This window comes from Squalius cephalus (genome assembly GCF_949319135.1).
Source record: "Squalius cephalus genome assembly, chromosome: 4".
Classification (NCBI taxonomy): Eukaryota; Metazoa; Chordata; class Actinopteri; order Cypriniformes; family Leuciscidae; genus Squalius; species Squalius cephalus.
Genome location: NC_137125.1, coordinates 73,440 through 144,539, shown reverse-complemented (window position 1 = coordinate 144,539; position 71,100 = coordinate 73,440). Strand labels below are relative to the sequence as shown.

The window sequence follows — 71,100 nt, the reverse complement described above, 5'->3', positions numbered from 1 at the left end:
CTGGTTGGTTGCTATGCTGTTGCTGCTGCTAGGTGGTTTCTAGGGTGTTCTGGTTGGTTGCTATGCTGTTGCTGCTGCTAGGTGGTTTCTAGGGTGTTCTGGTTGGTTGCTATGCTTTTGCTGTTGCTATGCTGTTGCTAGGTGGTTGCTAGGGTGTTCTGGTTGGTTGCTATGCTGTTGCTGTTGCTATGCTGTTGCTAGGTGCTTGCTAGAGTGTTCTTATTGGTTGCTATGCTTTTGCTGTTGCTATGCTGTTGCTAGGTGGTTGCTAGGGTGTTCTGGTTGGTTGCTATGCTGTTGCTGCTGCTAGGTGGTTTCTAGGGTGTTCTGGTTGGTTGCTATGCTGTTGCTGTTGCTATGCTGTTGCTAGGTGCTTGCTAGAGTGTTCTTATTGGTTGTTATGCTGTTGCTGTTGCTATGCTGTTGCTAGGTGGTTGCTAGGGTGTTCTGGTTTATTGCTATGCTGTTGCTGCTGCTAGGTGGTTTCTAGGGTGTTCTGGTTGGTTGCTATGCTTTTGCTGTTGCTATGCTGTTGCTAGGTGGTTGCTAGGGTGTTCTGGTTGGTTGCTATGCTGATGCTGTTGCTAGGTGGTTTCTAGGGTGTTCTGGTTGGTTGCTATGCTTTTGCTGTTGCTATGCTGTTGCTAGGTGGTTGCTAGGGTGTTCTGGTTGGTTGCTATGCTTTTGCTGTTGCTATGCTGTTGCTAGGTGGTTGCTAGGGTGTTCTGGTTGGTTGCTATGCTTTTGCTGTTGCTATGCTGTTGCTAGGTGGTTGCTAGGGTGTTCTGGTTGGTTGCTATGCTGTTGCTGCTGCTAGGTGGTTTCTAGGGTGTTCTGGTTGGTTGCTATGCTGTTGCTGTTGCTATGCTGTTGCTAGGTGCTTGCTAGAGTGTTCTTATTGGTTGTTATGCTGTTGCTGTTGCTATGCTGTTGCTAGGTGGTTGCTAGGGTGTTCTGGTTTATTGCTATGCTGTTGCTGCTGCTAGGTGGTTTCTAGGGTGTTCTGGTTGGTTGCTATGCTTTTGCTGTTGCTATGCTGTTGCTAGGTGGTTGCTAGGGTGTTCTGGTTGGTTGCTATGCTTTTGCTGTTGCTATGCTGTTGCTAGGTGGTTGCTAGGGTGTTCTGGTTGGTTGCTATGCTGTTGCTGCTGCTAGGTGGTTTCTAGGGTGTTCTGGTTGGTTGCTATGCTTTTGCTGTTGCTATGCTGTTGCTAGGTGGTTGCTAGGGTGTTCTGGTTGGTTGCTATGCTTTTGCTGTTGCTATGCTGTTGCTAGGTGGTTGCTAGGGTGTTCTGGTTGGTTGCTATGCTGTTGCTGCTGCTAGGTGGTTTCTAGGGTGTTCTGGTTGGTTGCTATGCTGTTGCTGTTGCTATGCTGTTGCTAGGTGGTTGCTAGGGTGTTCTGGTTGGTTGCTATGCTGATGCTGTTGCTAGGTGGTTTCTAGGGTGTTCTGGTTGGTTGCTATGCTTTTGCTGTTGCTATGCTGTTGCTAGGTGGTTGCTAGGGTGTTCTGGTTGGTTGTTATGCTGTTGCTGTTGCTATGCTGTTGCTAGGTGGTTGCTAGGGTGTTCTGGTTTATTGCTATGCTGTTGCTGTTGCTATACTGTTGCTAGGTGGTTGCTAGGGTGTTCTGGTTGGATGCTATGCTGTTGCTGCTGCTAGGTGGTTTCTAGGGTGTTCTGGTTGGTTGCTATGCTTTTGCTGTTGCTATGCTGTTGCTAGGTGGTTGCTAGGGTGTTCTGGTTGGTTGCTATGCTTTTGCTGTTGCTATGCTGTTGCTAGGTGGTTGCTAGGGTGTTCTGGTTGGTTGCTATGCTTTTGCTGTTGCTATGCTGTTGCTAGGTGGTTGCTAGGGTGTTCTGGTTGGTTGCTATGCTTTTGCTGTTGCTATGCTGTTGCTAGGTGGTTGCTAGGGTGTTCTGGTTGGTTGCTATGCTGTTGCTGCTGCTAGGTGGTTTCTAGGGTGTTCTGGTTGGTTGCTATGCTTTTGCTGTTGCTATGCTGTTGCTAGGTGGTTGCTAGGGTGTTCTGGTTGGTTGCTATGCTGATGCTGTTGCTAGGTGGTTGCTAGGGTGTTCTGGTTGGTTGCTATGCTGATGCTGTTGCTAGGTGGTTTCTAGGGTGTTCTGGTTGGTTGCTATGCTTTTGCTGTTGCTATGCTGTTGCTAGGTGGTTGCTAGGGTGTTCTGGTTGGTTGCTATGCTTTTGCTGTTGCTATGCTGTTGCTAGGTGGTTGCTAGGGTGTTCTGGTTGGTTGCTATGCTGTTGCTGCTGCTAGGTGGTCTCTAGGGTGTTCTGGTTGGTTGCTATACTGTTGCTGCTGCTAGGTGGTTTCTAGGGTGTTCTGGTTGGTTGCTATGCTTTTGCTGTTGCTATGCTGTTGCTAGGTGGTTGCTAGGGTGTTCTGGTTGGTTGCTATGCTGTTGCTGTTGCTATGCTGTTGCTAGGTGCTTGCTAGAGTGTTCTTATTGGTTGTTATGCTGTTGCTGTTGCTATGCTGTTGCTAGGTGGTTGCTAGGGTGTTCTGGTTTGTTGCTATGCTGTTGCTGTTGCTATACTGTTGCTAGGTGGTTGCTAGGGTGTTCTGGTTGGATGCTATGCTGTTGCTGCTGCTAGGTGGTTTCTAGGGTGTTCTGGTTGGTTGCTATGCTTTTGCTGTTGCTATGCTGTTGCTAGGTGGTTGCTAGGGTGTTCTGGTTGGTTGCTATGCTTTTGCTGTTGCTATGCTGTTGCTAGGTGGTTGCTAGATTGTTCTGGTTTGTTGCTATGCTGTTGCTGTTGCTATACTGTTGCTAGGTGGTTGCTAGGGTGTTCTGGTTGGTTGCTATGCTTTTGCTGTTGCTATGCTGTTGCTAGGTGGTTGCTAGGGTGTTCTGGTTGGTTGCTATGCTGTTGCTGCTGCTAGGTGGTTTCTAGGGTGTTCTGGTTGGTTGCTATGCTTTTGCTGTTGCTATGCTGTTGCTAGGTGGTTGCTAGGGTGTTCTGGTTGGTTGCTATGCTGTTGCTAGATGCTAGATGTTGCTAGATTTTCTGGTTGGTTGCTATTCTGTTGCTGTTGCTATGCTGTTGCTGCTGCTAGGTGGTTTCTAGGGTGTTCTGGTTGGTTGCTTTGCTTTTGCTGTTGCTATGCTGTTGCTAGGTGGTTGCTAGGGTGTTCTGGTTGGTTGCTATGCTTTTGTTGTTGCTATGCTGTTGCTAGGTGGTTGCTAGGGTGTTCTGGTTGGTTGCTATGCTGTTGCTGCTGCTAGGTGGTTTCTAGGATGTTCTGGTTGGTTGCTATGCTTTTGCTGTTGCTATGCTGTTGCTAGGTGGTTGCTAGGGTGTTCTGGTTGGTTGCTATGCTTTTGCTGTTGCTATGCTGTTGCTAGGTGGTTGCTAGGGTGTTCTGGTTGGTTGCTATGCTGTTGCTGCTGCCATGTGGTTTCTAGGGTGTTCTGGTTGGTTGCTATGCTGTTGCTGTTGCTATGCTGTTGCTAGGTGGTTGCTAGGGTGTTCTGGTTGGTTGCTATGCTGATGCTGTTGCTAGGTGGTTTCTAGGGTGTTCTGGTTGGTTGCTATGCTTTTGCTGTTGCTATGCTGTTGCTAGGTGGTTGCTAGGGTGTTCTGGTTGGTTGCTATGCTGTTGCTGCTGCTAGGTGGTTTCTAGGGTGTTCTGGTTGGTTGCTATGCTGTTGCTGTTGCTATGCTGTTGCTAGGTGCTTGCTAGAGTGTTCTTATTGGTTGTTATGCTGTTGCTGTTGCTATGCTGTTGCTAGGTGGTTGCTAGGGTGTTCTGGTTTATTGCTATGCTGTTGCTGTTGCTATACTGTTGCTAGGTGGTTGCTAGGGTGTTCTGGTTGGATGCTATGCTGTTGCTGCTGCTAGGTGGTTTCTAGGTGGTTTCTAGGGTGTTCTGGTTGGTTGCTATGCTTTTGCTGTTGCTATGCTGTTGCTAGGTGGTTGCTAGGGTGTTCTGGTTGGTTGCTATGCTGATGCTGTTGCTAGGTGGTTGCTAGGGTGTTCTGGTTGGTTGCTATGCTTTTGCTGTTGCTATGCTGTTGCTAGGTGGTTGCTAGGGTGTTCTGGTTGGTTGCTATGCTGTTGCTGTTGCTATGCTGTTGCTAGGTGGTTTCTAGGGTGTTCTGGTTGGTTGCTATGCTTTTGCTGTTGCTATGCTGTTGCTAGGTGGTTGCTAGGGTGTTCTGGTTGGTTGCTATGCTGATGCTGTTGCTAGGTGGTTGCTAGGGTGTTCTGGTTGGTTGCTATGCTGATGCTGTTGCTAGGTGGTTTCTAGGGTGTTCTGGTTGGTTGCTATGCTTTTGCTGTTGCTATGCTGTTGCTAGGTGGTTGCTAGGGTGTTCTGGTTGGTTGCTATGCTGTTGCTGCTGCTAGGTGGTTTCTAGGGTGTTCTGGTTGGTTGCTATGCTTTTGCTGTTGCTATGCTGTTGCTAGGTGGTTGCTAGGGTGTTCTGGTTGGTTGCTATGCTGTTGCTGTTGCTATGCTGTTGCTAGGTGCTTGCTAGAGTGTTCTAATTGGTTGTTATGCTGTTGCTGTTGCTATGCTGTTGCTAGGTGGTTGCTAGGGTTTTCTGGTTTATTGCTATGCTGTTGCTGTTGCTATACTGTTGCTAGGTGGTTGCTAGGGTGTTCTGGTTGGATGCTATGCTGTTGCTGCTGCTAGGTGGTTTCTAGGGTGTTCTGGTTGGTTGCTATGCTTTTGCTGTTGCTATGCTGTTGCTAGGTGGTTGCTAGGGTGTTCTGGTTGGTTGCTATGCTTTTGCTGTTGCTATGCTGTTGCTAGGTGGTTGCTAGGGTGTTCTGGTTGGTTGCTATGCTGATGCTGTTGCTAGGTGGTTGCTAGGGTGTTCTGGTTGGTTGCTATGCTGTTGCTGCTGCTAGGTGGTTTCTAGGGTGTTCTGGTTGGTTGCTATGCTTTTGCTGTTGCTATGCTGTTGCTAGGTGGTTGCTAGGGTGTTCTGGTTGGTTGCTATGCTGTTGCTGCTGCTAGGTGGTTTCTAGGGTGTTCTGGTTGGTTGCTATGCTTTTGCTGTTGCTATGCTGTTGCTAGGTGGTTGCTAGGGTGTTCTGGTTGGTTGCTATGCTGTTGCTGTTGCTATGCTGTTGCTAGGTGCTTGCTAGAGTGTTCTTATTGTTTGTTATGCTGTTGCTGTTGCTATGCTGTTGCTAGGTGGTTGCTAGGGTGTTCTGGTTGGTTGCTATGCTGTTGCTGTTACTGTGCTGTTGCTAGGTGCTTGCTAGAGTGTTCTTATTGGTTGTTATGCTGTTGCTGTTGCTATGCTGTTGCTAGGTGGTTGCTAGGATGTTCTGGTTGGTTGCTATGCTTTTGCTGTTGCTATGCTGTTGCTAGGTGGTTGCTAGGGTGTTCTGGTTGGTTGCTATGCTGATGCTGTTGCTAGGTGGTTGCTAGGGTGTTCTGGTTGGTTGCTATGCTGTTGCTGCTGCTAGGTGGTTTCTAGGGTGTTCTGGTTGGTTGCTATGCTTTTGCTGTTGCTATGCTGTTGCTAGGTGGTTGCTAGGGTGTTCTGGTTGGTTGCTATGCTGTTGCTGTTGCTATGCTGTTGCTAGGTGCTTGCTAGAGTGTTCTTATTGGTTGTTATGCTGTTGCTGTTGCTATGCTGTTGCTAGGTGGTTGCTAGGGTGTTCTGGTTTGTTGCTATGCTGTTGCTGTTGCTATACTGTTGCTAGGTGGTTGCTAGGGTGTTCTGGTTGGATGCTATGCTGTTGCTGCTGCTAGGTGGTTTCTAGGGTGTTCTGGTTGGTTGCTATGCTTTTGCTGTTGCTATGCTGTTGCTAGGTGGTTGCTAGGGTGTTCTGGTTTGTTGCTATGCTGTTGCTGTTGCTATGCTGTTGCTAGGTGGTTGCTAGGGTGTTCTGGTTGGTTGCTATGCTGTTGCTGCTGCTAGGTGGTTTCTAGGGTGTTCTGGTTGGTTGCTATGCTGTTGCTGCTGCTAGGTGGTTTCTAGGGTGTTCTGGTTGGTTGCTATGCTTTTGCTGTTGCTATGCTGTTGCTAGGTGGTTGCTAGGGTGTTCTGGTTGGTTGCTATGCTGTTGCTGTTACTATGCTGTTGCTAGGTGCTTGCTAGAGTGTTCTTATTGGTTGTTATGCTGTTGCTGTTGCTATGCTGTTGCTAGGTGGTTGCTAGGATGTTCTGGTTGGTTGCTATGCTTTTGCTGTTGCTATGCTGTTGCTAGGTGGTTGCTAGGATGTTCTGGTTGGTTGCTATGCTGATGCTGTTGCTAGGTGGTTGCTAGGGTGTTCTGGTTGGTTGCTATGCTGTTGCTGCTGCTAGGTGGTTTCTAGGGTGTTCTGGTTGGTTGCTATGCTTTTGCTGTTGCTATGCTGTTGCTAGGTGGTTGCTAGGGTGTTCTGGTTGGTTGCTATGCTGTTGCTGTTGCTATGCTGTTGCTAGGTGCTTGCTAGAGTGTTCTTATTGGTTGTTATGCTGTTGCTGTTGCTATGCTGTTGCTAGGTGGTTGCTAGGGTGTTCTGGTTTGTTGCTATGCTGTTGCTGTTGCTATACTGTTGCTAGGTGGTTGCTAGGGTGTTCTGGTTGGATGCTATGCTGTTGCTGCTGCTAGGTGGTTTCTAGGGTGTTCTGGTTGGTTGCTATGCTTTTGCTGTTGCTATGCTGTTGCTAGGTGGTTGCTAGGGTGTTCTGGTTGGTTGCTATGTTTTTGCTGTTGCTATGCTGTTGCTAGGTGGTTGCTAGGGTGTTCTGGTTGGTTGCTATGCTTTTGCTGTTGCTATGCTGTTGCTAGGTGGTTGCTAGGGTGTTCTGGTTGGTTGCTATGCTGTTGCTGCTGCTAGGTGGTTTCTAGGGTGTTCTGGTTGGTTGCTATGCTGTTGCTGCTGCTAGGTGCTTGCTAGAGTGTTCTTATTGGTTGTTATGCTGTTGCTGTTGCTATGCTGTTGCTAGGTGGTTGCTAGGGTGTTCTGGTTTGTTGCTATGCTGTTGCTGTTGCTATGCTGTTGCTAGGTGCTTGCTAGAGTGTTCTTATTGGTTGTTATGCTGTTGCTGTTGCTATGCTGTTGCTAGGTGGTTGCTAGGGTGTTCTGGTTTGTTGCTATGCTGTTGCTGTTGCTATACTGTTGCTAGGTGGTTGCTAGGGTGTTCTGGTTGGATGCTATGCTGTTGCTGCTGCTAGGTGGTTTCTAGGGTGTTCTGGTTGGTTGCTATGCTTTTGCTGTTGCTATGCTGTTGCTAGGTGGTTGCTAGGGTGTTCTGGTTGGTTGCTATGCTTTTGCTGTTGCTATGCTGTTGCTAGGTGGTTGCTAGGGTGTTCTGGTTGGTTGCTATGCTTTTGCTGTTGCTAGGTGGTTGCTAGGTGGTTGCTAGGGTGTTCTGGTTGGATGCTATGCTGTTGCTGCTGCTAGGTGGTTTCTAGGGTGTTCTGGTTGGTTGCTATGCTTTTGCTGTTGCTATGCTGTTGCTAGGTGGTTGCTAGGGTGTTCTGGTTGGTTGCTATGCTGTTGCTGCTGCTAGGTGGTTTCTAGGGTGTTCTGGTTGGTTGCTATGCTTTTGCTGTTGCTATGCTGTTGCTAGGTGGTTGCTAGGGTGTTCTGGTTGGTTGCTATGCTGTTGCTGCTGCTAGGTGGTTTCTAGGGTGTTCTGGTTGGTTGCTATGCTGTTGCTGCTGCTAGGTGATTTCTAGGGTGTTCTGGTTGGTTGCTATGCTTTTGCTGTTGCTATGCTGTTGCTAGGTGGTTGCTAGGGTGTTCTGGTTTGTTGCTATGCTGTTGCTGTTGCTAGGTGGTTTCTAGGGTGTTCTGGTTGGTTGCTATGCTTTTGCTGTTGCTATGCTGTTGCTAGGTGGTTGCTAGGGTGTTCTGGTTGGTTGCTATGCTGTTGCTGCTGCTAGGTGGTTTCTAGGGTGTTCTGGTTGGTTGCTATGCTGTTGCTGCTGCTAGGTGATTTCTAGGGTGTTCTGGTTGGTTGCTATGCTTTTGCTGTTGCTATGCTGTTGCTAGGTGGTTGCTAGGGTGTTCTGGTTTGTTGCTATGCTGTTGCTGTTGCTATACTGTGGCTAGGTGGTTGCTAGAGTGTTCTGGTTTGATGCTATGCTGTTGCTGCTGCTAGGTGGTTTCTAGGGTGTTCTGGTTGGTTGCTATGCTTTTGCTGTTGCTATGCTGTTGCTAGGTGGTTGCTAGGGTGTTCTGGTTGGTTGCTATGCTGTTGCTGCTGCTAGGTGGTTTCTAGGGTGTTCTGGTTGGTTGCTATGCTGTTGCTGCTGCTAGGTGATTTCTAGGGTGTTCTGGTTGGTTGCTATGCTTTTGCTGTTGCTATGCTGTTGCTAGGTGGTTGCTAGGGTGTTCTGGTTGGTTGCTATGCTGTTGCTGCTGCTGCTAGGTGGTTTCTAGGGTGTTCTGGTTGGTTGCTATGCTGTTGCTGCTGCTAGGTGGTTTCTAGGGTGTTCTGGTTTGTTGCTATGCTGTTGCTGTTGCTATACTGTTGCTAGGTGGTTGCTAGGGTGTTCTGGTTGGATGCTATGCTGTTGCTGCTGCTAGGTGGTTTCTAGGGTGTTCTGGTTGGTTGCTATGCTTTTGCTGTTGCTATGCTGTTGCTAGGTGATTGCTAGGGTGTTCTGGTTGGTTGCTATGCTTTTGCTGTTGCTATGCTGTTGCTAGGTGGTTGCTAGGGTGTTCTGGTTGGTTGCTATGCTGTTGCTGCTGCTAGGTGGTTTCTAGGGTGTTCTGGTTGGTTGCTATGCTGTTGCTGCTGCTAGGTGGTTTCTAGGGTGTTCTGGTTGGTTGCTATGCTTTTGCTGTTGCTATGCTGTTGCTAGGTGGTTGCTAGGGTGTTCTGGTTGGTTGCTATGCTGTTGCTGCTGCTAGGTGGTTTCTAGGGTGTTCTGGTTGGTTGCTATGCTTTTGCTGTTGCTATGCTGTTGCTAGGTGGTTGCTAGGGTGTTCTGGTTGGTTGCTATGCTGTTGCTGCTGCTAGGTGGTTTCTAGGGTGTTCTGGTTGGTTGCTATGCTGTTGCTGCTGCTAGGTGATTTCTAGGGTGTTCTGGTTGGTTGCTATGCTTTTGCTGTTGCTATGCTGTTGCTAGGTGGTTGCTAGGGTGTTCTGGTTTGTTGCTATGCTGTTGCTGTTGCTAGGTGGTTTCTAGGGTGTTCTGGTTGGTTGCTATGCTTTTGCTGTTGCTATGCTGTTGCTAGGTGGTTGCTAGGGTGTTCTGGTTGGTTGCTATGCTGTTGCTGCTGCTAGGTGGTTTCTAGGGTGTTCTGGTTGGTTGCTATGCTGTTGCTGCTGCTAGGTGATTTCTAGGGTGTTCTGGTTGGTTGCTATGCTTTTGCTGTTGCTATGCTGTTGCTAGGTGGTTGCTAGGGTGTTCTGGTTTGTTGCTATGCTGTTGCTGTTGCTATACTGTGGCTAGGTGGTTGCTAGAGTGTTCTGGTTTGATGCTATGCTGTTGCTGCTGCTAGGTGGTTTCTAGGGTGTTCTGGTTGGTTGCTATGCTTTTGCTGTTGCTATGCTGTTGCTAGGTGGTTGCTAGGGTGTTCTGGTTGGTTGCTATGCTTTTGCTGTTGCTATGCTGTTGCTAGGTGGTTGCTAGGGTGTTCTGGTTGGTTGCTATGCTTTTGCTGTTGCTAGGTTGTTGCTAGGTGGTTGCTAGGGTGTTCTGGTTGGATGCTATGCTGTTGCTGCTGCTAGGTGGTTTCTAGGGTGTTCTGGTTGGTTGCTATGCTTTTGCTGTTGCTATGCTGTTGCTAGGTGGTTGCTAGGGTGTTCTGGTTGGTTGCTATGCTGTTGCTGCTGCTAGGTGGTTTCTAGGGTGTTCTGGTTGGTTGCTATGCTTTTGCTGTTGCTATGCTGTTGCTAGGTGGTTGCTAGGGTGTTCTGGTTGGTTGCTATGCTGTTGCTGCTGCTAGGTGGTTTCTAGGGTGTTCTGGTTGGTTGCTATGCTGTTGCTGCTGCTAGGTGATTTCTAGGGTGTTCTGGTTGGTTGCTATGCTTTTGCTGTTGCTATGCTGTTGCTAGGTGGTTGCTAGGGTGTTCTGGTTTGTTGCTATGCTGTTGCTGTTGCTAGGTGGTTTCTAGGGTGTTCTGGTTGGTTGCTATGCTTTTGCTGTTGCTATGCTGTTGCTAGGTGGTTGCTAGGGTGTTCTGGTTGGTTGCTATGCTGTTGCTGCTGCTAGGTGGTTTCTAGGGTGTTCTGGTTGGTTGCTATGCTGTTGCTGCTGCTAGGTGATTTCTAGGGTGTTCTGGTTGGTTGCTATGCTTTTGCTGTTGCTATGCTGTTGCTAGGTGGTTGCTAGGGTGTTCTGGTTTGTTGCTATGCTGTTGCTGTTGCTATACTGTGGCTAGGTGGTTGCTAGAGTGTTCTGGTTTGATGCTATGCTGTTGCTGCTGCTAGGTGGTTTCTAGGGTGTTCTGGTTGGTTGCTATGCTTTTGCTGTTGCTATGCTGTTGCTAGGTGGTTGCTAGGGTGTTCTGGTTGGTTGCTATGCTGTTGCTGCTGCTAGGTGGTTTCTAGGGTGTTCTGGTTGGTTGCTATGCTGTTGCTGCTGCTAGGTGATTTCTAGGGTGTTCTGGTTGGTTGCTATGCTTTTGCTGTTGCTATGCTGTTGCTAGGTGGTTGCTAGGGTGTTCTGGTTGGTTGCTATGCTGTTGCTGCTGCTGCTAGGTGGTTTCTAGGGTGTTCTGGTTGGTTGCTATGCTGTTGCTGCTGCTAGGTGGTTTCTAGGGTGTTCTGGTTTGTTGCTATGCTGTTGCTGTTGCTATACTGTTGCTAGGTGGTTGCTAGGGTGTTCTGGTTGGATGCTATGCTGTTGCTGCTGCTAGGTGGTTTCTAGGGTGTTCTGGTTGGTTGCTATGCTTTTGCTGTTGCTATGCTGTTGCTAGGTGATTGCTAGGGTGTTCTGGTTGGTTGCTATGCTTTTGCTGTTGCTATGCTGTTGCTAGGTGGGTGCTAGGGTGTTCTGGTTTGTTGCTATGCTGTTGCTGTTGCTATGCTGTTGCTAGGTGGTTGCTAGGTGGTTGCTAGGGTGTTCTGGTTGGTTGCTATGCTGTTGCTATGCTGTTGCTAGGTGGTTGCTAGGGTGTTCTGGTTTGTTGCTATGCTGTTGCTGTTGCCATGCTGTTGCTAGGTGGTTGCTAGGTGGTTGCTAGGGTGTTCTGGTTGGTTGCTATGCTGTTGCTGTTGCTATGCTGTTGCTAGGTGGTTGCTAGGGTGTTCTGGTTGGTTGCTATGCTGTTGCTGTTGCTATGCTTTTGCTAGGTGGTTGTTCTGGTTTTTTGCTATGCTGTTGCTGTTGCTATGCTGTTGCTAGGTGGTTGCTAGGTGGTTGCTAGGGTGTTCTGGTTGGTTGCTATGCTGTTGCTATGCTGTTGCTTGGTGGTTGCTATGCTGTTGCTGTTGCTATGCTGTTGCTATGGTGTTTTGGTTGTTTGCTATGCTGTTGCTATGCTGTTGCTTGGTGGTTGCTATGGTGTTCTGGTTGGTTGCTATGCTGTTGCTGTTGCTATGCTGTTGCTAGGTGGTTGCTAGGGTGTTCTGGTTGGTTGCTATGCGGTTGCTGTTGCTATGCTGTTGCTAGGTGATTGCTAGGGTGTTCTGGTTGGTTGCTATGCTTTTGCTGTTGCTATACTGTTGCTAGGTGGTTGCTAGGGTGTTCTGGTTAGTTGCTATTATGTTGCTGTTGCTATGCTGTTGCTATGCTGTTGCTTGGTGGTTGCTATGCTGTTGCTGTTGCTATGCTGTTGCTATGGTGTTTTGGTTGTTTGCTATGTGCTTGCTAGGGTGTTCTGGTTGGTTGCTATGCTGTTGCTATGCTGTTGCTAGGTGGGTGCTAGGGTGTTCTGGTTTGTTGCTATGCTGTTGCTGTTGCTATGCTGTTGCTAGGTGCTTGCTAGGGTGTTCTGGTTGGTTGCTATGCTGTTGCTATGCTGTTGCTAGATGCTTGCTAGGGTGTTCTGGTTGGTTGCTATGCTGTTGCAGTTGCTATGCTGTTGCTATGGTGTTCTGGTTGGTTGCTATGCTGTTGCTGTTGCTAGGTGGGTGCTAGGGTGTTCTGGTTTGTTGCTATGCTGTTGCTGTTGCTAGGTGGGTGCTAGGGTGTTCTGGTTTGTTGCTATGCTGTTGCTTTTGCTAGGTGGTTGCTAGGTGCTTGCTAGGGTGTTCTGGTTGGTTGCTATGCTGTTGCTGTTGCTAGGTGGGTGCTAGGGTGTTCTGGTTTGTTGCTATGCTGTTGCTGTTGCTAGGTGGGTGCTAGGGTGTTCTGGTTTGTTGCTATGCTGTTGCTATGCTGTTGCTAGGTGGTTGCTAGGGTGTTCTGGTTGGTTGCTATGCTTTTGCTGTTGCTATACTGTTGCTAGGTGGTTTCTAGGGTGTTCTGGTTAGTTGCTATTATGTTGCTGTTGCTATGCTGTTGCTATGCTGTTGCTTGGTGGTTGCTATGCTGTTGCTGTTGCTATGCTGTTGCTATGGTGTTTTGGTTGTTTGCTATGTGCTTGCTAGGGTGTTCTGGTTGGTTGCTATGCTGTTGCTATGCTGTTGCTAGGTGGGTGCTAGGGTGTTCTGGTTTGTTGCTATGCTGTTGCTGTTGCTATGCTGTTGCTAGGTGGTTGCTAGGTGGTTGCTAGGGTGTTCTGGTTGGTTGCTATGCTGTTGCTATGCTGTTGCTAGGTGGTTGCTAGGGTGTTCTGGTTGGTTGCTATGCTGTTGCTATGCTGTTGCTAGATGCTTGCTAGGGTGTTCTGGTTTGTTGCTATGCTGTTGCTGTTGCCATGCTGTTGCTAGGTGGTTGCTAGGTGGTTGCTAGGGTGTTCTGGTTGGTTGCTATGCTGTTGCTGTTGCTATGCTGTTGCTAGGTGGTTGCTAGGGTGTTCTGGTTGGTTGCTATGCTGTTGCTGTTGCTATGCTTTTGCTAGGTGTTTGTTCTGGTTTTTTGCTATGCTGTTGCTGTTGCTATGCTGTTGCTAGGTGGTTGCTAGGTGGTTGCTAGGGTGTTCTGGTTGGTTGCTATGCTGTTGCTATGCTGTTGCTTGGTGGTTGCTATGCTGTTGCTGTTGCTATGCTGTTGCTATGGTGTTTTGGTTGTTTGCTATGCTGTTGCTATGCTGTTGCTTGGTGGTTGCTATGGTGTTCTGGTTGGTTGCTATGCTGTTGCTGTTGCTATGCTGTTGCTAGGTGGTTGCTAGGGTGTTCTGGTTGGTTGCTATGCGGTTGCTGTTGCTATGCTGTTGCTAGGTGATTGCTAGGGTGTTCTGGTTGGTTGCTATGCTTTTGCTGTTGCTATACTGTTGCTAGGTGGTTGCTAGGGTGTTCTGGTTAGTTGCTATTATGTTGCTGTTGCTATGCTGTTGCTATGCTGTTGCTTGGTGGTTGCTATGCTGTTGCTGTTGCTATGCTGTTGCTATGGTGTTTTGGTTGTTTGCTATGTGCTTGCTAGGGTGTTCTGGTTGGTTGCTATGCTGTTGCTATGCTGTTGCTAGGTGGGTGCTAGGGTGTTCTGGTTTGTTGCTATGCTGTTGCTGTTGCTATGCTGTTGCTAGGTGCTTGCTAGGGTGTTCTGGTTGGTTGCTATGCTGTTGCTATGCTGTTGCTAGATGCTTGCTAGGGTGTTCTGGTTGGTTGCTATGCTGTTGCAGTTGCTATGCTGTTGCTATGGTGTTCTGGTTGGTTGCTATGCTGTTGCTGTTGCTAGGTGGGTGCTAGGGTGTTCTGGTTTGTTGCTATGCTGTTGCTGTTGCTAGGTGGGTGCTAGGGTGTTCTGGTTTGTTGCTATGCTGTTGCTTTTGCTAGGTGGTTGCTAGGTGCTTGCTAGGGTGTTCTGGTTGGTTGCTATGCTGTTGCTGTTGCTAGGTGGGTGCTAGGGTGTTCTGGTTTGTTGCTATGCTGTTGCTGTTGCTAGGTGGGTGCTAGGGTGTTCTGGTTTGTTGCTATGCTGTTGCTATGCTGTTGCTAGATGCTTGCTAGGGTGTTCTGGTTTGTTGCTATGCTGTTGCTATGCTGTTGCTATTTGGTTGCTAGGGTGTTCTGCTTGGTTGCTATGCTGTTGCTGTTGCTAGGTGGTTGCTAGGGTGTTCTGTTTGGTTGCTATGCTGTTGCAGTTGCTATGCTGTTGCTATGGTGTTCTGGTTGGTTGCTATGCTGTTGCTAGGTGTTTGCTAGGTGGTTGCTAGGGTGTTCGGGTTGGTTGCGATGCTGTTGCTGTTGCTATGCTGTTGATATGGTGTTCTGGTTGGTTGCTATGCTGTTGCTGTTGCTATACTGTTGCTAGGTGGTTGCTAGGGTGTTCTGGTTGTTTGCTATGCTGTTGCTATTCTGTTGCTATGGTGTTCTGGTTGGTTACTATGCTGTTGCTGTTGCTATGCTGTTGCTAGGTGGTTGCTAGGGTGTTCTGGTTGGTTGCTATTCTGTTGCTGTTGCTAGGTGGTTGCTAGCATGTTCTGGTTTGTTCCTAGGTGGTTGCTAGGGTGTTCTGGTTGGTTGCTATGATGTTGCTGTTGCTATGCTGTTGCTATGGTGTTCTGGTTGGTTGCTATGCTGTTGCTGTTGCTATGCTGTTGCTAGATGCTTGCTAGGTGGGTGCTAGGGTGTTCTGGTTTGTTGCTATGCTGTTAATAAAAATAAAAAGAATAGAATAAAAATAAGAATAATAACTAGAATGTACATTTCCTGAAGAAAATGTGAAGTGGTGCTTGCAGTGGCAAAACTCGCCACTCGGTTGCTAGAGTGTGGTACATGATTGCATACAAGCCAACAAACATGTCTGTACGATGTTCTGGTGCTGAGATATGGCTTATTCATGCTGTTCAGGTGGTTGCTACGGTGTTGCTAGGGTATTCTTGGTGGTTGCTAGGGCGTTGCTAGGCAGTTGCTAGGGTGTTCTGGGTGGTTGCTATGGTGTTGTTAGGTGGTTGCTAGGGCATTGCTAGGGTATTCTGGGGGGTTGCTAGGGCGTCGCTAGGCAGTTGCTAGGGTGTTCTGGGTGGTTGCTAGGCAGTTGCTAGGGTATTCTGGGTGGTTGCTAGGGCGTTGCTAGGCAGTTGCTAGGGTGTTCTGGTTGTTTGCTATGCTGTTGCTATTCTGTTGCTATGGTGTTCTGGTTGGTTACTATGCTGTTGCTGTTGCTATGCTGTTGCTAGGTGGTTGCTAGGGTGTTCTGGTTGGTTGTTATTCTGTTGCTGTTGCTAGGTGGGTGCTAGGTTCTGAGTGGTTGCTATGGCATTGCTAGGCGGTTGCTAGGGTATTCTGGGTGGTTGCTAGGCAGTTGCTAGGGTATTCTGGGTGGTTGCTAGGGCGTTGCTAGGCAGTTGCTAGGGTGTTCTTGGTGGTTGCTATGGTGTTGCTAGGCGGTTGCTAGGGTATTCTGGGTGGTTGCTAGGGCGTTGCTAGGCAGTTGCTAGGGTATTCTGGGTGGTTGCTAGGGCGTCGCTAGGCAGTTGCTAGGGTGTTCTGAGTGGATGCTATGGCGTTGCTAGGCGGTTGCTAGGGTATTCTGGGTGGTTGCTAGGCAGTTGCTAGGGTATTCTGGGTGGTTGCTAGGGCGTTGCTAGGGTGTTCTGGGTGGTTGTTATGGTGTTGCTAGGCAGTTGCTAGAGTATTCTGGGTGGTTGCTAGGCAGTTGCTAGGTGGTTGCTAGGGTATTCTGAGTGGTTGCTAGGGTGTTGCTAAGCAGTTGCTAGGGTATTCTGGGTGGTTGCTATGGTGTTGCTAGGGGTTTGCTAGGGTATTCTGGGTGGTTGCTATGGTGTTGCTAGGCGGTTGCTAGGGTATTCTTGGTGGTTGCTAGGGCATTGCTAGGTGGTTGCTAGGGTGTTTTGGGTGGATGCTAGGGCGTTGCTAGGCAGTTGCTAGGGTGTTCTGGGTGGTTGCTAGGCAGTTGCTAGGGTGTTCTGGGTGGTTGCTACGGTATTTTTGGTGGTTACTAGAGCGTTTCTAGACATTGCTAGGGTGTTCAGGATGGTTGCTAAGGTATTTTTTTTTGTTGCTATGGTGTTACTAGGTGGTTGGTAGTTGTCAAAGATGGTTACTATGGAGTTTTTATAGAGTTATTAAAATCTTTAATAACGAGTGCCTTCAGTACGGCACTCGGCCTGCGGCCTCGTGCCTATGGCCGAATAGGCACAAGCATGGAGCAATATCGCAAGGCCACGAGTGTAATATTGCGTTAAAAAATACAAAAAAATGTAAAAACATTTTTTTTTTGGTTTAGGGTGGTTGCTAGGGAGCTCTTAGTGGTTGCTAGGGTGCTGAAACTGGTTGCTAGGGTGTGGCTATGAAGATTTTAGGCCATTACTTATTGGCTGCTTGATAATATAAATCCTCTGAGGGAGAGAGAGAGGGAGAGACGCAGGGGTGTCAGGCCCTTTGGAGTCTGTGTGTGTAAAAACGTCAGTTGGGATTCAAATATTTTTAGAACTCCCAATGTAAAGTCAATGGGACTTTTTTGGCCGCTATTTCGTCCGCTGTGCGAACATCGTACACCCGATCGCTTAGAAAAGTCATAGCACACCTCTCCTCAATGAGCCGGTCGATTTGACACCTCACTCAGGGGTCTGTGACAAACGGTGCGGGGCGAGTTTCGCGCCAAACTTTTGTCCGGAATAATAAGAAAAATAATAATAATAAGTATGAGCAATAACAATAGTGATGCTTTCAAAAAAGCACCACTAATAAGTATGAGCAATAACAATAGTGATGAAAGCTTTCAGTCTGTACGATGTTCTGGTGCTGAGATATGGCTTATTCATGTTGTTCAGGTGGTTGCTAGGGTGTTGCTAGGGTGTTCTGTATGGTTGCTAGGCAGTTGCTAGGGTATTTTGGGTGGTTGCTAGGGCGTTGCTAGGCAGTTGCTAGGGCGTTCTGGGTGGTTGCTAGGGTGTTGCTAGGCGGCTGCTAGGGTGTTCTGGGTGGTTGCTAGGGTGTTGCTAGGCAGTTGCTATGGTATTCTGGGTGGTTGCTAGGGTGTTGCTAGGCGGTTGCTAGGCGGTTGCTAGGGTGTTCTGGGTGGTTGCTAGGGCGTTGCTAGGCAGTTGCTAGGGTGTTCTGGGTGGTTGCTATGGTGTTGCTAGGCGGTTGCTAGGGTATTCTGGGTGGTTGCTAGGGCGTTGCTAGGCAGTTGCTAGGGTGTTCTGGGTGGTTGCTAGGGCGTTGCTAGGCAGTTGCTAGGGTGTTCTGGGTGGTTGCTAGGCGGTTGCTAGGGTGTTCTGGGTGGTTGCTATGGTGTTGCTAGGCTATTCTGGGTGGTTGCTAGGGCGTTGCTAGGCAGTTGCTATAGTGTTCTGGGTGGTTGCTAGGCGGTTGCTAGGGTGTTCTGGGTGGTTGCTAGGCAGTTGCTAGGGTGTTGCTAGGCGGTTGCTAGGGTGTTCTGGGTGGTTGCTAGGGTGTTTCTAGGCAGTTGCTAGGGTGTTCTGGGTAGTTGCTATGGTGTTGCTAGGCGGTTGCTAGGGTATTCTGGGTGGTTGCTAGGGCATTGCTAGGCAGTTGCTAGGGTGTTCTGGGTGGTTGCTAGGGCGTTGCTATGGTATTCTGGGTGGTTGCTAGGGCGTTGCTAGGCAGTTGCTAGGGTGTTCTGGGTGGTTGCTAGGCGGTTGCTAGGGTGTTCTGGGTGGTTGCTAGGCAGTTGCTAGGGCATTGCTAGGTGGTTGCTAGGGTGTTCTGGGTGGTTGCTAGGGCGTTGCTAGACAGTTGCTAGGGTGTTCTGGGTGGTTGCTATGGTGTTGCTAGGTGGTTGGTAGGGTATTTTGGGTGGTTGCTAGGCAGTTGCTAGGGTGTTCAGGGCGGTTGCTAAGGTGTTACTAAGTTGTTGGTAGTTGTCACAGATGATTACTATTGGAGTTCTTAGCATTTTCTTGGCATGATTTAGCACTCACCTAATCGCTATTAGCATGTAGCTATTCACAGCTAGCATGTGTAACATGTTGGAATTCCTCTTTGCTAGCATGAGTCAAAAGAGCCAACCCCCATCTCTATACGATGTTCTGATGCAGAGAAATAGGTCTTGCAAAATGGTTGCTAGGGTACTCTTTTTGGTTGCTAGGGAGTGGCTTGGCAGCTGCCAATCATGAAACTTTTAACCTTTCTTTCTTCATTGTCTCCTAATGTGATTCTGCTCGGGGATTTTAATATTCATATTGATAATACTGGTAGTGTATCTACAAGGGATTTTTTATCATGTCTTGATGGCTTTGGCTTACAACAATTTATTAATTCACCTACACATGTAAAAGGTCATACCCTGGATCTTGTGTGTTGTTCAGGTTTAACTCCCCATAATTGTACTACTTCTGATCTGTCCTTATCAGATCATATGTTGGTGTCATTTAATGTTCAGTTACCTGTTTTTAAGCATAATCTACGTCGTTCTATCTCATTCCGGAACATAAAAAACATTGATGTTGCGGTTTTTGCTGAAGGATTTTCCAACCTTTGTAGCAATGTTCACTATTCCACCCCGGACGACCTGGTTCAGCATTACAATACTGGATTGCAAAAGATTTTAGATGTCTGTGCTCCATTAAAAACCAGGTCGGTTTCATTTGTCAACTCTGCTCCTTGGTTTACTCCTGAACTACGCATGTTAAAAGTTAAAGGTCGACGCCTGGAGCGATTATATGTCAAGATTATATGTCAAGACTGGACTTGTGGTGCATAAAGAACTGTATTCTGAGCATATGAAAAATTATAAGGTTGCCCTAACTTCAGCTAAAACTGATTACTTTGCCAGTGTGATTAGTTCTGGTGAAGGGAACACAAGAACACTTTTTTCTGTGGTAAATAATATTTTAAAACCACCTGATTCTTTTCCTTCACATCTTTACTCTGCTGATCTTTGTGAAAGTTTTTTGTCTTTTTTCATAACGAAAATTGAAAACATTCATCAACAAATATTAGTGACAAAGCTTGATAGCTGTCAATTTAACCCTTGCTCTGATCAACCTCTTAATTCTGTGCTTTCCTCTTTTGATCTTCCAACTATCGAGGAGGTAATCACTACTATTAATAAGAGTAAATCTACCACATGTCAGTTGGACCCTATTCCAACGTACTTGGTTAAAGCCTGCTTGTCTTCTCTATCTTCTTTAATTACGGAAATCATACACTCTTCACTTACTTCTGGAACTGTTCCATCTCAATTGAAAATTGCTGTTATAATTCCTTTACTTAAAAAACCGGGGGCTGATTCAAGTAACTTTGATAATTTTCGTCCCATCTCAACTCTTCCTTTCCTTTCTAAAATTTTGGAAAGGTGTGTTGCAGCTCAAGTCCAGAATCATCTGTCTCATAATGGTCTCTACGAGCAATTTCAATCTGGGTTTCGTCCTTACCATAGTGTTGAGACTGCACTAGTTAAGATCTCCAATGACTTATTGTTAGCTGCTGACTCTGGACTTTTATCTATACTAATTCTGCTTGATCTAAGTGCAGCATTTGATACTATATCACACAGCATTATGTTGCACAGATTGGAGTCTATTGGAATTATCGGTACCCCTTTGACTTGGTTTCAATCATACTTTACGGGCCGTACTCAATTTGTACAGTTGAAGCAGTTCTGTTCAAAGACCTCATATGTTAATACAGGTGTCCCGCAGGGCTCAGTACTGGGTCCTCTCTTATTTATCATTTATCTCTTACCCCTTGGTAATATTTTTAGGAAGTTTGGCATTCAATTCCACCTATATGCTGACGACACCCAACTTTATCTGTCCTCTAAACCTTCTGCTAATTTTCCTCCATCTGTCCTCTCAGATTGCTTGGCAGAGATTAAAGAATGGTTTACTTCAAATTTTCTTAAACTTAACACCAGTAAAACAGAAATTCTTCTAGTTGGCTTAAAAAACAATTTGTCGAAATCTACATGTTCATCTGTGAAAATTGACAATTTACCAGTCTCTTTATCTAAACAAGTTAAAAGTCTGGGGGTCATTTTGGACAGTACTCTCTCATTTGAAGCACATATAAACAGTGTCATTCGCTCTGCTTATTTTCATATACGCAATATCAATCGGCTTCGTCCGGCACTCTCAGTGAAGAGCACAGCAATTCTAGTCCATGCTCTAGTTACGTCCCGTATCGATTTTTGTAACAGTCTTTTTTATGGATTGCCTTCAAAGGTACTCAACAAACTCCAACTGGTACAGAACTCGGCTGCACGAATCATCAGCAGAACTCCCCTAGCTGAGCACATTACTCCCGTATTACAACACTTGCACTGGCTCCCGGTAAAATATCGTACTAATTTTAAAGTTCTTCTTCTTACTTACAAAGCACTCAATAACCTTGCTCCGTCATACTTATTAGACCTTCTTCATATTTATACTCCCTCTCGAACTTTAAGATCGTCTTCTTCACTTACACTTGTTCTCCCTAGAACTCGCACTACTTCTATGGGGTCCCGAGCTTTCAGTCATGCAGCTCCTTATTTATGGAACCAGCTGCCACAGGATGTGCGAAACAGTAAAAATCTTCATGTTTTTAAATCTCGCCTTAAGACCTATCTTTTCCGGCAGGCTTTTATGTGATTATTTTTATTATTTTTATATCGTAATACTGGTATCCATGGTTGTAATAATGAGTATTTGATTATTGTTGATTGTTTTATTGTGTTTGTAAGGTGTCCTTGAGTGTCATGTAAGGCGCCTATAAATAAAATGTATTATTATTATTATTATTAACTCCATAGGCTGCTTGTCAGTGTGAATGATATAAACCAACTCCCATTCCTCTGTGACATTCAGAATGAAAGATATCCTCTATGGATTTTGGTTGCTAAGGTGCTCGACAATGGTTACTATGGCGGGGCTAGCAAGTGTTGTGGTGTCTCATGAATGGCTGTTTGCTGCCCTGAGTCAAACTTGTCTTAACCCCATCTCTTTATGATGTTCTGATGCAGAGATATAGGTCTTGTAAAATGGTTGCTAGGGTACTCTGTTTGGTTGCTATGGAGTTGCTTTGCAGCTGCCAATGATGAAACTGCAAAGGCTTCTTGTCACTATGAATGATATAAACCAACTCCCATGCCTCTGTGACATTCAGAATGGAAGATATCCCTCTTTGGATTTTGGTTGCTAAGGTGCTCGACAATGGTTGCTAGGGAGGGGCTAGGAAGTGTTGAGGTGATTCATGATTGGCCGTTTGCTGCCCTGAGTGAAACGAGACCACCCTTGTGTTTGTATGACAATTCAGTCCGGAGATATCCCTTTGATCTCTTTCAATGGAAGTCTATGGGACTTGTTGCTAAGGTGCTCTAAATGGTTGCTAGGGCGTGGCTTGATAGCTTCACAATGAGCCTGAGAGACTGATTGGTTGTCTGAGTAAAATGAGCCCGCCCCCTTGTCTCTATGACACTGTGATCCAGAGCTACGTTCATTACAAAATCCCTATGCAATTTACCATAGTAGGAAAAGCATGTGTGTTTCACGGGACATTCCTTCCCCATAGTAAGTCAATGGGGCAACTTTGGGACGCTCCTGCCCCCCAGGGGTGCAACTTTTACCCCATTGTGAGGTATGTTCTTACAGAGCCTGTCAGCCTCTTCAAATGTGGCAAATCACACGTTTCTGCGAAATCCTCGCTCAGAGCTATGAGTGCTCAAATTTCGTCGCAATGTTAAGTCAATGGAACTTTTTGGGCCGCTTTTTCGCCCCTGGGGTGAACATCGCACCCCCGATCGCTTATAAAAGTCATAGCACACCTCTCCTCAATAAGCCGGTCGATTTGACACCTCATTCATGGGTCTGTGACAAACGGTGCGGGGCGAGTTACGCGCCAAACTTTGTCCAGAATAATAATAATAACTAGAATGTACATTTCCTGAAGAAAATGTGAAGTGGTGCTTGCAGTGGCAAAACTCTCCACTTGGTTGCTAGGGTGTTGTACATGATTGCATTCGAGCCAACAACCATGTCTGTACAATGTTGTGGAGCTGAAATATGGCTTCTATATGTTGCAATATGGTTGCTAGGTGGCTCTAAACGGTTGCTAGGGTGTGAAATCAGTTACCATGGTGATAGTTACAGACAGTTTCCCAACCAAAACAAAAGAGCCAACCCCCATCTCTATGTGATGTTCTGATGCAGAGACATGGGTCATGATAAACGGTTGCTAGGGTCCTCTGTTTGGTTGCCAGGGAGTGACTTGGCAGGTGCCAATGATGAAACTCCAAAGGCTGATTGTCAGTATAAATGATTTAAACCAACTCCCATGCCTCTGTGACATTCAGAATGGAAGATATCCCTCTTTGGAATTTGGTTGCTAGGGTCCTCTGTTTGGTTGCAAGGGAGTGACTTGGCAGGTGCCAATCATAAAACTCCAAAGGCTGCTTGTCATTATGAATGATATAAACCAACTCCCATGCCTGTGTGACTTTCAGAATGGAAGATATCCCTCTTTGGATTTTGGTTACTAGGGTACTCTGTTTGGTTGCTATGGAGTGGCTTGGCAGCTGCCAATGATGAAATTCCAAAGGTTTCTTGTCAGTATGAATGACATAAACAAACTCCCATGCCTCTGTGACATTCAGAATGGAAGATATCCCTCTTTGAATTTTGGTTGCTAGGGTAATCTGTTTGGTTGCTATGGAGTTGCTTGACAGCTGCCATTGATGAAACTGCAAAGGCTTTTTGTTACTATGAATGATATAAACCAACTTCCATGCCTCTGTGACATTCAGAATAGAAGATATCCCTCTAGGATTTTGGTTGCTAAGGTGCTCGACAATGGTTGCTAGGGAGGGGCTAGGAAGTGTTGAGGTGATTCATGATTGGCCATTTGATGCCCTGAGTGAAACGAGACCACCTTGGTGTTTCTATGATCTACTAGAGCGTTTCTAGACGTTGCTAGGGTGTTCAGGATGGTTGCTAAGGTATTTTTGGTAGTTGCTATTTTGTTACTAGGTGGTTGGTAGTTGTCAAAGATGGTTACTATGGAGTTTTTATAGAGTTATTAAAATCTTTAATAACGAGTGCCTTCAGTACGGCACTCGGCCTGCGGCCTCGTGCCTATGGCTGAATAGGCACAAGCATGGAGCAATATCGCAAGGCCACGAGTGTAATATTGCGTTAAAAAATACAAAAAAATGTAAAAAAATTTTTTTTTTGGTTTAGGGTGGTTGCTAGGGAGCTCTTAGTGGTTGCTAGGGTGCTAAAACTGGTTGCTAGGGTGTGGCTATGAAGATTTTAGGCCATTACTTATTGGCTGCTTGATAATATAATCCTCTGAGGGAGAGAGAGAGGGAGAGACGCAGGGGTGTCAGGCCCTTTGGAGTCTGTGTGTGTGAAAACGTCGGTTGGGATTAAAATATTTTTAGAATGCCCAATGTAAAGTCAATGGGGACTTTTTTGGCCGCTTTTTCGTCCGCTGTGCGAACATCGTACACCCGATCGCTTAGAAAAGTCATAGCACACCTCTCCTCAATGAGCCGGTCGATTTGACACTTCACTCAGGGGTCTGTGACAAACGGTGCGGGGCGCATTACGCGCCAAACTTTTGTGTGGAAGAATAATAAAAATTATAAAAAGAACTAGAATGTACATTTCCTGAAGAAAATGTGAAATGGTGCTTGCAGTGGCAAAACTCGCCACTCGGTTGCTAGAGTGTGGTACATGATTGCATACGAGCCAACAAACATGTCTGTACGATGTTCTGCTGCTGAGATATGGCTTATTTGTGTTGTTCAGGTGGTTGCTAGGGTGTTCTGGGTGGTTGCTAGGCAGTTGCTAGGGTATTCTGGGTGGTTGCTAGGGTGTTGCTAGGCAGTTGCTAGGGTATTCTGGGTGGTTGCTAGGCGGTTGCTAGGGTGTTCTGGGTGGTTGCTAGGGCGTTGCTAGGGTGTTCTGGGTGGTTGCTATGGTGTTGCTAGGCGGTTGCTAGGGTATTCTAGGTGGTTGCTAGGGCGTTGCTAGGCAGTTGCTAGGGTGTTCTGGTGGTTGCTAGGCGGTTGCTAGGGTATTCTGGGTGGTTGCTAGGGTGTTGCTAGGCAGTTGCTAGGGTGTTCTGGGTGGTTGCTAGGGCGTTGCTAGGCAGTTGCTAGGGTATTCTGGGTGGTTGCTAGGGCGTTGCTAGGCAGTTGCTAGGGTGTGCTGGGTGGTTGCTAGGGTATTCTTGGTGGTTGCTAGGGCGTTACTAGGCAGTTGCTAGGGTGTTCTGGGTGGTTGCTATGGTGTTGCTAGGCGGTTGCTATGGTGTTGCTAGGCGGTTGCTAGGGTATTCTGGGTGGTTGCTAGGGCGTTGCTAGGCAGTTGCTAGGGTGTTCTGGGTGGTTGCTAGGCGGTTGCTAGGGTATTCTGGGTGGTTGCTAGGGCGTTGCTAGGCAGTTTCTAGGGTGTTCTGGGTGGTTGCTAGGCGGTTGCTAGGGTGTTCTGGGTGGTTGCTAGGCAGTTGCTAGGCCGTTGCTAGGTGGTTGCTAGGGTGTTCTGGGTGGTTGCTATGGTGTTGCTAGGCGGTTGCTAGGGTATTCTGGGTGGTTGCTATGGCGTTGCTAGGCAGTTGCTAGGGTGTTCAGTGTGGTTGCTATGGTGTTGCTAGGTGGTTGGTAGGGTATTTTGGGTGGTTGCTAGGCAGTTGCTAGGGTGTTCAGGGCGGTTGCTAAGGTGTTACTAAGTTGTTGGTAGTTGTCACAGATGATTACTATTGGAGTTCTTAGCATTTTCTTGGCATGATTTAGCACTCACCTAATCGCTATTAGCATGTAGCTATTCACAGCTAGCATGTGTAACATGTTGGAATTCCTCTTTGCTAGCATGAGTCAAAAGAGCCAACCCCCATCTCTATACGATGTTCTGATGCAGAGAAATAGGTCTTGCAAAATGGTTGCTAGGGTACTCTTTTTGGTTGCTAGGGAGTGGCTTGGCAGCTGCCAATCATGAAACTCCATAGGCTGCTTGTCAGTGTGAATGATATAAACCAACTCCCATTCCTCTGTGACATTCAGAATGAAAGATATCCTCTATGGATTTTGGTTGCTAAGGTGCTCGACAATGGTTGCTATGGCGGGGCTAGCAAGTGTTGTGGTGTCTCATGAATGGCTGTGTGCTGCCCTGAGTCAAACTTGTCTTAACCCCATCTCTTTATGATGTTCTGATGCAGAGATATAGGTCTTGCAAAATGGTTGCTAGGGTGCTCTGTTTGGTTGCTAGGGAGTGGCTTGGCAGCTGCCAATCATAAAACTCCAAAGGCTGCTTGTCAGTATGAATGATTTAAACCAACTCCCATGCCTCTGTGGCATTTAGAATGGAAGATATCCCTCTATGGTTTTGGTTGCTAAGCTGCTCGACAATGGTTGCTAGGGAGGGGATAGGAAGTGTTGAGGTGATTCATGATTGGCTGTTTGCTGCCCCGAGTCAAATGAGACCACCCCCATGTTTCTATGACAATTCAGTCCAGAGATATCCCTGTGATCTCTTTCAATGGAAGTCTATGGGACTTGTTGCTAAGGTGCTCTAAATGGTTGCTAGGGCGTGGCTTGATAGCTTCACAATGATCCTTAGAGACTGACTGGTCGTCTGAGTAAAATGAGCCCGCCCCCTTGTCTTTCTGACACTGTGATCCAGAGCTACGTTCAATACAAAATCCCAATGCAATGTGTAGGACGGCCCATTTCATGGGCCGTCCTACACCATTGTAAGTCAATGGGAAACTTTGGGACGCTCCTGCCCCCCAGGGGTGCAACTTTTACCCCATTGTGAGGTATGTTCTTACAGAGCCTGTCAGCCTCTTCAAATGTGGCAAATCACACTTTTCTCCGAAATCCTCGCTCCGAGCTACGAGTGCTCAAAGTTCGTCCCAATGTTAAGTCATTGGGACTTTTTGGGACGCTTTTTCACCCCTGGGGCGAACACCGCCCCCCCGATCGCTTATAAAAGTCATAGCACACCTCTCCTCATTGAGCCGGTCGATTTGACACCTCACTCAGGGGTCTGTGACAAACGGTGCGGGGCGAGTTACGCGCCAAACTTTTGTCCGGAATAATAAGAAGTAGAAGAATAATAATAAGTATGCAAGAGAACACTAATGATGCCTTGCTTTCAGCAAGCACCATTAATAATAAGTATGAGCAATAACAATAGTGATGCTTTCAAAAAAGCACCACTAACTAGAATGTACATTTCCTGAAGAAAATGTGAAGTGGTGCTTGCAGTGGCAAAACTCGCCACTCGGTAAGGTGCTAGGGTGTTGTACATGATTGCATACGAGCCAACAACCATATCTGTACGATGTTGTGGAGCTGAAATATGGCTTCTATATGTTGCAATATGGTTGCTAGGTGGCTCTAAATGGTTGCTAGGATGTGAATACACAGTTACCATGGTGATATTTACACACTGTTTTACAACTGAAACTAATGAGCCAACCCCCATCTCTATACAATATTCTGATGCAGAGATGTAGGTCTTGTAAAATGGTTGCTAGGGTACTCTGTTTGGTTGCTATGGAGTTGCTTGGCAGCTGCTAATGATGAAACTGCAAAGGCTTCTTGTCAGTATGAATGATATAAACCAACTCCCATCTCTATACGATGTTCTGATGCAGAGATATACGTTTTGCTAAACGGTTGCTAGGGTACTCTGTTTGGTTGCTAGGGAGTAGCTTGTCAGCTGCCAATCATGAAACTCCAAAGGCTTCTTGTCACTATGAATGATATAAACCAACTCCCATGCCTCTGCGACATTCAGAATGGAAGATATCCCTCTTTGGATTTTGGTTGCTAGGGTACTCTGTTTGGTTGCTATGGAGTTACTTGGCAGCTGCCAATGATGAAATTCCAAAGGCTTCTTGTCAGTATGAATGATATAAACCAACTCCCATGCCTCTGTGACATTCAGAATGGAAGATATCCCTCTTTGGATTTTGGTTGCTAGGGTACTCTGTTTGGTTGCTAGGGAGTGGCTTGTCAGCTGCCAATCATGAAACTCCAAAGGCTGCTTGTCAGTATGAATGATATAAACCAACTCCCATGCCTCTGCGACATTCAGAATGGAAGATATCCCTCTTTGGATTTTGGTTGCTAGGGTACTCTGTTTGGTTGCTAGGGAGTGGCTTGTCAGCTGCCAATCATGAAACTCCAAAGACTTCTTGTCAGTATGAATGATATAAACCAACTCCCATGTCTCTGTAACATTCAGAATGGAAGATATGCCTCTTTGGATTTTGGTTGCTAGGGTACTCTGTTTGGTTGCTATGGAGTTACTTGGCAGCTACCAATGATGAAACTCCAAAGGCTTCTTGTCAGTATGAATTATATAAACCAACTCCCATGCCTCTGTGACATTCAGAATGGAAGATATCCCTCTTTGGATTTTGGTTGCTAAGGTGCTCGACAATGGTTGCTAGGGAGGGGCTTGGAAGTATTGAGGTGATTCATGATTGGCTGTTTGCTGCCCCGAGTCAAATGAGACCACCCCCATGTTTCTATGACAATTCAGTCTGGAGATATCTCTTTGAACTCTTTCAATGGAAGTCTATGGAACTTGTTGCTAAGGGGCTCTAAATGGTTGCTAGGGCGTGGCTTGATAGCTTCACAATGATCCTGAGAGACTGATTGGTCGTCTGAGTAAAATGAGCCCTCCTCCTTGTCTCTATGACACTGTGATCCAGAGCTACGTTCAATACAAAGTCCCAATGCAATTTACCATAGTAGGAAAAGCATGTGTGTTTCACGGGACGTTCCTTCCCCATAGTAAGTCAATGGGGCAACTTTGGGCATCTCCTGCCCCCCAGGGGTGCAACTTTTACCCCGTTGTGAGGTATGTTCTTACAGAGCCTGTCAGCCTCTTCAAATGTGGCAAATCACACGTTTCTGCGAAATCCTCGCTCAGAGCTACGTGTGGTCAAAGTTCGTCGCAATGTTAAGTCAATGGGACTTTTTTGGGCGCTTTTTCGCCCCTGGGGTGAACACCGCACCCCCGATCGCTTATAAAAGTCATAGCACACCTCTCCTCAATGAGCCGGTCGATTTGACACCTCATTCATGGGTCTGAGACAAACGGTGCGGGGCGAGTTACGCGCCAAACTTTTGTCCAGAACAATAAGAAGAAGAAGAAGAAGAACTAGAATGTACATTTCCTGAAGAAAATGTGAAGTGGTGCTTGCAGTGGCAAAACTCGCCACTCGGTTGCTAGAGTGTGGTACATGATTGCATACAAGTCAACAAACATGTCTGTATGATGTTCTGGTGCTGAGATATGGCTTATTCATGTTGTTCGGGTGGTTGCTAGGGTGTTGCTAGGGTGTTATGTGTGGTTGCTATGGTGTTGCTAGGCGGTTGCTAGGGCGTTGCTAGGCAGTTGCTAGGGTGTTCTGGGTGGTTGCTATGGAGTTGCTAGGTGGTTGCTAGGGTATTCTGGGTGGTTGCTATGATGTTGCTAGGCGGTTGCTAGGGTATTCTGGGTGGTTGCTAGGACTTTGCTAGGGTTTTCTGGGTGGTTGCTATGGTGTTGCTAGGTGGTTGCTAGGGTATTCTGGGTGGTTGCTATGGTGTTGCTAGGCGGTTGCTAGGGTATTCTGGGTAGTTGCTAGGCGGTTGCTAGGGTATTCTTGGTGGTTGCTAGGGCGTTGCTAGGCAGTTGCTAGGGTATTCTGGGTGGTTGCTAGGGTGTTGCTAGGCAGTTGCTAGGGTATTCTGGGTGGTTGCTATGGTGTTGCTAGGGTATTCTGGGTGGTTGCTATGGTGTTGCTAGGGTATTCTGGGTGGTTGCTAGGGCGTTGCTAGGCGGTTGCTAGGGCGTTGCTAGGTGGTTGCTAGGCTGTTCTGGGTGGTTGCTATGGTGTTGCTAGGCGGTTGCTAGGGTATTCTGGGTGGTTGCTATGGCATTGCTAGGCAGTTGCTAGGGTGTTCTGGGTGGTTGCTATGGTGTTGCTAGGGTATTCTGGGTGGTTGCTAGGCGGTTGCTAGGGTATTCTTGGTGGTTGCTAGGGCGTTGCTAGGTGGTTGCTAGGGTGTTCTGGGTGGTTGCTATGGTGTTGCTAGGCAGTTGCTATGGTATTTTGGGTGGATGCTAGGGCATTGCTAGGCAGTTGCTAGGGTGTTCTTTGTGGTTGCTAGGCAGTTGCTAGGTGTTCTGGGGGGTTGCTAGACAGTTGCTAGGGTGTTCTGGGTGGTTGCTACGGTATTTTTGGTGGTTACTAGAGCGTTTCTAGACGTTGCTAGGGTGTTCAGGATGGTTGCTAAGGTATCTTTTTTAGTTGCTATTGTGTTACTAGGTGGTTGGTAGTTGTCAAATATGGTTACTATGGAGTGTTTATAGAGTTCTTTAATAACGAGTGCCTTCAGTACGGCACTCGGCCCGCGGCCTCGTGCCTATGGCCGAATAGGCACAAGCATGGAGCAATATCGCAAGGCCACGAGTGTAATATTGCGTTAAAAAATACAAAAAAATGTAAAACATTTTTTTTTTTGGTTTAGGGTGGTTGCTAGGGAGCTCTTAGTGGTTGCTAGGGTGCTGAAACTGGTTGCTAGGGTGTGGCTATGAAGATTTTAGGCCATTACTTATTGGTTGCTTGATAATATAAATCCTCTGAGGGAGAGAGAGAGACGCAGGGGTGTCAGGCCCTTTGGAGTCTGTGTGTGTGAAAACGTCGGTTTGGATTTGAATTTTTTGGAATGCCCAATGTTAAGTCAATGGGACTTTTTTGGCCGCTTTTTCGTCCGCTGTGCGAACATCGTACACCCGATCGCTTAGAAAAGATATAGCACACCTCTCCTAAATGAGCCGGTCGATTTGACACCTCACTCAGGGGTCTAAGACAAACGGTGTGGGGCGAGTTACGCGCCAAACTTTTGTCCAGAATAAGTATGAGCAATAACAATAGTGTTGCTTTGAAAAGCACCACTAATAAGTATGAGCAATAACAATAGTGATGCCTTGCTTTCAGCAAGCACCACTAACTAGAATGTACATTTCCTGAAGAAAATGTGAAATGGTGCTTGCAGTGGCAAAACTCGCCACTCGGTTGCTAGAATGTGGTACATGATTGCATACGAGCCAACAACCATGTCTGTACGATGTTGTGGAGCTGAAATATAGCTTCTATATGTTGCAATATGGTTTATATGTGGCTCTAAACGGTTGCTAGGGCATTGCTAGGCGGTTGCTAGGGTATTCTGGGTGGTTGCTAGGTGGTTGCTAGGGTATTCTTGGTGGTTGCTAGGGCGTTGCTAGGTGGTTGCTAGGCTTTTCTGGGTGGTTGCTATGGTGTTCCTAGGTGGTTGCTAGGGTATTTTGGGTGGTTCCTAGGGAGTTGCTAGGCAGTTGCTAGGGTGTTCAGGGCGGTTGCTAGGGTGTTGCTAGGGTGTTCTGGGTGGTTGCTATGGAGTTGCTAGGCGGTTGCTAGGGTATTCTGGGTGGTTGCTAGGGCATTGCTAGGGTGTTCTGGGTGGTTGCTATGGAGTTGCTAGGGTATTCTGGGTGGTTGCTAGGGCGTTGCTAGGCAGTTGCTAGGGTATTCTGGGTGGTTGCTAGGGCGTTGCTAGGCAGTTGCTATGGTATTCTGGGTGGTTGCTATGGTGTTCCTAGGTGGTTGCTAGGGTATTTTGGGTGGTTCCTAGGGAGTTGCTAGGCAGTTGCTAGGGTGTTCAGGGCGGTTGCTAGGGTGTTGCTAGGGTGTTCTGGGTGGTTGCTATGGAGTTGCTAGGCTATTCTGGATGGTTGCTATGGTGTTGCTAGGCAGTTGCTAGGGTATTCTGGGTGGTTGCTAGGGCATTGCTAGGGTGTTCTGGGTGGTTGCTATGGAGTTGCTAGGGTATTCTGGGTGGTTGCTAGGGCGTTGTTAGGCAGTTGCTAGGGTATTCTGTGTGGTTGCTAGGGCGTTGCTAGGCAGTTGCTAGGGTATTCTGGGTGGTTGCTAGGGCATTGCTAGGCGGTTGCTAGGGTATTCTGGGTGGTTGCTAGGGTATTCTGGGTGGTTGCTAGGGCATTGCTAGGCAGTTGCTAGGGTATTCTGGTTGGTTGCTATGGTGTTGCTAGGCGGTTGCTAGGGCGTTGCTAGGCGGTTGCTAGGGTATTCTGGGTGGTTGCTATGGTGTTGCTAGGCAGTTGCTAGGGTATTCTGGGTGGTTGCTATGGTGTTCCTAGGTGGTTGCAAGGGTATTCTGGGTGGTTGTTAGGGCGTTGCTAGGCAGTTGCTAGGGTGTTCTGGGTGGTTGCTGTGGTGTTGCTAGGCGGTTGCTAGGGTATTCTTGGTGGTTGCTAGGGCGTTGCTAGGCAGTTGCTATGGTATTCTGGGTGGTTGCTATGGTGTTCCTAGGTGGTTGCTAGGGTATTTTGGGTGGTTCCTAGGGAGTTGCTAGGCAGTTGCTAGGGTGTTCAGGGCGGTTGCTAAGGTATTATGGGTGGTTACTATGGTGTTACTAAGTGGTTTGTAGTTGTCACAGATGATTACTATTGGAGTTCTTAGCATTCGCTTGGCATGATTTAGCACTTAACTAATCGCTAATAGCATGTAGCTATTCACAGCTAGCATTTGTAGCATGTTGGAATTCCTCTTTGCTAGCATGAGTCAAAAGAGCCAACTCCCATCTCTATACGATGTTCTGATGCAGAGAAATAGGTCTTGCAAAATGGTTGCTAAGGTACTTTGTTTGGTTGCTAGGGAGTGGCTTGGCAGCTGCCAATCATGAAACTCCGAAGGCTGCTTGTCAGTATGAATGATATAAACCAACTCCCATTCCTCTGTGACATTCAGAATGAAAGACATCCCTCTATGAATTTTGGTTGCTAAGGTGCTTGACAATGGTTGCTAGGGCGGGGCTAGCAAGTGTTGTGGTGTCTCATGAATGGCTGTTTGCTGCCCTGAGTCAAACTTGTCTTAACCCCATCTCTTTATGATGTTCTGATGCAGAGATATAGGTCTTGTAAAATGGTTGCTAGGGTACTCTGTTTGGTTGCTATGGAGTTGCTTGGCAGTTGCCAATGATGAAACTGCAAAGGCTTCTTGTCACTATGAATGATATAAACCAACTCCCATGCCTCTGTGACATTCAGAATGGAAGATATCCCTCTTTGGATTTTGGTTGCTAAGGTGCTCGACAATGGTTGCTAGGGAGGGGCTAGGAAGTGTTGAGGTGATTCATGATTGGCTGTTTGCTTCCCCGAGTCAAATGAGACCACCCCCCCCAGATAGCATACATATCCGGGCCTCATCTGGGCCAACTATGGCACATGTGGCTCAGTTCTGGCAACGGCAAAGGTTATATGGGCCGTCTCTGGCCCACACACATCAAGCCGGTTTTAGTGTGAGTCGTGGCATGCTGTTCATGGGCCAGATCTGGCCCGTGTGCAACAAACCGGCTTTAGTTTGAGTCGTGGCTTGCTGTGTGTGGGCCAGATCTGGCCCGTGTGCAACAAACCGGCTTTAGTTTGAGTCGTGGCTTGCTGTGTGTGGGCCAGATCTGGCCCGTGTGCAACAAACCAGTTTTAGTTTGAGTCGTGGCTTGCTGTGTGTGGGCCAGATCTGGCCCGTGTGCAACAAACCAGTTTTAGGATTGTTGTGTGTGGGCCAGATAAGATATTTAGTATGATATTAATTCATAGTTATTAAGTTTTAAAATGTAAAAGAAGAAGGCTGACTTTTGTTCTTTTCCCTTTGTTTGTCTTAGATCTGATAAAGAATCATTGGATTAAGTCATCCTTTCTTTTTCATAATCCGACAGATTTGTCTGTATAATTAAGATACTATTCTGTTCTTTAACTTAGACACTGAACTTGAGGAATTCTAGGTAATAGCAGTCATTCTGGTCATTCATTAGTAATCAGTAACCTAGATATGAATAGCTTATTCTAGATTGCCAAGGGCATGTTGTTTATTTGTTAATTTATATATTGGACAATGATGGAAATAAACTAGGATACTGACATTTGCAATTAATGTATACAGCCTTATGAAAAGCAGCAATCAATTAGATCAAAAGTAATCAGAAAAAAAATTTCAGTCACCTGCAACATCTGAATATTCAATCAATAATTTTTTTGGACTAATGTAGTTTGCACATGCACACAGATTATCTGTTATCTTTGTGGGCACTCTCAATAGACATCTTTAAATGTGCAGTCTGTAAGAATGTCTGTGAGCTAGTGGTGGAAATAGGTACTGCAGTCCAAATTCAAGTTATGGGAGATTGTTGTTTACCCCGTCCCCTCCTCTTCAGACTCGACCCTCATGCAGGTTGCCAGTTTAAGGTCACGCAACAGGAACGAGCGCAATTGACAATGGAAGCCGAGGAGACTTACTCATAAGTTTATGAGTTGATTTATCCATGTTATTATATGCTCTTGGTCATACCCTTACAATGACCTGGGAGTCCGCCAGCATTTTTTTGGTGAGCACAAAGTCAGCGGCTTGATACGGTTGGACCTAAACTGGGAACTTCCACCAATAGCTTTATGAATTATGAAAAGGTTCCTCCAGTGCGAAAGCCCTTAATGACGTTTGTATACCAGTTAAAGGCAGCAATGCACTAATCTGGCTTTAACACACAGTTGTCTTCATTAAAAGTAGGAACACTTCTTATCAGTGCTGATGCCACCAGTGCTGATTTTCCATATCGGAAAACTTTAAAATGGCACTTTATGACAAAAAGATTGCCCAACCCCTGTTGTTGAACAATTTTAAAATAGTTTGCTGTCACTAATTTGTAAATGTGATGAATGGAACCTTTTTTTATCGATTTATAATGTATTAAGTGGAGTAAAACATATTTTAAGGCAATCAGTTTGCATTGTTTTAACAAGATGTATAATTAAATACAACTGAAATTCCAAGTTTCAGGAAATATTCCATTATTTAGCTCAACTTACACCACTAAATAAGCATTTGTTACAGCATTATATTCTTTCATTTTACTAAGTTAAAGGCAATCACTTTGCATGATTTTTTGAGGGAGCTTAACAAATAACAATTTACTGTGTAAAAGAGTCTGAAAGCACAGAATAAAATTAAAAATTGTGAGATGGGCTTATTGACAAACAAAAACAAAGTTAAATACAAATAGGTTAAATGTAAAAATCGATCGTGTGAACATTACATCCAACAACACAACATGTTCTTCCCATAAATCCCATGACTTTCTTCTGTTATGTAACTACAAAATTGAAAAATTACCAGCAATATTATCTGATTTTCACAGGCAATCCCTCTTGGCATGATATTCTTTGAGTCTTTGCTATTCAAGCACAACTTTTCACCTCATAAATATTTTATTTGGAATAACTGTAATATTTTATACATGTGTGTGCGTATGTGTGTGCGTATATATGTGTGTGTGTATATATATACCGGTATATATATATATATATATATATATATATATATATAGATATATAGATATATATAGATATATAGATATAGATATATATATTAAATATTACAGTTATTCCAAATAAAATATTTATGAGGTGAAAAGTTCCGTATCAAACTGTAATATGTAACTGTCTATATTTTTTCATAATTGGTTTGATAAAAATATCTTGTTAGTTAGTCAGTTAATCAATTCTCAAGGTTTGTTGTTTTCATATAAGGAGTTTTTATATCACTTTCAATTTCCTGTTTCTCCCAAAGAATTTTCATTATTTATGGGTTCAATCCCATCAGGTGCTCTTGCTTTATTGAGAGGAACTCAACCTCTACAGTCTCTATGAGTTTGGTCAATACTCCTGTTGGCAAATTGTGCTTTGCTTCTCCCTGTAAAAACAATCGATCAGTCCGTTCACTTTTTCAGCAAAACATTGTTACTTTACCGTCTGTGACCGCTTACTGGAATAATGCAGTTCCACATCTTTTTCTTTTTTTTAACCAATAAAGTAAAAGAGATTTCTTTTAAAATAATTCATAAATACTACCCTGCAAGTCACTACCTCAAAAAGTTCAAAAAGGATATTTCCTCCAGTTGTTCTTTCTGTGACAACTCTGACGAAACTGTAGTTCATCTTTTTTTTTTTTTGGTATTGTCCATTTACCAAAATGTTTTGGCAAGATGTCTTAGGATTTATAGGCCTGAAATCTATAATGATTGAATGTGTGTTGTATTGGAAGGATGTGGTCCTAGGCTTTGTAGATTATAATCAATCTAAAAAAAAAGGTAATTTTTATGTAATTAATCTGATTAGCAAAGTTTCATATTCATAAATCTAAATATTTAAATATGAAACCTCTTTTTCTTACATTTTTTAAATAACTTGAAAAATGCCTCCTTTCAATTAAGTTGTCTGAGAACAAAAAGGCCTTAAAAACATTATCTGTTTGCAGGGGTGTAGTTTGTGGGGGTTGGGGGGAGATAACCCCCCCAATATTTAAATCTATGAATTACAACCCCCCCCAATATTTATACATGAAACATGAAAAATATGCAGAACCCAAACTTCAACCCCCCCAATGTTCAAATCAAATCTACGCCCTTGTCCGTTTGTAATTCTTTTCCTTTTTTCAGTGTCATGTAATTCTCATATATGATTTATCAATATGTTTAATTTACATGATTCCCCCCTTTGTGATTTTTATTTTATTTTTATTTGTTTTAGTTCTGTTGTTGTCTGTTATTATGTATATTTTTGTAAGCATAAAAAAAATAAATTAAAAAAAATTCCCTCTTCGGAGCATCACAAAGTGGTCTCACAAAATGGCAATTTTACCCATCAACCACCGCGGCGCTAGAGCCGCGAAGCTCTATTAACCAATCACAGCAGTTTTATTATTATTAATAATTGAATGCCAGGATAATTTAACAAGGTATGCTGTGTGATGATATACATTTTATATATGTATAAATATTAAAATATATAAACTTTGCTGCCAGACTCGCGTGCAAAGCCCGCGAAAACAATAGGTAGCGAAAACGGAAGTCTGGCCAGTCAGAGCCAGCGCGTGCACACATCCTGACTGTCTACTCCCTGCTGAGAGGAATAACTTGAGAGTTTTCTGGAGGTAAGTACTTTAATTATTCGATATACTTCACAAATTATAACTACAATTATCAATGACGTTTAAAAACATGAACTAAGTAAATTATACAATCTATTAACAGAGGCAAACAACCTGTTGCTGTTAAATCTGTTACGTCACTTGTGCGTGCGCATGTCTGTCATGTTAACGTTTGGCCCTACTTATTAATGATAATTACATTAAAGTATTTTAAAAAAACTATGAATCACAGATGCGAAAGGGAACTGAATTCGTTAAACATAAGTTACTCCTGAAGCGCGGCCTCTTCTCAGACAGCGCGTGAACACTGCTCAAGCACCCACAGAAATGGCCGAACGACACGGGAAAATACGATATTCTCTTTTAACCTCACAGCGGTTCTCGGCGCGTGTATGGCCGAAAACATAAATATATGTGCCCATACATAAATATATGTGCCCATGTTATCATTATATCTGCCTGAGAAGTTTTCCTTTGTAGCTTAGATGACATTTTTTTGAGACCATTTTGTCCTGTAACGTTAAAAATTCAGGGCTTTTCAGAGATACCAAATGTTTGGAGTTTGCATCATGACAACCCCCCTATCCTGACTGACACTGACTGGATGATTAAATTCAGCACTCTTATAGAAATATGATTTGATCAATTACATTTTTTTTTGTAATAAATTCACATCTTTGGGGTTTTAAATAAGAATATGACGTTCTGTTATGAGACATGCATCTGTTTTATTCATGTCCACTGTAGAGGACACCGGGACATGCTTGTCAGGCATTTTAGGAGACAAGTGAATAGGAAAGAAATGCTAAATATTTATATGAAATATGAGCTATTATAAAAATGTTGTCTATTTATTACTCGTTATAGCTACTTTTTTTCCATTACGTGTTTCCTAAAAACACATTACTATTCAAATTAGAGACAATGAAAATATACATATCGCATATAATGGAAAACCAAATTTTTATATATATATATATATAAAAACATTAACAAAACTTGTTTTCCCTTATGGGTCTCAGGGAGGATATTGGATTAGGTCTTACAATTACAGCAACCTTAGAAACGTGGTGCTGTCTGTCATTAACGTCAATTAAACAACCAAAGTAAACACCGGTATTCTTATGAACTGTTATACAGCCTAGCATAACAAGAATTTCTCCTTCAATACGCAAAAAAGCCCCAACAGCGTTCATAACTCAGGCAGTTTGTTCTTAGGTTAATTGTGGCCAACACACCACTAAAAGTAAGAAAAACAAGGGAGAAAAACAACATTATCAATGACTTCACAGAATTCCCAATCAAAAGAAATAAACACAATTCCAACAGCTTCCCTTTCACCCTCGCACTTCATTTCCGCTGTTAAAAGACGGACACTCTCTGTGACCAGGCGCCATGCGCGCTGACCAGTTAGGGTAGAACAACCTATGAGAAATGGGACAGGAGGGGAGACAGTGGACACAATGGAGGGAGAGAAACACATACCCTTTTTTTAAAAAATTTTTTTATTCCAAGTAATATCAATCAGCAGCTGGGTTGTTTTGATTAGCCTAAGTAATAATAACTCAAAGTTTACTGAATGTGTGTATATATTGATAAAATTAATTCTGTTCAGTCATGTTTCTTATTTTTCTCCATTTTGCTTTTGTGTCAACAGCAGCTAAATGACCCCCAAAAGCTCTTTTAAGAGCTCTTTCAACCATTAAGCATCTTTATCCATGTAAGTATATTTTTGAGACACTTCAGTTAGTATTTGGGCTTATATTCTTTAAAGCTACATCATCATAGCACGTCTATAAATACAGACCTAGGTAATAGTTGATATTACAGTAGTTACTCAGTCTTATTTTACCCATTTTTCTTGTCTGCAAACAGATCATTGTGACTGTGGTGAGCAGGGTGTGGCTGAGAGTGAGAGAACGGAGGCTGGTGAGTGATTGATAATGAGCAACGTACAGGTGTCACTCATCAGTAATCACACTGGCCTCCAGCTATTCTCTCAAAGCCCTCAGCTTCTGCCTGCTCGCCACAGTCATCCTTTGCTATAAGATGTTTTTAAGCACATTCTTAGTTTCACTTTAGATTTATTTTATATATTCATATTAGATTAATTTGCAGCATACACCTCATTCAACATTTTGGACTACTGTAGTAGTTACCTGTAATATATTCTTTTTATTGTTTCCTTTTTTAGATTTTGCATCATCCTCCACTGTTTTTTTTCTTTTCTCTAATCATCCCTTATTTCAACCAAGGTAAGTTGTCTTTTTTTTTTTAAGCATCACTTAAAGGTGTTTACAGTAGTGTTGTCACGATACCAAAATTATTGTTTCGATACCGATACCAAGTCAAGTATTGCGATTTCGATACTTTTCCTGAAAAGGGAGAAACACTCTCAAATATCATTGCTGTGCTTTATTTTAAAACCGGGACAACATTCTAATCATATAACACACTAATAAATGAACATATGAACAGCAGATATATTAAACATTTGAACAAAATATGAAATATAAAAATATACAAAATAAATTAGAGCAATGACATTCAAGATATAAATTTAGCAGCATTCTCTCATTTATCATAAGAAACATATAAGAGCTTTATCTTGATTCTGAACTTTGAATAAAAATATGAACAGCGATTATATTAAACAATGTTTAATATTGGTAACATATGATAAGCCTCATTGGTGATATATTTGACATGTGGGGAGAGATTTGTGGAAGGCCTATACTTCATGTTAAGCATAAATATATAGCAGCAAAGACAACGTCGGCAGTGTTGGCGGCAAAATAGGCTACAGAATAATTCGTTCTGTATTGAGAGGTGCAATATTTGAAAATCAATCATATTTTTTTAAATTACATTTATATTGTATTTATGTCAACTTTCAAACATCAAAATGCCATTTATTAATATGTATTCGTGTCAAAATGACATAGAACCATTACCGTACCATTTGTCACTCCTCGCGTCATCTTTTTCTACGAGTCGTAGACCACTTGTGCTCGCACATGCAGCCATCTCGCTGTAGTGTTTTGTCACATGACACTGACAGCGGCAGATTATTTGCTGCGTGCGTCAGGAAAAAAAACACAGACGTCCATAGGGAGGCGTTTTTTTTTTTTTTTTTTTTAAAGTATCGATACTGATAAATTTAGGTATCGTGACGTTTTTAATTTCCGAGTATCGCGATACTTTTGAAGTATCGGTACACCGTGCAACACTAGTTTACAGTTGTATAGTTATTTTCTCTTTAGTGTATATGTGCTTGTCATGGAAGCATAAATGAATTTATTATATTAAACAGAACTTTTAACAAGGTGAATTAGACTGATGACAGGTATACCTGCGTTTTAACACAAAAGGTCTTTGGATTTCCACTTAATTCTAAAATGAATGCTTAATTTGTGGTTATTATTATTTTTAATGAAAACAACTCATCAATAAAGATGTACAATGCTAAATTTGCTTACCGTATATCTAACATTAAAGGGATACTTCAGGATTTAGCATTAAGCTTTGTATCAGTAGAAAACCTGTAGTATTTTCAAATTACCCTGCTTTCCACCCTCATATCCCCCTGAGACGAGATATTTGTTTGTTTGTTTTTTGTTTTTTTTTGGTCTGGAAAAAATCCTCCGATGACGCAAAATTATGATTTTTGCGTCATCTGAGGATTTTTTGTCCAAAGGCTAAAGACTACAGCCAGTAGAAGGCGCTGTTCCGCATGTTCTCAACCCGCCCATAGAGGGTGGGATCTCACTCACAGCATGTCCACAGATAGTGTCAGCTATCTTTTATTTGGAAGCTAAGCTAACAGACTCTTGTTCTGTGGAGAAAGCTGAGTAGTAGGAGAAAGTATTAGGGGTTACCATCCTCTTTTTCCCGGACATGTCCGGCCGTCGAGATCGTCCAAAATGTCCGGGATTCGGCTTTTGCTTTCTGCAGTCGCCATTCATTGTTTACATGCTCACCTTTTGTTTCAATCTAACTGAATTCACTCCGATTGGTGAATCTGAATGTAGTGTTTACATGAACGCTAAACAAGTGATCGGTTGATGTGGATTGATTGATAAGGAAATTGCCCGCTCCTCTGTGAGATACGAGAACGGTGCATCTCACCATTGTTGCTCATCATCAGTAAACAAGCCACCAGCCTCGTGTCGCTCTCACTCGTCCTGCTCGCCACAGTAAACCTAATCAATGGAGACTGTAGAACGCAAAAGCCGAATCCAGGAAATTTTGGGCGATCTCGAAATCCCTGTCAGACTCGTCACGGAGACTCACTAGTAGCTAGCCTTGTGTTTAACTGCACTCTCTCACCGGTAGGCGTGGCTTCCTAGGGCAGTGAAGCAAGTGCATTCTGGGAGTTGTAGTTTTTCATCCACAAAAGCTAAAAATAAATTTTCTGGCTTTTCTCAGTCTAGAAGGCTCCAAATTCAAAAATAATTTCACATTTCTACTACATAAATTACCCATTTTAAATACACATTCATCTTTCCAGAGCTGAAATATCCCTTTAATGAAGCAAACTTTACATTTAATATTAGTCCTAGAGCAGAAAAAGTTTAATACATTTAAAATACTATAATCACTTGACGCCATTAAACGGCTACTATCGTGCAAAAACTGCAACAAATCCATTATTCATGATTAAAAATCTAAACCAAAAGATTACTTTTAGTATCATAATTATTAAACTGTAATGAATTAAAATTGACTCACCTAATATAGGCGGGACTCAAAAGAGGTCCACGCTTCCAGTCAGCACCTCCTGTCTTTCACAATTTTTTTTTCATTTTTTTTTTTCAAATGAATAAAACACACTTTAAGATTCAAAATTAACACTAGAATGCCAAAATATTATATTTAAAAAAAAATACCGACATTAAAGACCCTAGAACGCAATTTTACTCTTTGGTTATGAATGCAGCTTGGAAAAAACTGCAAATTCATTATTTAGGATTAAGATTCAACAAGATTTAGTTTAGTATCACAATTATTAAGTTTATGAATACAAATTTACTCACCTTGTTTGCACATATCTTATAACTCGTATCTTATTACACTCATCTCGCAAAGTCGTGATAGCTACACTACACGGAAAGCCAGCTAAAAAAAATCTAGTATGATGCACATGATTTGATAGATGTGTAAAGAATCAATGCAGGAAAAAGGAGAAAAAAAGAAAAACAAAACCAACTAGATTCAATCCACTGTAGCGTTAGTATGATGACACATGATCAGATATTGTTTTTGCAATTTTTTATTTTATTTTTATTTTAAATGTATGGATTTATACTGTTCTACCAAACTCTTGTCTCTTTTGACCTGTCTGTAAATACCTGTAATACAGAATAATACTCTTGACTTGTATATTGTTTAATCACTGTCATTTAATGTTTATTTGTTGATTGTAAAGGATGACAGAATTTTACTGTGAACTATCCCTTTAATTTAACTTGCTCTCCTAATCTGCTGTTTCTCTCTCATTATAGGGTAGTGAACATCCTGAGCTTGAACTCATTAGGGATATTCCATGCATATTTTATTTGTGACTCTGTATTGTGTTCACTAGTGATGAATTACAATGAACGCAGCAATCTTAGGAAAAGGGCCCTCAAAAGAGTTGACACTTTTCTTAAATCAGTGAATCATGAGCTGTATGACCATACTGATAATCTTAACAACTCTCCTGTTAGCATTCCTCCTGGTGGCATTCTCTCTGACTGCAGACCTTCAGATTTGAATCCTACTTGCATCTCTGTTAGTGAGAATACAAACAGCAGCCATGATTGTAGAAGTACTGGCGAAACAAACGATGAAAGTGATCTCAGAAGCAGCATTACTGACTGGGCACTTCGTTTTGGTGTATCTCTCATTGCGCTTTCTGCTTTATTGGCAATTCTTAGAGTGCATTTACCATTCCTGCCAAAAGATGGAAGGTCACTGTTAAAAACGAAAACAGAGTACAATGTGGAGATGATTGCCGGTGGATCTTTCCACTATTTTGGTATTGTCAATGCTTTCAGAAACACGTTGAGAAGTGCATGTTCTTATTTTACAGACGGGCACACATTTAACATGCAGCTAAATTTTGACGGCATCCCACTTTTCAAAAGTTCTTCAGTTCAACTTTGGCCTATTCTTGGCATGTTCAAAGGTCTATCTAAGAAACCTGTTGTCGTAGGGTTGTTTTGTGGGACCACTAAGCCAAAAAATCTTTCTGACTATCTCAGTCACTTAGTTTGTGAGTTGCAGAGTTTAAGAAGAGGTTTTGTTTTTGGTGGCAAGACTTTCTTTGTCAAGGTAACGTCTATCATGTGTGACGCTCCAGCACGAGCCTTTATCAAAGGTATAAAATCTCACACAGGATACTATGGCTGTGACAAATGTCAGCAGAAAGGTTCCTATGTGAAACACCGCATGACATTTCCTGAGAACGATGCCTCCTGTAGAACAGATGAAGCTTTTCGACTGGGATTAGATGAGGAACACCATCTAACACACTGTCCTCTTCTAGAAACTGACATTGACATGGTAACTGGTTTTCCTCATGATTACATGCACCTTGTGTGTTTGGGTGTAGTGAGACGTCTGACGGATCTGTGGTGTGGTGCAGTGGGCCCCCTGCGTACAAGACTTTCGAGCATTCAAGTCTTGGGTATCTCTGAGAGACTGGTAGCATTGAAGGAGTTCATTCCAGCAGAGTTTGCCAGAAAGCCTAGGGCTCTCAGTGAGAGACTTCGTTGGAAGGCAACTGAATTCCGCCAACTGTTGCTGTACACAGGCCCTGTTGTTTTAAAGAGTGTGTTGCCTCGCCAGGTTTATGATAACTTTATGCTGTTGTCTGTTGCCATCTACATCTTGGCAAATTCAAAATATTGTATCGAAATGAATGATTTGGCTCACTCCTTTTTGGTATCATTTGTTGAGCATTATGGCTTGTTGTATGGCAAAGAGATGGTGGTATACAACATTCATGGCTTGGTACATCTTGCTAGTGATGTTAAAGTGCATGGTCCTTTAGATGGCATATCTGGCTTCCCCTATGAAAATTATCTTGGTGAGCTTAAGAGATTGGTAAGGAAACCTCACAATCCACTTGCACAGATAATCTGCAGGCTGTCAGAACATGAGGAAAGGAACTGTTATTCCACTGATGAAATATCACTGATGTGCCCCCATAAAAATGGACCTGTACCACAAACACTGACAGAAGCAGTACATCAGTTCAGACAGCTTACTGTTGATGGTGTCATGCTGCGAATATCGAGCAAAGATGATTGCATTTCTATTCATGGCAAAGTGATTTCAGTAAAAAACATCATTGCTTATGGGGGTAAAGAGTATGTTATGTTTCAAGAGTATAGAGAGAAAGAGGCCTTATACACTTACCCTCTTGACTCCAGAAACATGGGAGTATTCATCGTGTCCAATTTGTCAACAGTGATGCACTTTACTGAGCTCACAAAGCCCTGGCAGAAGTGTGTGAGGTTGCCTCTGGGAGACAAATTTGCAGTCTTCCCTCTGACTCACACATCTTAATAATATCACCAATTAATGTACATAGTTCTTGAGAAGCAGCAACACCATTTCTGGATTATATTGTGGGACATGCTTTTGTAAGTGGCATTTATATGAATTTGTTTTTTAAATGAATCTAAATGAAGTCTAAAATTAATTACAACTCTTGTTTTTTTCAGCCAATGTATCATATCGTAATCTTTTTAACCACAAATGAAGTCGAGGTTGTCCCCCATAATTGGGTAAGGGACAATGTTTGTATGTGGCCTCCATACAAATATGAAGATAGAGTTAAAGCCATAAAATCAATGGTAAAGCCAGGACCATCCTGGACTCCCTTCAAAATCCGGATTATTTTTACTAGAGGTACATATCCTTAGCTTCCATGGGTCAGATTTACTAACAGGTTGCACCAGCATAAACCGTCTTTTGGTGTCGGGATTTATTAAAGACACTAAAGGTGTGAACAGTTGTTTTTGCGGCTGACCTTGTTGCATATGCGGTTTTAAGAGTTTCCCTTTCAAACTCATGCAGAATCATTCAGATTAATTTAAATGAATCATGCAAGGTGATTAACTAAGGTTTGTGCTAGTTAATTTCCTGGTATTTGCACCATTGTTTACCTCCCCCCAAAAAAGAGATTGTGCCTATTTAGTAAATCTGGCCCATATATATATATATATATATATATATATATATATATATAAATATAAATATAAATTTTCTTCATTTTCTCCTATTATTTATTCATAATTTCTCTTTAATGTTTTTTTTTAGTTTGCTTCACAGAAACCTTGTTGTTTATCTATACAGAAACATATGAAGAAGCTCGCCAAAAACTACCAGAGGCAGAAATAAACACAGACCTTACAGACGTGGACTCGCCCCCCGTGAGAAGAAAAAGACACATGTAAATACAGCACATACAGAGCAGAGTATGGCTGCTGAATGAGGACAATCAATTGAATAATTGATTTTTTTCTTCAGTAAAAGGGCACGTTATTTCGATGATAGTGAAACTGAGGATGAAGCAAACTTTCCACTTCCAGCAGCGCCAGAAGTGCAAATCAACCCCATCAGGAAATGTAAGATTGGCCAATTTGTGCCACAGTTATAGTTCTATTAATTTGTTTTATTAACACATTTGTTTTTTGTGAATTCATTTGAGGAATGCTATCATCAGTTCTGGAAATACACTTTTGTCTTTGAATTTAGTAGGGCTGTCACAAACGATTATTTTTTTGTAATCTGTTTATTATGCTCTGCTTGCATGCTCTGATAATATCTTTCTAGGACAATCTATGAAATCTGATTCTGTTGCATAGAACTGAATAAAGAATAATATATTAATTTGAATATATATATTTATTTTATTATGGACCTATTTTCTGTCCAATTTTTGTGTTACTTTCAAAATAATTGTGGCTATTTTTGTTTATTGACTTATTTTTTTTTCATTCAGGAAAATGATTGATTATTTTTGCCAAGTGCATCCAGAAGTTTCGGTTTCGGCCCAGAATTTTAATTTCGGTGCATCCCTACTTAATACATATTATGTAAAAACAATGAGGCATACAATTGGTTTAAATAAAGCAGGGCTCGACATTAAGCCTTGTCATGTGTTTGTCCTTCGGACAAGTAAATCGGTCATTCACTTGGATTTTTTTGTGTTGTAAATATAATTTATTTTCAATGTTAAATCAGCTTTGACGAATCTAAATCTGCATATTTTTACATTTAAAGGGGTCATATAATGCCATTTTTGTACAAGCTAATATGATTCTTTAGGGTCTAAATTAAAAGTTTGTAATATACTTTAATTAAAAATTCTCATTAGTATTGTAAGAACTAATTTTACCTGGTCAAAAACAGCTCTGTTTTCAGCACGCCGTTTAAGTGCATGTGTCTTTAAATGATAATGAGCTGTGCTGACCCCGCCCCTCTGTTCTGTGCGTACCCCTTTTGAAATAACACAATAACCATAACGCGCTGTTCATTATAAACGTGGGATTATGAATTATATTGAGAACGCCGTACATAGAAAACATGCCGTAATGTAAACAGCCGCATTCATCGTGAAGCGTGCTAATGATTTGCAAAGATTAATATAAATATTAATATAAAGGTTAATAAAACATTACACTCACTTCTTCTGGAGGTGCAGCAGGAACACGAATAGTTGGTACTGATCCTTTTTTCAGGAGCAGCTTCTTAGCAAAACCAGCTTTACTGACCCTCGTTTGTAAAGCAGTCTGGTTTGTGAAATGATTCGCGCAAACATGAAAGCTTGACGTTGATCGTGGGGAATATTCCCTTCGAAAACCAACTCAGCCACTGCGTCTTCAGCTGTACGGATTTAGGAACATCAAAATGATGCTGTGTTCCTTATTACACCCAAGAACAGAACACCACAATCGCTTAGACGCCATTCTGCTCATAGACAGTGCTCCAGTCCAGCATATCAACAGTGACCGCGTCGGTCCGCACGGGCTATGATTGACAGCTCGCTCACGAGCGAGGGTGGGTCTGTGTTGAAACGCTGCTGTCAATCAACAATCGTGGGAGGGGCGTCGATTTTTGTGACGTCACATGGTCGAACGGCTTGATTTGAGAGAGGGGAAAACATATGAAGATTAAAAAAAAAAACACTGGATGGATTTTTATCATTTTATGATGGTTGTGTACAGGCACTGCCAACACACATTTCAGTACAATCAACTTGTAAAAGTGCATGTACCATTATATGACTCCTTTAAAAGGCATTTTTCCCCTAATCGTATTAAATGTCTGCTCCATCGTTCATTTTAAATTCTTACATTTGAACAATTACTTTTTGAATAATGAGACACTATAGGGATTTTATAAAATTTATATTTAAATTTAAATTTAATCATTCATTTATTAAAGATTATATAGTTTCTATGTGTGCTGCACTCATTAGGTTTGATTTCTCGAGAGGTTAAGCAAGCCACAACAGTGAAAACCTTGCTGACCGTACATTATTATCATTCACTTTCGATTGCCACACACATTAAATTATTGTAGAATCATTTTCCCTCTTGTTTTCCTGTACAGGTACCAGCAGAGCAGGGAATTACTCTCTACCACTGGCCAGAGAGGACGCAGAGACTATGAATTGTGAGTATTTGAAAACACTGGGCATGTGAGTTACAGAGTAGATGTGCTTCAATTTGATAATAGTTAGACTTGAACTTGCCTCAAAGCTCCTGAACACTGACCTCTCCAATTCCTCCCTCTTGTTTTCCTGTACAGGTACCAGCAGAGCAGGGAATAACTCTCTACCACTGGCCAGAGAGGACCAGGGTTATTATAGTTTTATATTTTTCATTAGTTTTAATTTTTATTTCGTTTTGACTTTTTGTTTTCAAATTCAGTTTAGTTTTAATTAGTTTTTAAAGTGGGTTTGCTAGTTTAGTTTAGTTTTTATTTTTTGAAAATGCTTAGTTTTAGTTTAGTTTTTATTAGTTTTAGTGTTAGTTTTAGTCTTTTTTTGTAATTTGGGTTATTTGTCAGGGGCAAGATTAAAAAAAGTCAGAAAAAGTATTGTGTAATAATAAAAACATAATACAATTTTAGAAAGAAATTCACACCCCATTGAAATTCCTTTACCTCTTACAAAATCCACACGCTGTACCAAAAATCTACACATCTTCTACACAGAATTCACACCCTATACAAATACCACAGCTGTACAATTTTCACACCCTATACTAAATTTACCCTATGGGGAGAGTGGGGTGATTTGTGCCAGGGGGGAAGTAGTTCCACCCCTTGTTTCTGGAAAACCATAGAAGAAATTGGTCATGTGACCACATAATTTTGAAAAGCAATCACTTTTACTCATCCTCCAAAGAAGAGAGACACATGGCATGAGAGTTAAGCACATTTTAGTGCAAAAAAACTGTTTTTTCCCTTTCAAAGTAAAATTTCTATGATTAAGGTTTTTTGATTGTAGTGTCTGAACAATTATAGACAAGTTTGAAAACATTTCACACATGTTTTAGTGCTTTAGTAGGCTACACAATGAGTCTCTACAGTTAGCATGATGTTAGCTCTTAACTGCTGGATCATGCTAGTTTTTCAAACTTGTGGGTCTGGGGTGATTTGTGCCAAAGGGCCTGGGTTAAGTTGTGCCAGATCCAGACCACCTAGACCTACATTCTCACAGGGGATAATCTTGAGAAGTGAGGAGATGGGCATGCCTCATCATTGTTTGACTTAGGCCTGCCTGCTATTTGTTTAATTTAGCTAACACTGATTTCAGTTTTGAGTTTGCACTATGTTATTAAAGAGAAGTTTTATTCCGTTTTTAAGTGGCCTATGTCACAATAGTATGTTTAGAAATTAGCCTAGTCACTTTATTCTTATATGTTACATAATTGACAGACAGCGCTATGTCAACAGGCATCTATTGCCAAAGCCTTTTTGCCTGAAATGAGTCACAAATATCATATATTGTGTTGCTATGGTGCTCTAAATGGTTGCTAGGGCGTAGCTTGATAGCTTCACAATGATCCTGAGAGACTGATTGGTCGTCTGAGTAAAATGAGCCCGCCCCCTTGTCTCTATGACACTGTGATCCAGAGTTATGTTCAATACAATATCCCTATGCAATTGACCATAGTAGGAAAAACGCATGCTATGGTATTCCAGGGTGACAATATCTAAATAAACCTTAAATGAGTAATTTTGTATTGAATTTGTCTTGCTTTCATATAGTATTACAGTTCATAACATTAAAATGTTCTGTTTTACTTCAGAAATCACTGGCACAATTTACCCCAATGTATTCCCCTAAAGGCACAACTTCCCCCGCATCGGGGCAAGTTGTGCCATGAGACCACTTTTTCCCCAAAAGCTATATTTCTGAAACTATTTATTTCAGATCAGTTATTGTTCTCAGGGATGCACCACATCCTGAAATATATGTACATCGTTAAGTTGAAGGAATTACTGCCATGGCCTCACTTTAAAGTCACTTTGAGTAAAAACTGGCACAACTCACCCCACTTTCCCTACAGTCAAATAGCCTACTCATCTGGATTGAAGCAGCAAACATAAAGTGTAAAAGTAAAAAAATGACATAATATTATTTAATATTTGAATCAAAGCTTTTATAGTGTTTTGACATCGACAACGACAACCAAAAAGTGCATTTTACCTCAAACTTGCGACTAGTTAACTTTCTAAAAAAGGCGCAATCGCTTCTCGGGTTGACATTAACACACTGACAAAATTATATTCAGAATTTAAAATATTTTGATACCACTTTTTAATGTGTGATTGTAAGGTGTTCACGAGATAGAGATACTAACCTTTAGCGAACTTGCTTTCAACGTCGAACGAACACTCGTTCTCATGGAGACGCGGTGTGCACGGAGGGGAGGGGCTGTGTGTGTGTGTGCGCGCGCGCAAGTGAGAGACGCATGAGTGACAGAGAGACGAGGGAGAGCAGGGAAAGGAAATGCAGCTGAACGAATACGCTGCGTGTTTTAAATAGCGTTAAAAAATGAAAGACCTTGACAAAGACGAAAACTAAGGACATTTACTCTATAATTTTATTTTATTTTAGTTAGTTTTGCCAAACACACATTACAGTTTTAGTTAGTTATCGTTTTTTTGTAATGCCTCGTTTTTATTTTTATTTCAGTTAACGACAATGTTTTTTCCCACCTAGTTTTCGTTTTTTCGTTAGTTTTCGTTAACGATTATAACCTTGGAGAGGACGCAGAGACTATGAATTGTGAGTATTTGAAAACACTGGGCATGTGAGTTACAGAGTAGATGTGCTTCAATTTGATAATAGTTAGACTTGAACTTGCCTCAAAGCTCCTGAACACTGACCTCTCCAATTCCTCCCTCTTGTTTTCCTGTACAGGTACCAGCAGAGCAGGGAATTACTCTCTACCACTGGCCAGAGAGGACGCAGAGACTATGAATTGTGAGTATTTGAAAACACTGGGCATGTGAGTTACAGAGTAGATGTGCTTCAATTTGATAATAGTTAGACTTGAACTTGCCTCAAAGCTCCTGAACTCTGACCTCTCCAATTTCTCCCTCTTGTTTTCCTGTACAGGTACCAGCAGAGCAGGGAATTACTCTCTACCACTGGCCAGAGAGGACGCAGAGACTATGAATTGTGAGTATTTGAAAACACTGGGCATGTGAGTTACAGAGTAGATGTGCTTCAATTTGATAATAGTTAGACTTGAACTTGCCTCAAAGCTCCTGAACACTGACCTCTCCAATTCCTCCCTCTTGTTTTCCCAGGGTAGCCGCGGGGTCTTAAAAGTCTTAAAAAGGTCTTAAATATCATGTTCCTAAATTAAGGCCTTAAAAAGTCTTAAATTCCGTTGTCCAAGTCTTAATTTTTCAAATGAAGGTCTTAAATTTCATTATACTAGCCTATTTATTCAAAGTCAACCTGGCTGCAAACGCAACGTGAAAATTCAACAGTGTTTAGCGTAACGTCAGAGAACGTCTAATTTCTAGTATGCACAAACAATAGTTTGGGTTTTCGCGCCGGCGGCAATTGATCAACATTCTAATCAATCAGTCGAGAGGAGAGACATCATGGGGAAGTGTCGTTCGGTTCGGTGTACGCATTTTCAAACCGAACGGTTCGTTGGACCATTTTTCCTGCCAACCAAAATTTCATTATTTCAAATGTAGGCGCGTTGCGCGTGGCAAGCGCGTTCATAATGTAAGAGACGCCGGCGCGACCACAACATTGTCCAACATCAAATGTGCAAACGTAATGTAAGCGGAACGAAACTGGGCTACTTGTTATTGTGTGGTTGAAGGACCGCTTATCAGTTTGGACCAGTGCAGCGCGAGCCGATCTTGATCAAGCGACACTGTTACACAGCGCTAATAAGAGATCCAGTAAATAAATCATTTGAATTCGCCACTGAAGTAATAACATCGCTGCGAGATCTAGTGAGAAACATTCACATTTCTCCGTTTTTAACGGATCAAACAGCGCTGACGTGGAAACCAGGAGAAACATTGTGCCATGAATGAACTATCCAGAGTCCACAGATCAGCAACATTCACCATGGATTTACTGTAGTAACACTGCAACCATGGAAGTTTGGCAGGAATAGTAGGCTATAATGCTTTCAAGTAACATTACGTTGGTTTTATTTTGACATTATGAATACAATTGCTGCCCTCAAATGTTAATCTGAACTAAAAATAGACCTTTGTTTATAACTACTACAATATTAGGTTACATTTCATTTTTTTTCCAAGGAGCTGTTTTGTTTATGCTCCTAAGAAGAGTCTATTATAGCTCCATCATTGGTCAAAGTGTGTTAGTTTTAATAAATAAAATAATAATAAAAAAAAAAAAATTATCTGGCATTTATTTATTTTTGCTGTATCGAAAACGTACCAAACAGTGACACAAGTGTATCGTATTGAACCGAACCGTGAATTTTGTGAACCGTTACACCCCTACGATCTATATATCTCTTACCTATCTGTCTACCGCTCTGAAGCAATGGTTGAAGCAATTTGAATACTGAGAAACTGTACTAAGACGATTTGAAAAGTTAGTTTATCTGTTTATTGTTATGAATGTTTGATATTTACCAAAAACATCACTTTGCAGTGTATTTTTAATTAAAACATTTGTTACTAATAGTCATTATTGGGATTTGATCTGGTGTTTTACGACTGCATAATGTGTGCGATGTAGGTCTTAATTTTCATTAAAGTGGTCTTAAAAAGGTCTTAAAAAGTCTTAAATTTGGGGTGATAAAACCTGGGGAAACCCTGTTTCCTGTACAGGTACCAGCAGAGCAGGGAATTACTCTCTACCACTGGCCAGAGAGGACGCAGAGACTATGAATTGTGAGTATTTGAAAACACTGGGCATGCGAGTTACAGAGTAGATGTGCTTCAATTTGATAATTCATAGATGCCACCTATGTCACTACAAATAGAACGCCGCCATATTTACGACCGACTCGCCCGTTATGGCCACCCAAACTGCCCGTTTGAATGAGAGAGAGACAGAGATACCTGGAGAAAATTTCAATTTTAGGCTCCGATCCTTATTTGTTACCCCCAGTTTTCTTTTGTCCATTATTATGGCCTCTCATGATATATATAGAAATACTTAAGTCATAGAGCTTCATGGCACGCGTTCATGAGAGTCGAGGCGATGTCATGAATGAATCTATGAATCTGCAGCTGTTCGGCTGGCATGAATGAATCTATCTAATCCGAACAGCAGCACTGGCAGAGTCCAGCTGAGACACCAGCATCAGCACAGCCAGAGACATCAGCCGAATATCATAAAAGACTGCCATATCTGTCCGAAAGAACAGAGGTTCAATTATAGAGAAGGTTTAATACACACACATATCTAAATGAAATAATATTTCGAGTCAAATCTTATTAAATCATTCACTCACGATTTGGCTGCGATTAAAAGCTATCAAGAGGTAAAGATCATCAGTGATTATAATATAACGACTTAAATTGCAGTTTGTTCGTCACATAAAGCTAACATATGAATAAATAACGATATTAATATAACGGACGAGTCGTATTAGATCACTTTTATGATACTTTTGTGATGTTTTGTTTTGTCTTTTATTATTTATTTATTTATTTATTTTTTGCGTGACAGCCCCCAGTAGGCTAACGTTAATCATTCACTTTCATTACATCGACAAGAAGAGTCTCCATTAGGCTACATATTCAAAAATGTCCCTTTGTCTTCCACGGAAAGTAAACTTAAGGATTTGCATATGAAGGTGAGTAAATGACGGCAGAATTATAATTTTTGGAAGAACTAACCTTAGTCCTTTAATATGCATTTTAAGGCTGAGATTATGCATCGTCTGCAGAGCTAACGTTACTTACACAAAATAACATCTAAAGCGCATGTGACAAAGACAATATCGTTATGAACTTCAGAAAAATATTTATTAGATTTAGGTAGGTATTAACTAACAGACAGACAGAGTTATATTCAAAACAACCCCAAATCTTACTAACTTACCATGATAAAGTGCTTTAACATTTAAACAGATCCAACAAATAAAATGAAGAAAAAACATTATCTGTCGATATCTGTCTGTATAATGTTGGGCATTGAGAGTATAATGGAAATATAATTAACCACAAACCAACATGAGACTTCAAGTCTTTTAAATAAATGATTCTCTCTTCTATCCTTTTCTTTTGGTATAGAATAAAATAACAATTCGGGGCTCCTCTTTCGACTGTTGTTGCAGCCAACTGCACAACATATTGCAGGCATTGCTGAGACCGTTGGTCGTAAAGATGGCGGCGCAAAGCTACAGTGACGTCATGTGAACCGAACAAATAGTTAGCCTCAAAGCTCCTGAACACTGACCTTTCCAATTTCTCCCTCTTGTTTTCCTGTACAGGTACCAGCAGAGCAGGGAATTACTCTCTACCACTGGCCAGAGAGGACGCAGAGACTATGAATTGTGAGTATTTGAAGAAAACACAGGAGATGTACTAGTCCAGTCGTTTTATGAAAAAAGGTAGGACAAATTGCAACAGAAGCAAATTCAACTGATTTTTTAATCCTGAATATGTCCTGAGTAAGGGAAAAAAAGCCCAGAAGAATCCCTTTAGGGGAAAGTTTAGAAAGACCCAAATATAGCCTATTCATTATTTTTCTCATGATTAGGGTAACATTTTTAACCTGTATATCACCATGAGAATTACTGAGTTGATTACTTGCATCAAGACAAACAATTTGCATAAATACCACAACAGATCTAAACATTGGGTATAGCCAAGTGAAAATGTCTTGTTGGCATATAACAGTAAAAGACTTGATGTTAAGGTCTGAATGGAACCTGTTTAGGCTACCCATGAGCATTAATACATAGATGGAAGTACTTTAAACCAGCCTTTATTACTTAATATTGCAGAGATGGGGTTTGGGGATGGGTCTGTGGGACTGTTTCTGGGAGATGAGTCTGAGGGAACAGGAGAGAAGGGGTAAGGAAAATGCAGAAGACAAAGGAAGGTAAAACAAAAAAGTGAACCCTCAGTAACAGTCCCCGGGACCCAGCCCCAAACCCCATCTCTGCAATAATAATTAATAAAGGCTGGTTTAAAGTACTACTTCCTTTATGTATAATCCCAAATGGGATTCTTCAGGGCTTTTTTTTTTTTTTTTTTTTTTTTTTTTTTTTTACTCAGGATATATTGAGGATACAAAATTAGTTTAGTTTGCTTCTGTTGCAATTCGTCCTAGGTTGACCCCCATTTTGGCTTAAAATGACTGGATTATAATGTTTTTTTATCTTAGAATGTTTATAGCTGTGTCTGAAACCGTTCACTCATTTACTAATCCCTATATAATAGTGTATGGCGTTTGAGTGCACTATATCTGCAAGGAGTGAACGAAAATAAGTGAGTGAATTCGGACGCTGACGTTTACACTGCGCGTCGGAGAGCTGGAGCTGTCGCAGTAAAGGCTTTGTCACACGTGATAAAACTCCTTTTATCTTACATGTTACTTGCTTTATAAAATAAAATTAACAACAATCATATTGACTATTTTGTATATACCTCTGTGCCAGCTTTGTAGTTTCATCGATTGAAATTGTTAAACTCACGCTCACAGATGACAGGGTCATTGAGCGCTTCAGACGACCGTTATGATTACATTCGAATGACAGATGATCAATGAATATTTTTCAAATCATCCACCAAATTATCATCTATTCCTTACAGTTTAACGAGTTAAAACACATTGTTTTAATGCCTAAATAATATTTTAATAAAAAAAAAAATGAAGGTAAAAAAATTACCTTATTAATATTTCATTTCATTTTAACAACAAGTCATTTATATATTCTCAATATTTTAATACGTTTTATTCAAGTAATGATTAATAATAATAAAAAAATTAAAAATAAGGATTAAATCAATGTTAAAGCAGAAATAAGATAAGTTGTAAAGTAATCTCTGGTTTAAACTCACTCGCTCCCGGACTTTCATGCGAGCTCAGTCCTCTACGCATTGGATTGTGGGAAATTGTGCTTCAGCAAGTGTACATCGGATGTACGCTCTAGTTCAGAGAGGATTGTGGGTAAAAGTAGTGAACAAATGTAGGGAATGATGTCGTTCACTCAGAATTCGGACACCACTACAAAATGGCCGACACCCTAAATAGTGGATAGGGAGTGATTTCAGACACAGCTTATATCTTTGTGTTTTGTGTTAAAGGAGAACTCCGGTCAATTTTAACATTGAGCTCATTTTTTTTTTTTTTTTTAAATTTGGAGTGGTGTCAGTACAGAGAACGACAAAAATCGGTGTTGCTTACACCGTGTTATACTCTTTTTAAAATTTCCACCCTGTTGACTTAAATGGGGCACGTTTTAAACCTGCTTTTAGCCTCTTAACATCCTTGATGTGTCATTACAAGTGCACAGCCATGTGAGTGATTCCTTTAAAGTGATCACGGGTGAATCTGACTGCAGTAGATGTGAAAGATATGAATAAAAGTGATGTTAATTCAGCCAGCGCACATACCTGTATTTACTTCCTGTTTTCGGTCGAAGTCCACAGTTGTTGATTGTCGACTCTCGACAATCGACTACTGTGGGCTTTGACCGAAAAAAGGAAGTAAATACAGGTATGTGCGCTGGCTACAAATTTACAAAAAAAATTAGCTCAATGTTAAAATTGACCGGAGTTCTCCTTTAATATCTAATGTTAGCCAAATTCAGGGGTGACATTTATTTATGGCTTGTTTTGATGACATCAGGGCGCCAAAAACAAATCCACAGCAACCAAAGGAGGACATCAACACCATTGAAACAGACATCAGTAACCCGTAAATTTACGATAAAACCTTTTCTTCCCATTTAACCCATAATTTACCCATATGCAGTCAGGTCCATAAATATTGGGACATCGACACAATTCTAATCTTTTTGGCTCTAAACACCGCCACAATGGATTTGAAATGAAACGAACAAGATGTGCTTTAACTGCAGACTTTCAGCTTTAATTTGAGGGTATTTACATCCAAATCAGGTGAACGGTGTAGGAATTACAACAGTTTGTATATGTGCCTCCCACTTTTTATGGGACCAAAAGTAATGGGAGAGATTAACTATCATAAATCAAACTTTGCAGTCAATTACAGCCTGAAGTCTGGAACGCATAGACATCACCAGATGCTGGGTTTCATCCCTGGTGATGCTCTGCCAGGCCTCTACTGCAACTGTCTTCAGTTCCTGCTTGTTCTTGGGGCATTTTCCCTTCAGTTTTGTCTTCAGCAAGTGAAATGCATGCTCAATCGGATTCAGGTCAGGTGATTGACTTGGCCATTGCATAACATTCCACTTCTTCCCCTTAAAAAACTCTTTGGTTGCTTTCGCAGTATGCCTCGGGTCATTGTCCATCTGCACCGTGAAGCGCCGTCCAATGAGTTCTGAAGCATTTGGCTGAATATGAACAGATAATATTGACCGAAACACTTCAGAATTCATCCTGCTGCTTTTGTCAGCAGTCACATCAATAAATACAAGAGAACCAGTTCCATTGGCAGCCATACATGCCCATGCCATGACACTACCACCACCACCATTGGTATGCTTTGGATCATGAGCAGTTCCTTTCCTTCTCCATACTCTTCTCTTCCCATCACTCTGGTACAAGTTTATCTTAGTTTCATCCGTCCAAAGAATGCTTTTCCAGAACTGGTCAGGCTTTTTTAGATGCTTTTTGGCAAAGTCTAATCTGGCCTTTCTGTTCTTGATGCTTATGAATGGTTTGCACCTTGTGGTGAACCCTCTGTATTTGCTCTTGTGAGATTGTAGACTTTGACAATGACACGCCTAGCTCCTGGAGAGTGTCCTTCACTTGGCTGGATGTTGTGAATGGGTTTTTCTTTACCATGGAGAGGATCCTGCGATCATCTACCACTGTTGTCTTCCGTGGACCTCCAGGCCTTTTTATGTTGCTGAGCTCACCAGTGCATTCTTTTTTCTCAGAATGTACCAAACTGTTGATTTGGCCACTCCTAATATTAATGCTATCTCTCGGATGGATTTATTTTGTTTTTGAAGCCTAATGATGGTCTGTTTGACTTGCATGGAGTGCTCCTTTGGTGGTGTGGCGCAGTGGATAAGACACATGCCTTTGGTGTGAGAGACCCGGGTTCGAATCCACTGTGAGACACCAATGTGTCCCTGAGCAAGACACTTAACCCCTAGTTGCTCCAGAGGCGTGCGACCTCTGACATGTATAGCAATTGTAAGTCGCTTTGGATAAAAGCGTCAGCTAAATGAATAAATGTAAATGTCCTTTGAACGCATGATGTAGGTTCACAGCAATAGATTTCAAATGCAAATACTACACTTCGAATCAACCCCAGACCTTTTACCTGCTTAATTGATTAAGAAATAATGAAGAAATAGCCCACACCTGTCCATGAAATCGTTTTTGATTCAATTGTCCAATTACTTTTGGTCCCTTGAAAAAGGGGGGGGTGGCTCTCTCAAGAGCTGTAATTCCTAAACCCGTCCTCCAATTTGGATGTAAATACCCTCAAATTAAACCTGAGAGTGTGCACTTTCAGCCCATATCCATTAAATAACTATAGCTTGAATATGTTTTGGTAAATACCTGAAAAAATAAAAATTGTGCCTGTGTCCCAATATTTATGGACCTGACTGTAACGTGTGCTAAAATCTACTGCTAAACTTTGGCCTTTCCCACTAATTAGCCTTGACAGCAAGGAATCGCACCTCACACTTTAGACATGGAGAGGCAGAAGTCTTAAGTTGTAAGTAATACTGTGTCAGTTCACTAACACTGCATTCAAATCTTACAGGTTTACCCATATATCCAAAATACTGTTACACAACATGCGTTATCTTTCACAACAATTTAAGTTCTAAAACTGACCGTGTTTAACTCATTAACCTATTAAACCAAATTATGTACAACCAAATCTGCAGAGCTATAGAGTAAAAAAAGTTTTATTTCCTTCTACTGTCATTTTACATGTTCAAACTAATATATTGTTGTGGTGTTCCCCTCTTTAGCATCATCCCACACTGGTTTCAGTGAAGGTTAGTACTGACTTTTTTTTTTTTAATGCTTTTTTTGTTTTTAACACAGTAATATGCTTTTTTTTTTCATAGCTTTTTCTTTTTTATAGCTTGGATACGCAAAATTCTTGCAAACCAAGAAATGATCAAAGAACAGATGGGAACGTTGGTTAAATTGGTCTACGATCTCAAAAAATTATCAACTACAGAAGACAACCCAACTTTAAACACAGACTGTTTTCCACTGTCAAGTTTTCAACAACTTCAAGTCATTGAGGGGCAGCTGCAGCAGGAAGACTACAAGACAGCTGTGGTAAGATTTCATATTTCAATAGAACAATTTAACTCATCAATTAACTGTGTCAGTGTTTTCATCTTTTGTTCATTGTACATGGTAAAAAATGTTGTCAACCATGTGTTAAAATCATATCTGTACTGGCTGGGCCGGTTCGACATGGAATGGTTAAGCAACAAGAAAGGTTTGGCTTGGTGAAGAAGCTGCAATTGTACTCACTCTAACTGATTTGCTGAAGTCAAAATGTGGATGGTCATAGTTAGCAGTAGCACTAACCAATGAGATTGATGGTTGTGAATAAGTTCCTCCTACTGCTGAAGGAACTGAAATGAATGTAAATTAGCTAATGATTTTCTCACCCTCAAGTCATCCTAGGTGTATATGACATTATTCTTTCAGACAAATACAATGTTATATTAAAAAAATGTCCTGACTCTTTCAAGCTTTATAATGGCAGTGAATGGCTGTATATTTTCCAAGGCCTGTCTGCTGGAAGCTATTTATTTTTCTTATACGAACGCATCGCTTCGCTTCAAAGAGCCTTTATTAACCTCCCCAGAGCTGTGTGGAGCACTTTTATGATGGATGGACACACTTTTATGCACTTCAAAACAGAAACGGCTATTCTACTATCCTTTTATAGGCTAAATAATTTCAAATGAACTGTTATATTAACCGGTAAAAGCCCAACCCATTTTTGAACATTCTAATCGAGTATGATGTTTGCTTGTTCCTTTATTTGTCCATATATTTATTTTTACAGATAAACACGTTAGCCTTGAGGGGAGGCACAACCGTAAAGGAAAGTGTATGGCGGATTCTGAACTTCCTTTTATCAAATGACATGGCCCGGCAAATGAACTGGAGGGGAATCAATGGAAAAGCGGCATTCAAAGACACCTCTCTGAAAACTGTAATTAATGGTATGGCTTTCTGAACTTAACTACTGTGTTTTATTTGTGTTTGGTGTCAGCTAAAAAACAATTCCCTATAAATGTTAGATTTTATGATAAATAATAATAATTTGCTTATTTACTGTTGGTCATATGTGTCATTTTAGCTGCAGTCAGAAGAAACCGTTTGACTTCCACTGCAACAGACCAGGAAGTAGAAAACTGGATAAAGAGATGGCTGCAGCTTTCCGCAGACAGGGATGGAGGCCGTCGGGCAAGACAAAAAAATTGACTGTTTCTTGGTTCTGACAATTGCCTGTTCTGCCTACTCAACGGACTGCCCTTTTGCCTTGCTCTGTTTTTGAACTATAGATCTGATTCTCCACTTGTTTATTAAATTCTCCTGGTTCTGACACTGGCTCGCCCTGCCTGTTCAACGGACTGCTCTTTTGCCTTGCTCTGTTTTTTAACTATAGATCTGATTCTCACTTGCACACTTGCTTTATTAAATTCTCCTGGTTCTGAGTGACACTTGCTTGACCTTGTTCATAATATGTAGAATTTGTTCCTAATATGTAGACCTTGGTCTAATGTTTTCTTTGGACAGTCCTCCCCTTCTGGACCTCTGCCTGTTTAATTGTATATATTTATATAATGTATTTATTATATTTATTGTTTCCTGTTTTTGATTTTTATTTATAAATATTTGTTTTCTTTGGACTACCTTCTGGTTTCTGGCAGTACCCCCTTCTGGACCCTGCCTGTTTTATTGTGTATATATTTATATAATGTATTATATTTATTGTTTTCTGTTTTTGATTTTTATTTATAAATATTTGTTTTCTTTGGACTACCTTCTGGTTTCTGGCAGTACCCCCTTCTGGACCCTGCCTGTTTTATTGTGTATATATTTATATAATGTATTATATTTATTGTTTTCTGTTTTTGATTTTTATTTATAAATATTTGTTTTCTTTGGACTACCTTCTGGTTTCTTGCAGTACCCCCTTCTGGACCCTGCCTGTTTTATTGTATATATTTATATAATGTATTTATGTATTGTTTCCTGTTTTTGATTACTATTTATAAATTTAAATGTATTCATGAAATATTTATATTTATTAAATCACTTTTGACTGATTATTTGAGTATTTTCTTTATTATATTATGATTAGATCTGGGCCAGATGTGGCCCATGCCATTTTTGAGATTTGGCCCAGGTGTGGCCCATGTCATTTGAGATTTGGCCCAGGTGTGGCCCATGTCATTTCTGAGATCTGGCCCGGTTGTGGCCCATGCCATTTCTGAGATCTGGCCCGGTTGTGGCCCATGCCATTTCTGAGATGTGGCCCACGTCTGGCCCGGTTGTGGCCCATGCCATTTCTGAGATGTGGCCCACGTCTGGCCCGGTTATGGCTGACTTCTAGCTGCCACACTCAGGTTGAGTCATCGCCGTCATTCCATGCGGTATGTGGGCCAGAAGAATTTGGAAGATGTGGGCCACAACTGGGCCAGATGTCATTTGCTATCTGGGCCATGTTTCTATGACAATTCAGTCCAGAGATATCCCTTTGATCTCTTTCAATGGAAGTCTATGGGACTTGTTGCTAAGGTGCTCTAAATGGTTGCTAGGGCGTGGCTTGATAGCTTCACAATGAGCCTGAGAGACTGATTGGTCGTCTGAGTAAAATGAGCCCGCCCCCTTGTCTCTATGACACTGTGATCCAGAGCTACGTTCAATACAAAATCCCCATGCAATGTGTAGGACAAATTGTAAGTCAATGGGAAACTTTGGGACGCTCCTGCCCCCCAGGGGTGCAACTTTTACCCCATTGTGAGGTATGTTCTTACAGAGCCTGCCAGCCTCTTCAAATGTGGTGACCCACATGTCTGTACGAAATCCTCTCTCAGAGCTACGAGTGGTCAAAGTTCGTTGCAATGTTAAGTCTATGGGACTTTTTTGGCTGCTTTTTTGCCCCTGGGGCAAACATCATACCCCCGATCGCTTATAAAAGTCATAGCACACCTCTCCTCAATGAGCCGGTCGATTTGACACCTCTGTCAGGGGTCTGACACAAACGGTGCGGGGCGAGTTACGCGCCAAACTTTGTCCAGAATAATAATAATAAGAAGAAGAAGAACTAGAATGTACATTTCCTGAAGAAAATGTGAAGTGGTGCTTGCAGTGGCAAAACTCGCCACTCGGTTGCTAGGGTGTTGTACATGTTTGCATTCGAGCCAACAACCATGTCTGTACGATGTTGTGGAGCTGAAATATGGCTTCTATATGTTGCAATATGGTTGCTAGGTGGCTCTAAATGGTTGCTAGGGTGTGAATACACAGTTACCATGGTGATATTTACAGGCTGTTTTACAACTGAAACTAATGAGCCAACCCCCATCTCTATACAATATTCTGATGCAGAGATGTAGGTCTTGTAAAATGGTTGCTAGGGTACTCTGTTTGGTTGCTATGGAGATGCTTGTCAGCTGCTAATGATGAAACTACAAAGGCTTCTTGTTAGCATGAATGATATAAACCAACTCCCATCTCTATACGATGTTCTGATGCAGAGATATACGTTTTGCTAAACGGTTGCTAGGGTACTCTATTTGGTTGCTAGCGAGTGGCTTGTCAGCTGCCAATCATGAAACTCCAAAGGCTTCTTGTCACTATGAATGATATAAACCAACTCCCATGCCTCTGCGACATTCAGAATGGAAGATATGCCTCTTTGGATTTTGGTTGCTAGGGTACTCTGTTTGGTTGCTAGGGAGTGGCTTGTCAGCTGTCAATGATGAAATTCCAAAGGCTTCTTGTCATTATGAATTATATAATCCAACTCCCATGCCTCTGTGACATTCAGAATGTAAGATATGCCTCTTTGGATTTTGGTTGCTAGGGTACTCTTTTTGGTTGCTATGGAGTTACTTGGCACCTGCCAATGATGCAATTCCAAAGGCTTCTTGTCACTATGAATGATATAAACCAACTCCCATGCCTCTGTGACATTCAGAATGGAAGATATCCCTCTTTGGATTGTTGTTGCTAAGGTGCTCGACAATGGTTGCTAGGGAGGGGCTAGGAAGTGTTGAGGTGATTTATGATTGGCCGTTTGCTGCCCTGAGTCAAACTTGTGTTAACCCCATCTCTTTATGATGTTCTGATGCAGAGATATAGGTCTTGCAAAATGGTTGCTAGGGTACTCTGTTTGGTTGCTAGGGAGTGGCTTGGCAGCTGCCAATCATGAAACTCCAAAGGCTGCTTGTCAGTATGTATGATATAAACCAACTCCCATGCCTCTGTGACATTCAGAATAGAAGATATCCCTCTTTGGATTGTTGTTGCTAAGGTGCTCGACAATGGTTGCTAGGGAGGGGCTAGGAAGTGTTGAGGTGATTTATGATTGGCCGTTTGCTGCCCTGAGTCAAACTTGTGTTAACCCCATCTCTTTATGATGTTCTGATGCAGAGATATAGGTCTTGCAAAATGGTTGCTAGGGTACTCTGTTTGGTTGCTAGGGAGTGGCTTGGCAGCTGCCAATCATGAAACTCCAAAGGCTGCTTGTCAGTATGTATGATATAAACCAACTCCCATGCCTCTGTGACATTCAGAATAGAAGATATCTCTCTATGAATTTTGGTTGCTAAGGTGCTCGACAATGGTTGCTAGGGAGGGGCTAGGAAGTGTTGAGGTGATTCATGATTGGCTGTTTGCTGCCCCGAGTCAAATGAGACCACCCCCATGTTTCTATGACAATTCAGTCCTGAGATATCCCTTTGATCTCTTTCAATGGAAGTCTATGGGACTTGTTGCTAAGGTGCTCTAAATGGTTGCTAGGGCGTGGCTTGATAGCTTCACAATGATCCTGAGAGACTGATTGGTCATCTGAGTAAGATGAGCCCTCCCCCTTGTCTCTATGACACTGTGATCCAGAGCTACGTTCATTACAAAATCCCTATGCAATTTACCATAGTAGGAAAAGCATGTGTGTTTCACGGGACATTCCTTCCCCATAGTAAGTCAATGGGACAACTTTGGGACGCTCCTGCCCCCCAGGGGTGCAACTTTTACCCCATTGTGAGGTATGTTCTTATAGAGCCTGTCAGCCTCTTCAAATGTGGCAAATCACACGTTTCTGCAAAATCCTCGCTCAGAGCTATGAGTGCTCAAAGTTCGTCGCAATGTTAAGTCAATGGAACTTTTTGGGGCGCTTTTTCGCCCCTGGGGCGAACACCGCACCCCCGATCGCTTATAAAAGTCATAGCACACCTCTCCTCAATAAGCCGGTCGATTTGACACCTCATTCATGGGTCTGTGACAAACGGTGCGGGGCGAGTTACGCGCCAAACTTTTGTCCAGAACAATAAGAAGAAGAAGAAGAATAACTAGAATGTACATTTCCTGAAGAAAATGTGAAGTGGTGCTTGCAGTGGCAAAACTCGCCACTCGATTGCTAGAGTGTGGTACATGATTGCATACAAGCCAACAAACATGTCTGTACGATGTTCTGGTGCTGAGATATGGCTTATTCATGTTGTTCAGGTGGTTGCTAGGGTATTCTTGGTGGTTGCTAGGGCGTTGCTAGGCAGTTGCTAGGGTGTTCTGGGTGGTTGCTATGGTGTTGTTAGGCGGTTGCTAGGGTATTCTGGGTGGTTGCTAGGGCGTTGCTAGGGTATTCTGGGTGGTTGCTAGGGCGTCGCTAGGCAGTTCCTAGGGTGTTCTGAGTGGTTGCTATGGTGTTGCTAAGCAGGTCTGGTTGGTTGCTAGGTGGTTGCTAGGGTATTCTTGGTGGTTGCTAGGGTGTTGCTAGGTGGTTGCTAGGGTGTTCTGGGTGGTTGCTAAGCAGTTGCTAGGTGTTCTGGGTGGTTGCTAGGCAGTTGCTAGCATGATGCTAGCATGATTAGCATGTTGCTAGCATGTTTTTAAAAAAGCAGTTGCTAGGGTGTTCTGGGTGGTTGCGAGTGCCTTCAGTACGGCACTCGGCCTGCGGCCTCGTGCCTATGGCCGAATAGGGTGTTCTGGGTGGTTCAGTACGGCACTCGGCCTGCGGCCTCGTGCCTATGGCCGAATAGGCACAAGCATGGAGCAATTTCGCAAGGCCACGAGTGTAAAATTGCTTTAATTTTTTTTAAAAAAGCCGTTGCTAGGGTGTTCTGGGTGGTTGCGAGTGCCTTCAGTATGGCACTCGGCCGTATCGCCGAATAGGGTGTTCTGGGTGGTTCAGTATGGCACTCGGCCTGCGGCCTCGTGCCTATGGCCGAATAGGCACAAGCATGGAGCAATATCGCAAGGCCACGAGTGTAATATTGCGTTAAAAAATACAAAAAAATGAAAAAAACATTTTTTTTTGGTTTAGGGTGGTTGCTAGGGAGCTCTTAGTGGTTGCTAGGGTGCTGAAACTGGTTGCTAGGGTGTGGCTATGAAGATTTTAGGCCATTACTTATTGGCTGCTTGATAATATAAATCCTCTGAGGGAGAGAGAGAGGGAGAGACGCAGGGGTGTCAGGCCCTTTGGAGTCTGTGTGTGTGAAAACGTCGGTTGGGATTCAAATATTTTTAGAATGCCCAATGTTAAGTCAATGGGACTTTTTTGGCCGCTTTTTCGTCCGCTGTGCGAACATCGTACACCCGATCACTTAGAAAAGTCATAGCACACCTCTCCTCAATAAGCCGGTCGATTTGACACCTCACTCAGGGGTCTGAGACAAACGGTGCGGGGCGCATTGCGCGCCAAACTTTGTCCAGAATAATAATAATAAGAAGAAGAAGAATAACTAGAATGTACATTTCCTGAAGAAAATGTGAAATGGTGCTTGCAGTGGCAAAACTCGCAACTCGGTTGCTAGAGTGTGGTACATGATTGCATACGAGCCAACAAACATGTCTGTACGATGTTCTGGTGCTGAGATTTGGCTTATTCGTGTTGTTCAGGTGGTTGCTAGGGTGTTGCTAGGGTGTTCTGGGTGGTTGCTAGGCAGTTGCTAGGGTATTCTGGGTGGTTGCTAGGGCGGTGCTAGGCAGTTGCTAGGGTGTTCTGGGTGTTTGCTAGGGTATTCAGGGTGGTTGCTAGGGCGTTGCTAGGCAGTTGCTAGGGTATTCTGGGTGGTTGCTAGGCGGTTGCTAGGGTATTCTGGTTGGTTGCTAGGGCGTTTCTAGGGCGTTGCTAGGGTATTCTGGGGGGTTGCTAGGCGGTTGCTAGGGTACTCTGGGTGGTTGCTAGGGTGTTGCTAGGTGGTTGCTAGGGTGTTCTGGGTGGTTGCTATGGTGTTGCTAGGCGGTTGCTAGGGTATTCTGGGTGGTTGCTAGGGTGTTGCTAGGTGGTTGCTAGGGTGTTCTGGGTGGTTGCTAGGGTGTTGCTGGGGTGTTCTGGGTGGTTGCTATGGTGTTGCTAGGCGGTTGCTAGGGTATTCTGGGTGGTTGCTAGGTGTTGCTAGGCAGTTGCTAGGGTGTTCTGAGTGGTTGCTAGGCGGTTGCTAGGGTATTCTGGGTGGTTGCTAGGGTGTTGCTAGGTGGTTGCTATGGTGTTGCTAGGCGGTTGCTAGGGTATTCTGGGTGGTTGCTAGGTGTTGCTAGGCAGTTGCTAGGGTGTTCTGAGTGGTTGCTAGGCGGTTGCTAGGGTACTCTGGGTGGTTGCTAGGGTGTTGCTAGGTGGTTGCTAGGGTGTTCTGGGTGGTTGCTATGGTGTTGCTAGGCGGTTGCTAGGGTATTCTGGGTGGTTGCTAGGTGGTTGCTAGGGTGTTCTGGGTGGTTGCTAGGGTGTTGCTAGGTGGTTGCTAGGGTGTTCTGGGTGGTTGCTATGGTGTTGCTAGGCGGTTGCTAGGGTATTCTGGGTGGTTGCTAGGTGTTGCTAGGCAGTTGCTAGGGTGTTCTGAGTGGTTGCTAGGCGGTTGCTAGGTGGTTGCTAGGGTGTTCTGGGTGGTTGCTGTGGTGTTGCTAGGCGGTTGCTATGGTATCCTGGATGGTTGCTAGGGCGTTGCTAGGCAGTTGCTAGGGTGTTCTGGGTGGTTCCTATGGTGTTGCTAGGTGGTTGGTAGGGTATTTTGGGTGGTTAATAGGCGGTTGCTAGGCAGTTGCTAGGGTGTTCAGGGTGGTTGCTAAGGTATTATGGGTGGTTACTATGGTGTTACTAAGTGGTTGGTAGTTGTCACTGATGATTACTATTGCAGTTCTTAGCATTTTCTTGGCATGATTTAGCACTTACCTAATCGCTATTAGCATGTAGCTATTCACAGCTAGCATGTGTAGCATGTTGGAATTCCTCTTTGCTAGTATGAGTCAAAAGAGCCAACCCCCATCTCTATACGATGTTCTGATGCAGAGAAATAGGTCTTGCAAAATGGTTGCTAAGGTACTTTGTTTGGTTGCTTGACAATGGTTGCTAGGGCGGGGCTAGCAAGTGTTGTGGTGTCTCATGAATGGCTGTTTGCTGCCCTGAGTCAAACTTGTCTTAACCCCATCTCTTTATTATGTTCTGGTGCAGAGATATAGGTCTTGTAAAATGGTTGCTAGGGTACTCTGTTTGGTTGCTATGGAGTTGCTTGGCAGCTGCCAATGATGAAACTGCAAAGGCTTCTTGTCACTATAAATGATATAAAACAACTCCCATGCCTCTGTGACATTCAGAATGGAAGATATCCCTCTTTGGATTTTGGTTGCTAAGGTGTTCGACAATGGTTGCTAGGGAGGGGCTAGGAAGTGTTGAGGTGATTCATGATTGGCTGTTTGCTTCCCCGAGTCAAATGAGACCACCCCCATGTTTCTAATACAATTCAGTCCGGAGATATCCCTTTGATCTCTTTCAATGGAAGTCTATGGGACTTGTTGCTAAGGTGCTCTAAATGGTTGCTAGGGCGTGGCTTGATAGCTTCACAATGATCCTTAGAGACTGATTGGTCGTCTGAGTAAAATGAGCCCGCCCCCTTGTCTCTCTGACACTGTGATCCAGAGCTACGTTCAATACAAAATCCCTATGCAATGTGTAGGACGGCCCATTTCATGGGCCGTCCTACACCATTGTAAGTCAATGGGAAACTTTGGGACGCTCCTGCCCCCCAGGGGTGCAACTTTTACCCCATTGTGAGGTATGTTCTTACAGAGCCTGTCAGCCTCTTCAAATGTGGCAAATCACACGTTTCTCCGAAATCCTCACTCCGAGCTACGAGTGCTCAAAGTTCGTCCCAATGTTAAGTCATTGGGACTTTTTGGGACGCTTTTTCACCCCTGGGGCGAACACCGCCCCCCCGATCGCTTATAAAAGTCATAGCACACCTCTCCTCAATGAGCCGGTCGATTTGACACCTCACTCAGGGGTCTGTGACAAACGGTGTGGGGCGAGTTACGCGCCAAACTTTTGTCCGGAATAATAAGAAGTAGAAGAATAATAATAAGTATGCAAGAGAACACTAATGATGCCTTGCTTTCAGCAAGCACCATTAATAAGTATGAGCAATAACAATAGTGATGCTTTCAAAAAAGCACCACTAATAAGTATGAGCAATAACAATAGTGATGCCTTGCTTTCAGCAAGCACCACTAACTAGAATGTACATTTCCTGAAGAAAATGTGAAGTGGTGCTTGCAGTGGCAAAACTCGCCACTCGGTTGCTAGGGTGCGGTTAGCTACATTTTAGCAAGATGATAACAAAATTAACATCATGCTAGCATGATAAGCATGTGACTAACATAATGCTAGCACCATGTTAGCATGATTAGCATATTGCTAGCATGATTATTATGTTGCTAGGATGATGCTAGCATGCTTTTACCACGTGGCTAGCATAGTTTACCATGATTTACAATAGTTTACCATGATTTACCATAGTTTACCATGATTTACTATAGTATACCATGATTTACCATGTTCAAGTATGATTTACTGATTCAAGCATGATTTACCATAGTTTACCATGATTTACCATAGTTTACCATGATTTACTATAGTATACCATGATTTACCATGTTCAAGTATGATTTACTGATTCAAGCATGATTTACCATAGTTTACCATGATTTACCATAGTTTACCATGATTTACCACGATTTACCATAGTTTACCATGATTTACTATAGTATAGCATGATTTACCATGTTCAAGTATGATTTACTGATTCTAGCATGATTTAGCATTGTTTACCATGATTTACCACGATTTACCATAGTTTACCATGATTTACTATAGTATACCACGATTTACCATGTTCAAGTATAATTTACTGATTCTAGCATGATTTACCATAGTTTACCATGATTTACCATAGTTTACCACGATTTACCATAGTTTACCATGATTTACCATGATTTACCACGATTTACCATAGTATACCATGATTTACCATGTTCAAGTATGATTTACTGATTCTAGCATGATTTACCATAGTTTACCATGATTTACCACGATTTACCATAGTTTACCATGATTTACTATAGTATACCACGATTTACCATGTTCAAGTATAATTTACTGATTCTAGCATGATTTACCATAGTTTACCATGATTTACCATAGTTTACCACGATTTACCATAGTTTACCATGATTTACCATGATTTACCACGATTTACCATAGTATACCATGATTTACCATGTTCAAGTATGATTTACTGATTCTAGCATGATTTACCATAGTTTACCATGATTTACCACGATTTACCATAGTTTACCATGATTTACTATAGTATACCATGATTTACCATGTTCAAGTATGATTTACTGATTCTAGCATGATTTACCATAGTTTACCATGATTTACCATATTTTACCATTATTTACCACGATTTACCATAGTTTACCATGATTTACTATAGTATACCATGATTTACCATGTTCAAGTATGATTTACTGATTCTAGCATGATTTTTCATAGTTTACCATGATTTACCACGATTTACCATAGTTTACCATGATTTACTATAGTATACCATGATTTACCATGTTCAAGTATTATTTACTGATTCTAGCATTATTTATCATAGTTTACCATGATTTTACCACGATTTACCATAGTTTACCATGATTTACTATAGTATACCATGATTTACCATGTTCAAGTATGATTTACTGATTCTAGCATGATTTACCATAGTTTACCACGATTTACCACGATTTACTATAGTTTACCATGATTTACTATAGTATACCATGATTTACCATGTTCAAGTATGATTTACTGATTCTAGCATGATTTACCATAGTTTACCATGATTTACCAGTTTACCATGATTTACCACAATTTACTATAGTTTACCATGATTTACTATAGTATACCATGATTTACCATGTTCAAGTATGATTTACCATGATTCTAGCATGATTTACCATAGTTTACCATGATTTACCACGATTTACCATAGTTTACTATGATTTACTAGAGTATACCATGATTTACCATGTTTTAGTATGATTTACTATGATTCTAGGATGATTTACCATAGTTTACCATGATTTAGTCAAAAGAGCCAAGTCCCATCTCTATACTATGTTTTGATGCAGAGATATACGTTTTGTTAAACGGTTGCTAGGGTACTCTTTTTGGTTGTTATGGAGTTGCTTGACAGCTGCCAATGATGAAACTGCAAAGGCTTCTTGACACTTTGAATGATATAAACCAACTCCCATGCCTCTGTGACATTCAGAATGGAAGATATCCCTCTTTGGATTTTGGTTGCTAAGGTGCTCGACAATGGTTGCTATGGAGGGGCTAGGAAGTGTTGAGGTGATTCATGATTGGCCGTTTGCTGCCCCGAGTCAAATGAGACCACCCTCGTGTTTGCATGACAATTCAGTCTGGAGATATCCCTTTGATCTATTTCAATGGAAGTCTATGGGACTTGTTGCTAAGGTTCTCTAAATGGTTGCTAGGGCGTGGCTTGATAGCTTCACAATGAGCCTGAGAGACTGATTGGTCGTCTGAGTAAAATGAGCCCGCCCCCTTGTCTCTATGACACTGTGATCCAGAGCTACGTTCAATAGAAAATCCCTATGCAATTTACCATAGTAGGAAAAGCATGTGTGTTTCACGGGACATTCCTTCCCCATAGTAAGTCAATGGGGCAACTTTGGGACGCTCCTGCCCCCCAGGGGTGCAACTTTTACCCCATTGTGAGGTACGTTCTTGCAGAGCCTGTCAGCCTCTTCAAATGTGGCAAATCACACGTTTCTGCGAAATCCTCGCTCAGAGCTATGACTCGTCAAAGTTTTTTGCAATGTTAAGTCTATGCGGTTTTTTTGGCCCGTTTTTTGCCCCTGGGGCGAACACCGTACCCCCGATCGCTTATAAAAGTCATAGCACACCTCTCCTCAATGAGCCGGTCGATTTGACACCTCATTCATGGGTCTGTGACAAACGGTGCGGGACGAGTTACGCGCCGAAAAAAAAGTGGAATAAAAATAATAATAATAATAAGTATGGAGGATAACAATAGTGATGCCTTGCTTTCAGCAAGCACCACTAATAAGTATGCAAGAGAACACTAATGATGCCTTGCTTTCAGCAAGCACCATTAATAATAATAAGTATGAGCAATAACAATAGTGATGCCTTGCTTTCAGCAAGCACCACTAATAATCACTCGGTTGCTAGAGTGTGGTACATGATTGCATACGAGCCAACAAACATGTCTGTACAATGTTCTGGTGCTGAGATATGGCTTATTCATGTTGTTCAGGTGGTTGCTAGGGTGTTGCTAGGGTGTTCTGTGTGGTTGCTAGGGCTTTGCTAGGTGGTTGCTAGGGTGTTCTGGGTGGTTGCTATGGAGTTGCTAGGCAGTTGCTAGGGTATTCTGGGTGGTTGTTCGGGCGTTGCTAGGCAGTTGCTAGGGTATTCTGGGTGGTTGCTATGGTGTTGCTAGGGTATTTTGGGTGGTTGCTATGGTGTTGCTAGGTGGTTGCTAGGGTATTCTGGGTAGTTGCTAGGGTGTTGCTAGGCAGTTGCTAGGGTATTCTGGGTGGTTGCTATGGCGTTGCTAGGTGGTTGCTAGGGTATTCTGGGTAGTTGCTAGGGTTTTGCTAGGCAGTTGCTAGGGTATTCTGGGTGTTTGCTATGGCGTTGCTAGGCGGTTGCTAGGGTATTCTGGTGGTTGCTAGGGCGTTGCTAGGCAGTTGCTAGGGTATTCTGGGTGGTTGCTATGGCGTTGCTAGGCGGTTGCTAGGGTATTCTGGGTGGTTGCTATGGCGTTGCTAGGTGGTTGCTAGGGTATTCTGGGTGGTTGCTAGGCGGTTGCTAGGGTATTCTTGGTGGTTGCTATGGTGTTGCTAGGCGGTTGCTAGGGTATTCTGGGTGGTTGCTAGGCGGTTGCTAGGGTATTCTTGGTGGTTGGTAGGGCGTTGCTAGGTGGTTGCTAGGCTGTTCTGGGTGGTTGCTATGGTGTTGCTAGGCGGTTGCTAGGGTATTCTGGGTGGTTGCTATGGTGTTGCTAGGCGGTT

General features: G+C 42.7%; 1 protein-coding gene across 2 annotated transcripts; it reads left to right on the top strand.

The window, feature by feature from the left end:
* The first annotated feature begins 37,520 nt into the window (after nucleotides 1-37,520).
* Nucleotides 37,521-59,783, top strand: LOC307156835 (uncharacterized protein). Of its 2 annotated transcripts, XR_013820818.1 has the most exons (9): nucleotides 37,521-37,585; nucleotides 38,060-38,120; nucleotides 41,370-43,496; nucleotides 43,578-43,764; nucleotides 44,212-44,308; nucleotides 44,386-44,483; nucleotides 46,474-46,536; nucleotides 46,672-49,162; nucleotides 49,298-49,370. XR_013820818.1 is itself a non-coding variant. In XM_079868514.1 (8 exons), the coding sequence occupies exons 1-8, from the start codon at nucleotides 49,156-49,158 to the stop codon at nucleotides 58,966-58,968; spliced, it is 714 nt and encodes a 237-aa protein (XP_079724640.1). In that variant the 5' UTR covers nucleotide 49,155; the 3' UTR covers nucleotides 58,969-59,783. The 2 variants fall into 2 exon arrangements, 1 of the variants encoding a protein (XP_079724640.1); XM_079868514.1 differs by lacking the exons at nucleotides 37,521-37,585; nucleotides 38,060-38,120; nucleotides 41,370-43,496; ... (3 more) ...; nucleotides 46,474-46,536; nucleotides 49,298-49,370 and adding exons at nucleotides 52,827-52,889; nucleotides 55,193-55,261; nucleotides 57,161-57,220; ... (2 more) ...; nucleotides 58,547-58,706; nucleotides 58,844-59,783 and having other exon boundaries at nucleotides 49,155-49,162.
* The last annotated feature ends 11,317 nt before the right edge of the window (nucleotides 59,784-71,100 follow it).

Excerpts from the sequence above, each read along its gene's own strand:
- LOC307156835 (XM_079868514.1), top strand. Across the intron at positions 57,221-57,482 it reads AGAGGCAGAAGTCTTAAGTT|CATCATCCCACACTGGTTTC; the intron begins GTAAGTAATACT and ends TCCCCTCTTTAG. Across the intron at positions 58,707-58,843 it reads TCTGAAAACTGTAATTAATG|CTGCAGTCAGAAGAAACCGT; the intron begins GTATGGCTTTCT and ends GTGTCATTTTAG.